Source organism: Phyllopteryx taeniolatus, chromosome 6, assembly GCF_024500385.1.
Source record: "Phyllopteryx taeniolatus isolate TA_2022b chromosome 6, UOR_Ptae_1.2, whole genome shotgun sequence".
NCBI lineage: Eukaryota > Metazoa > Chordata > Actinopteri > Syngnathiformes > Syngnathidae > Phyllopteryx > Phyllopteryx taeniolatus.
The window spans coordinates 14,638,818-14,699,765 of record NC_084507.1 but is presented as its reverse complement, the minus strand read 5'-3'; the positions used below and the strand labels follow the sequence as shown (position 1 = coordinate 14,699,765).

The 60,948-nt window shown below is 42.4% G+C and overlaps 3 protein-coding genes and 2 long non-coding RNA genes across 8 annotated transcripts in view; 2 read left to right on the top strand and 3 right to left on the bottom strand.

Moving 5' to 3' along the window:
- Positions 1 to 258: 258 nt before the first annotated feature.
- On the bottom strand, positions 259 to 12,514 carry LOC133479333 (uncharacterized). Its single transcript, XR_009788917.1, has 2 exons — positions 12,449 to 12,514; positions 259 to 8,162 (listed from the first exon to the last, which is right to left on the bottom strand). It is a non-coding gene; the product is annotated as an uncharacterized LOC133479333 (long non-coding RNA).
- Positions 12,515 to 23,955: 11,441 nt separating this feature from the next.
- rps19 (ribosomal protein S19) lies at positions 23,956 to 29,748 on the bottom strand. The gene is made up of 6 exons (XM_061777288.1): positions 29,666 to 29,748; positions 28,925 to 28,995; positions 28,352 to 28,452; positions 25,350 to 25,533; positions 25,119 to 25,173; positions 23,956 to 24,008 (listed from the first exon to the last, which is right to left on the bottom strand). Exons 2-6 carry the CDS (start codon positions 28,993 to 28,995, stop codon positions 23,979 to 23,981), a joined length of 441 nt encoding a protein of 146 aa, XP_061633272.1. The 5' UTR covers positions 29,666 to 29,748; the 3' UTR covers positions 23,956 to 23,978.
- Positions 29,749 to 29,772: 24 nt separating this feature from the next.
- LOC133479833 (adenosine receptor A1-like) lies at positions 29,773 to 39,151 on the top strand. 2 transcript variants are annotated; one of them, XM_061777287.1, is made up of 3 exons: positions 29,773 to 29,802; positions 34,727 to 35,090; positions 38,102 to 39,151. In XM_061777287.1, exons 2-3 carry the CDS (start codon positions 34,729 to 34,731, stop codon positions 38,940 to 38,942), a joined length of 1,203 nt encoding a protein of 400 aa, XP_061633271.1. In that variant the 5' UTR covers positions 29,773 to 29,802; positions 34,727 to 34,728; the 3' UTR covers positions 38,943 to 39,151. The 2 variants fall into 2 exon arrangements, with proteins under 2 accessions (XP_061633271.1, XP_061633270.1); XM_061777286.1 differs by lacking the exon at positions 29,773 to 29,802 and adding an exon at positions 32,128 to 32,421.
- Positions 39,152 to 49,220: 10,069 nt separating this feature from the next.
- LOC133479372 (uncharacterized) lies at positions 49,221 to 56,892 on the top strand. Its single transcript, XR_009788935.1, has 2 exons — positions 49,221 to 51,557; positions 51,621 to 56,892. It is a non-coding gene; the product is annotated as an uncharacterized LOC133479372 (long non-coding RNA).
- Positions 56,893 to 56,947: 55 nt separating this feature from the next.
- Positions 56,948 to 60,948, bottom strand: part of cadm4 (cell adhesion molecule 4) — a 261,414-nt gene continuing 257,413 nt past the window's right edge. For 2 of the 3 annotated variants that reach the window (XM_061776283.1, XM_061776286.1), the window contains one exon: positions 56,948 to 57,302. In XM_061776283.1, coding sequence (XP_061632267.1) covers positions 57,193 to 57,302 — 110 coding nt within the window. In that variant the 3' untranslated portion in view covers positions 56,948 to 57,192. Of the gene's footprint in view, positions 57,303 to 57,475; positions 57,556 to 60,948 lie in introns of all 3 variants that reach the window. The other variant, XM_061776284.1, reaches the window with a different exon arrangement.

The following is a 60,948-nucleotide window of genomic DNA, read 5'->3' as shown; positions in this document are numbered from 1 at the left end:
CCTCTCCTCCCACACATCTCTTTCTCTATGGTCTTTGGAGCCATAATGGGGTAGGGTAATTACAGCATCAGAGCCACATTGGCAGTGCAGCAGGGAGTCCAGGGAAGCGTGACACACGCTTATGTGGCCACGTTCAAGTGCGGCCATCAATACCCTCCTCTGTGACTCTGCAGGGGGCAGAGCTGGAGGTAGAAAGGATAGAAACATGGAGTAAGGATGAAAAAAAAATGAAATGAGAGATGCGTTGTGGAGTGTCAATCAAGGAGCCTGCACAAAGCAAATTTATTTATATAGCGCATTTCATACACAAGATAACTCAATGTGCTTTACATGATTAAAAGCATTTAAAAACAAAGAAAAAAAACCCAGCTTATAAACATTTAAAACAAAGAGAGGGGGAAAAATACAAGTAAAACAGCGTGCAGTGCAAGAAATATCATTTAAAAGTGGAAATGCTCTAATAAGCATGGGGGGAAAAAAGTTTCTAACCTGGACTTACAAACATGCACACTTGAGGCTGACGTCACTTCTGTTGGCAACTTATTCCATTTGTGTGCAGCACAATAGCTAAATGCTGCTTCACCATGTTTGCTTTGGACTCTGTGCTCCACTATTTGACCGGAGTCTGTTGATCTCAGAGCCCCACTGGGTTTCTATTCCATTAGCATTTCATTCATGTATTCAGGACCTAAACCGTTTAGTGATTTATAGACCAGTAGAATAACTTTAAAATCTATTCTAAAGCGGACTGGAAGCCAGTGTAAAGACTTTAGAATTGGAGTAATATGCTCTGACCTCTTTGTTCTGGTCAGAACCCGAGCTGCAGCATTCTGAATGAGCTGGAGCTGTTTAATGCTCTTTTTAGGGAGTCCAGTCAGAAGATCGTTACAATAGTCAAGTCTACTTGAGATAAAAGCATGGATGAGCTTCTCTTGGTCTGCTTGACACATGCAAGCATTCACTCTGGATATGTTCTTCAGATGGTAGAATGCAGTTTCAGTAATTGATTTGATATGACTGTTGAAAGTCAGGTCAGAATCTATGAGAACACCAAGGTTTTGGACTTGGTCTTTGGTTTTTAAAGAGAGTGACTCCAGGTATTTACTAACAGCAATCCTCTTTTCTTTATTGCCAAAAACAATTTGAAGAAAATGTTGGCTCATCCAGATATTTATCTGTTTTAGACAGTGACACAACAACTCAATTGAACGGTAGTCATCTGGAGACACGGCGAGATATAACTGTGTGTCATCTGCATAGCTATGATAGTCCAAATTAAAGTTCTCAAGAATTTAACCCAAGGGTAGCATGTACAGGCTGAACAGGAGGGGTCCAAGAACTAATAAATACCAATGTTATTTTTCCATCTTAACCGATTTTTTTAAGATGAGCAACACAGCACACCACACACAATGATATCACCACCGATGACTGCTAGACTCCTTCGCCAAATTAGATGTCTGTCGTAGTACCAAAACTAACCTGTGGGAGGCAGCACGGTGCAGCAGGGAAGAAAAAAATAGAAGGTGGATATCTTTGGAGACAGGTATACAGTGATCCCCTCCTATTCGCAGGGGATCGGTACCAAGCTCTCCCACGAATAGCAAAAATCCGTCAGTAATTGACCTTCCACAAAAGGTTTATAATGTCTATGGATGCCACAAGGTGGTAGCAAAGCACTGCATTAAGCTCCTCAACATATTCCTCACTTCAACATAATTCCTTGGCACCAAAATGCCACAAATGGCAGTAAAGCACTACATGAAGCTCCTCAACTCACTGCAACAGTGTTTTGCCACCAAGATGCCCCGCCCTCCCAGAGAAAAAAATAAAATGCTGATATGCAAATATGCAGTGGTTCACTGTAATGTAATTTGATGATGCGGGTCCAAATTAGGCTTGTTTGTAACCCAAATATTGGTAAACAGAGTGATTTAAGCATTAATAAATTCTTATGCGAGCCTATTAAATGTGAATAAAAGCATACTTAGCTTCTAGAGGTACATCTTGTATCAGCTATTGTACTTGTTGGTAAATCACATTCTGTATTACTGTAAAATGTTGAAAACTCCCAAACAAAAGGAGCCCCAAGAGTGTCTGGTGACAATGCCATTAAAGATTTAATAAGCAGATTAAATGGCCAACACATTTGATCCCACCTCATTGCTTCACTGTGAGCAAATTACTTCTGCTGCTGCGCTTGTCCATTTAAATCAATATCTGTTATTATAATCAATTGGCAACAGATTTTTTTTTTTTTTTTTTTTCCCCCCATAAATGGGATGCGCTTGCAACATGAGTGCCTGGCTGCATGGAGAAGTGCATTAAGGGCCTCCCACCACAATAACATCAATTAGTGTGAGTGTGTTTGTATCTGTGCTGCGTATAATGGAGGCAGCGGGCTGAAGCTTGAGTATACAACTTCCCGAAGCCCCGAAAAACAATCCTTAGTATTCACTGGCAGAACTTGACTCAGCCGCGACTGCTTCGCAGAGCTCTGACACCACAAATATGAGTCAGGCCGCTAAAGTCATGCGCTCTCTGAAGAACTCCAGCTTTGTCATCGGAGTGGACTTGAGAAAATGTGGGAAAGTGTTGGACCGCAGCCAAAGAAGAACAGAGACCAGCTATGCTCCTCCGCCTGAGTCATGGAGCATAAGGCAAGGATTTGGAACCAAATAACACAATGAATCTTCAGGTCATTAGTGATTCTTTCTATCCTCTGATGGATTTCAGTTACTTGCAAAATTGTGGCTTTTTAATTTTCTAGATAAATACGCTAATCAAATCACATCCCTCTAACATGGAAATAGTTTGTACGATTAAACTAACTAAAATTTTCAGAATTTTCTAATCTAGCGATTTTTTTCTGGGTGATGCCACTTTGACACCATCATTTATCAGTTTTTGGTGAAGATGCGGCATCTTGCAGGTCACATTAAAGTCAGAGTTTAAACCGCCACCGTGCCGATGTTTCCATTGCAGTTTAAAGGAAAGTTGTGTGGAACTTCCAAGTTGGAACCACCATCGTGTGAGACCTCATTTCAGCCAGCTTGAAAGAATTAAGTCTTTATCGCAACACACACTTCCAGCAGGGTGGACATGACATCTGTAAAGCTGGCATTTACAGTGGAAATCAAAGTGAGTCCCACAAAACCTCAGCATTCCAACGGCCAATGAGTTCTTAATTCGGAATTTTCTGAAAACTTGGGGCAAGACTTGATTTCAGCTAACATCAGAGAATGAAGTATCGACTGCAACACATACCTCTTGCAGAGTACTGGTGGCATCTGTTAAGTTTAAGGTGGAAGTGAAAGAGTAAGTCGCACAAAACGTCTAAGCTCAAACCACTATCGTGCAAGTCCTCATTTCAGCTAGCATCAAAGAATGAACTCTTTCTTTGACATTTTTGCCAAACTTATTCCAAAGGAAAGAAGGAAAGAGAAGAGCTAGATCTAATGAAGTGTCCAATTCATCTAACGTTAAACAGAGACAAATTGTGATTTCACACTAGTTTGCTTGTTATTTTGCTACTTCTTGCTATCTAGACTTTTTTTGTTTGGGCTACTGCTTTTTCCTCATATTGTCAGTCTGATTTGCTTCTCGTGTCAAATGCGCTGACCCAAAACAACATTTTCAGTCGTTCTCTGTGGACTCCGTGTGAAGCTGAAGGATAATGAAGTGGAATCGAACGATTTGCACCCGTTAGCAACAGTTGCTTTGCATCACAGCATAATCTGTCACTCCCCAGCCTCCCGGTCTTCTCCTGCCTGTCGCTTTCGGGGAGAAAAAAGTGGCCCGTGCTCATCTGCATGCGCAGCAGCCTCGGTTCCAGCTGTGAACGTGTGATTGAAATGGAAATCCAAAAAGGGGAGAAAGAACAGATTACGCGCCTGAATCGTGCACGGCCTCCTGGCTAGCCCACCAGCCAAGGAGAGACAGAGAGGCGGGTGAAAAGCAAAATGGCTGATGGTTGATGGGGGCTAAAAGGGGGAGAAAGCAGAAAGCAGAATTAGAAAGCAACAAAGTGAGGAGACGGGAGACTCAAAGTGGGGAAGAATGAGGAGGAGAAAGAAGGGAAGTCATCTATTTAAGTCTACCCTTTAAAGTCAGGCTTAATTTCTCTGTCATCTTTTAGAGGAAATGAAAATGACTCACAATCAACGTTAAAACTCATTCACCTCCATTGGCGGCTATTGAAGTGCAATATCCATTTTAACTGGGAGGGCTGGCAGTGAAGCTACAGTATCTATAAGCATCCCAATTTAAGTTTTTCATGTATTCAAGTTATGTTTTTTTCTGCAGATTGAACTATCAAATAGGAACATCACCCAAAAAGAGAACAACGGAATAGACAATTGTTTGTTGAGAGCACATCAAAACAGTCTCCCAAAACTATGCACAGCGAGTACAGGAGCGAAGGATTGTCACTATAATTGTAGCCCTCTTCAAATTTAATTTACAGTATTTTTGCTCAAATTCAGTCTAATCATTTTATACACTTTTTTTTTTTTTTAAGTCGTTCAAATTTGGCAGGTCATTAACACTGTTCTCTAGTGTGTCAAATTTAAACAACATTCTGTATTTTGTTTTCACTTTAAAAGGACTAATTATTTTTTCCAATTTTTGTTTTTTTCTCTCCAAATCTAGTATAAATCGTTTTATGCATGGATTTAGTATGAATTAACCATTTTTCACAACTTTAGTTATTTTACTCAAATGTAGCCATCCATTCATCTTTCACTTATCAAGGTAGTAAGAATAAAATGTTATGCTCAGGTATATTATAAATCTGGCACAATTTTAGATTTTTCCTTCAAAGTTTGTATAAATTCTAGTTATTTTATTTACTCGGATTTCGCACAAATTATGTAAGATCTAGTGTGAATTAAATTATTAATAGGGAAGACACAAAAACACATACACACATCCATGTGACCTACCCGCTTGATAGTGCAACCTCGAAATTGGTTGACTGTTTTGGGAAAAAGTCAGACAGGCTGTCAGGTTGACAGACAGCGACAGAGATGATTAACTGTGTAAGATTTTACAGTGTGCGACAAACAAGTGGAGACTGCCACACATGATAACACACAAGGCTCTTGGGCGCGATAACAGCAAGGTTAAGGGACACTGACTGCATTGTAGCTACAGTGATATTCAAGATGATGACATGGAAAAAGGCAGACACATTAATTCTATTTAATGGGAATGATGAAAGCATAAATTTATTATAGATATGGAATCTGCATCTTCAAGGAAGGGAAATGCAAGACTTTAATTTCACTTTATATTAGGTAACTCTTTTTTGGATCAATATCAAAATTAAGACCACTCATCCACTAAATATGACCACAAGCAGTGGTCTATGAGGCCTTAAAATTATATCACAAAAATAACTATTTTGATATTTTTAGAATGATTGCAGCTCCAAGGTAGCAGCATGTATTAATGCAAACTACCTAAATCTACCTTACACTCCACAAAATGAAACTCTTCACACCCCTGTTCAAAAACTGTCAGTTTTTTTTTTTGCAATATAGTAAAATGAGATCAAGATAAATCATTCCAAAACTTTTCCCACCTTGAGTGTGGCCAATATACGGTACATACAGTACAGTGCCGTGAAAAAGTATTGCCCCCCTTCTCAAATTCTTAGATTTTTCCCCACTTTAATGCTTAAGATCATCAAACAAATATAACTCAAGGGAACTGAAAATGCTGTTTTTAAATGGTGATTTCATTAAGGAAAAAACTTTTCAGTTATCTGGCCCTGTGTGAAAAAGTAATTACCTCCCTTGTTAAATCATTAATTAATTGTGCTTAATCACAACATTTGGTTAATTTTCACTGATCACACGCAGGCTTGATTACCTCCAAACTTGTTCAATCAAGAAATCACTTAAACAGAATCTGTCCAGACAAAATCAGACAAAAGATGTAAAAAAGCTGCAACAAAATGACACGATCCAAAGAAATACCCGAACAGTCAAGAAAAAGCCATTTCTAAAGCTTTAGGATTCCAGCAAACCATAGGGAGATCCATTATCCTCACAAATATGGCGAAAACATGGAACAGTGGCGACTTCACAGGAGTGGCGGGCATACAAAGATTATCCCAAGAGAACAGCAATGACTCATCAAGGAGGCCACAAAGAAACTCAGAGAAACTCAACTTCTAAAGAGCTGCAGGCTTCCCTTGCCTCAGTTGAAGTCAGGGTTCATGACGCGACAATAAGGAAAAGACTGGGCAAAAATGGCAGAGTTCAAAGGCAAAAACCACGGCTGGCCAAAAAGAACATAAAGGCTTGTCTTACTTTCTCAAAAAACATTGAATGATTCCCAATATTTTTGGGATAATATTATATGGACTGACAAGACGAAAGTTGAGGTTTTTGGAAGGTGTGCGTCTCGTTACATTTGGTGTAAATGTAGCACAGCATTTCAGAAAAAGAACATCACACCAACAGTCAAACATGGTGGTGCTAGTGTGATGTACTGGGCTGCTTTTCTCCTTCAGGACCTGGACAACTGGCTGTAATTGATAAACCATGAATTCTCCTCTTTAACAGAAAATCCTGAAGGAGAATGTTAGAAACAGAAACGGTATCAACTAGAAAATCCTGAAGGAGAATGTTCAGCCATCAGTTTGTGACTTCAAGCGGAAGCGCACTTGGGTTCTGCAGCAAGATAATGATCCAAAACACACCAGCAAGTCAACTTATGAATGGCTTAAAAAAACAAAAGGAAGGTTTAGGACTGACTTCGTCAAACTCCGGACTTCAATCAGATTGAAATGCAGTGGCATGACCTTAAAAAGGCCGTTCATGCTAAAAGAAAACCTGAATTTTGGCTTAATTCAAACAATTATGCAAGGATGAGTGGGCCAAAATATCTCTACAGAGATGTGAAAGACTCATTGGCAGCTATAGAAAATGCTGTTGCTGCAGAGGATGGCCCAACCAGTCATTAGGTTTTGGGGGCCATTACTTTTCACACAGGGCCAGGTAACTTTTGAATTTTTGTTCCTTAATAAATGAAATCACTGTTTAAAAACAGCATTTTAAGTCCACTTGTGTTATTTTGTCTGATATTCAAACTTTTTTTGATCATCTTAAACATTAAAGTGGGGGAAACTATGCAAAAATATAACAATTTGAGAAGAGGGGACAATACTTTTTCACAGCACTGTACGTACCGTAACAAAATTTCCCACACACGCCAGAAAATGCGTGATAGTCCAATGAAGCCAAAGCTGAACCTTTTGGCCCTCATTCTAAAAGGTATGCATGGTGCTAACAATACCGCTCGTCGCCAAAAGAACACCATACCCACAGTGAAGCATGGTGGTGGCAGAATCATGCTTTGGGGCTGTTCTTCAGTTGGAAATGGAGCCTTAGACAAGGGGCAAGGAATTATGTGTATAGTCTAAATAATCAAATCAGCATCAGCGCAAAACTTTCAGGCTTCTGCTAGAAAGCAAAACTCATGGCAGGAAAAGCCTACTGGAACATCTGAACTTAATTTGGGGTTAATCGGAAGCACTTTAAATTGTGGCAGGCAGTTGCTAAATCCCATTTAGCAAGTTTGAATGTAATTAGTTAATTCTGAATCTAGCCACATTCCATTTGTAAGAGAGGTATATATACTTGTTCAACTACAGTATTTCTGTTTTCTTTAACTTTCCCTCTCGAAAAGATTTTTTTAAGAAGACATACATTTTATTTAAATTGATTTCATTTTTGTTTTTTAAAGATTCAATTGAGTTGTATAGCTCCCATTTTTATATCACAAAAACCTGGCATTTGAACAGGGGTTTGTAGACTTTATATCCACTTTAAGCTGTGTGTCATTTGATTAAAGACCTTTTGAACAGTGAACTTAAGTATATTTGGGAAAATAATGATGGGAAATCTAATTCAAGATGGATACCCTGCATAGTTGCCATTGCAAAGATGGGGGGGAACATATACTCTAGGTCAGATCTGAATACAAGGCAATCAAAATATTGAAATGAACTTCACTTTTGCAGTCCATTTTGTCTGGCAGTATGAGACATTTCTATTCATGAGATGTGCGCGTGGAGATGGGTGGCTGTTGACCCTTCAGCTGCGGCAGACAGCTGCGAACCACAAGGGCGGGAGGCAGAGGTTGAACAAAATCTGTACAACGGAAAATGAGAAATATGAAATAATGAGAAGAGAAAAGGAGACAGAGAGAGACAGGGAGACCAATTTCTCTATCTGGAAACCACACAAGCGCATCCATGTGCATCTACCGGGCCCTGAGGCCAGAGTGTAATGCTATCTGATGGAGCGAACCAAACCTCAGCCACAGCTTGCTAAAACAGGCCTCACGAGAATTATTCCTGTGAAGGGACAGAACATTTTCTTCAAGGCAATTGGTCTACCCACTCCAAAGTGGTTGATCAAACATGTCCCATGCAGGCAATAAACAGAAACGGCATCAACTAGAAAACTATGTTGTTGAAACCACACTATCGTCTGCTTGTGCTGAAAGCCTTCAAAGTTGCAATTATAAGAGCTCTAAAAATATGTGCACCAATGTGACTTTTCCTGTCTGGTGTATGATACAAAAGATTCAATATCACTAGTGTTCTTGCTCTTGCTCGCCAAAAGTTGGAAGTCTAGTCATTAAAGGGGATTTTTTGCAATTTAAAACAACACCTGTTTGTCATATTTGTTAAAACAATCATCATGACTTTACAGTAGAACATGGTAAAGATGATCTGTGGGAATTTTTTTTTTATAAAATCAGCCATCTCTGGCCTTTAATTTGATATACAAGAAATCACCTCGCCCGAGGAAAAAACAACCAATCAGAGACAGAAGTCGTGTCTTGCAACGTGTCAATCATTTGTAGCACACTCTGAGGTCGCATCCCCACGCTGACCCGTTACCTTCTTAACCCAGAAAAGCACCTTGATCGTAATGGAGTGTTACTATAACACTAAATGTTATCAGTTTGAGGTTTACTCTTTTGGAAGGCCGCAGGGGTGTGCCTGCGAGTGTGCAAAAAACAATTGACACCTCGTAATTTACACCTTCTGTGGTTGTTTTTTTTCCCCCAGGTGAGGTGGTTTTATGTGCCGAGTCGAGCACCCAAAGACACCTTTATGGAATCAGTAGTCGTTGTTTTCCCATCATATGGTGGTCTTGACAACATCAAAATAGACAGTAAAACCCAACATCTGAGAGACATGCATTTGAAAGCACATCCTGTTTATTCTTTAAATGAGCCGACCGAGGAGAGACGCGATGTTGATGTCTGTTTTGAAGCAGGAAGCTTTGAAAACAGTGGTCCTTAATTAGATTTCCCCAACACAGCCTCACCTCTGTCTCATTGTGCTTGCAGATAGGCGCCAACAGGAAATGTCCACCGTTTTAACCCCCACAGAAACACGGCTGCTGTCCAGCTTTGCTTTCTCTTTGACACGCACAAACAGTAACCCATTGAAACAGTGAACGATAACAGATAGCATATCTCTATACATACAAAAGCCCATTGAAAAAGTCCAAGGTCACCTGTTTGAATGAATATAAAAGGGAAAAATACTAGACTAGAAGTGTGAAAACTTAAGACATTGAGGAACTCATTGGGTTCTTGAAGGGGCAAACGTTTAAATACGGTATTTTCACGACCATAAGTCGCACTTAAAAGTCTTACATTTTCTCCAAAATGGACGGGGCGCCTTATAATGCGGCGCACCTTATGTGTAACTTTGATGAGCGCTCCGCTTGACTGACTGGGAGCATTTCCTGCCGACACGCTGCTTATGTAGAGGAAAAGCGGACCAGACTGAGTAGAGCATGCGGACGTAAAGGGGGAAGGGTGCGTGTGAAGGAGGACGCTAAAGGCACGCTCCCAGTAGGTACATAGCGCCGGGGTGTGCATTGTGCAAAACAACATCGGTTTGGCTAAGGACTCCTGAAAATGGCACCTACGAAGAGACACGCTTAAGAAGCACAGTTTAAACTGCAAGCCGGAGGAAGTATGGGAATCGAGCAGCCGCGAGAGAATTCAAGATCAACAAATCCATGGTTCGCAAGTGGAGGAAGCAGGAAAATGAGCTTCGCCAAGTCAAGAAGACAAAGCTGAGTTTCCGCGTAAACATGGCGAGGTGGCCCGAGTTGGAAGACCAACTCGAGCAATGGATTAATGATCAAAGGACAGCCGGGAGAAGCGTCTCTATAGTCACCATTTGACTGATGGCAATAACGTTTGCAGAAGAAATGAAAATCAAACATTTTCAAGGAGGTCCGTCTTGGTGCTTTAGTTTTATTAAACGGCGCCATCTATCCATCCGGGCAAGGACTACCGTGGCGCAGCAACGTCCGGCGGATTACAAGGAAAAGCTGGCCGTCTTCCGCTCCTACTGCAGTAAAAAGATTGCCGACAAATACATCCAGCCCAACCACATCACCAACATGGACGAGGTGCCGCTCACCTTCGACATCCCGGTGAACCACACAGTAGAGAAGAAGGGGACCACCACGGTAGCGGTACGCACAACGGGGTACGAGAAGTCGGCTTTTACTGTTGTGCTTGGTTGCCATGGTAATGAACAGAAACTGCCATCTATGGTGATTTTTAAGAGGAAGACGCTGCCGAAAGAAACGTTTCCAGCCAAAGTCATCGTTAAGGCCAATCAAAAGGGCTGGATGGACGAGGAGAAAATGAGAGAGTGGCTGGGTGAGGTGTACGTAATGAGACCGGATGTTTTTTTTCCACGCGTCACCGTCCCTGTTGATCTGTGACTCCATGCGTGCCCATCTCACAGCCGCTGTGAAAAACCAAGTGCAACTAAGACTGGGAGGCAACGCCGGGCGAGTTACGTCACCATATGTCAATGGATTGTGGATGCTTGGGCTAAATGTATCTGCTTTGACTGTTGTCCGAGCTTTCGCGAAAGCTGGCATCATTGCTGTACAGCCCCCCGGCAACGAGACTGACTCCGACAATGACGAGAGGGAACCCGGCGTGTTTGTTGGATGAGGATTGATCAAAAAAATAACGTGAGTACATTGTTAAATACTTCAATAAAGTACAACCGACCTCAGTTTTGCTCCCACTGCCTTTTTAAAAACATTGTTTTCACGTGCATGCAGGCTACCGTATGTTTTAAGGTAGCGTATGTTTTACCATGCCTGCGCCCAATAATACGGTGCGCCTTATGTATGTGTTAAATACAGAAATAGACCCGGTAACTGACACTGCGCCTTTTAATACGGTGCACCCTATGGTCGTGAAAATACGGTACCTGAAATACTGTACCTGTTTTCAAGATCGGTATGAAATTATGTGTGGTACAGTCCTGCATGACAATAACACCGGGTTCCTGCTTATGTCCAGACAAAAAAAGGTTGAAAAGAAAAATCCCAAATGCATTTTTCCTCCAGCTCGCTTGGCCACCTATAGTCTACAACTACAGCTAAAAATCAAACGGGTTCTCATTTTGGCAGAGTACAAGTCCCTCAAAATTTGAATGGGCTGTTGAAAACTGACAGGTAGACGAGACTTTTTGGTAAGTCCTGCTATGATGGACATGGCCACCGTATTACATGTTTATTGCTGACCCTGGGGTGCTACTGAATAAGGGCGGCCATGTTTTGGCCAAATAAATCATTTTGAGGGCTTTCCCATAGTCAAAAGTCATCCAACTATGTAGGTATGATTATGGTTAAAATTTACATTTGATAGCGTTGTAGACGTGACTTACAAAAAAATTGTCTTGGTAGTATTACCCTGAATTGTAAAAAAAAAATATCCACCCTAGCCTGAATGGCACCCTGTGCGAAACCCTCCCTTTGGCATTCAGAGAAGATGTCATACTTCCTTGACATCGATAACCTCCCATTTAATGATTTATAAGCAAAATCCTTGAAAATCCCTGACAATGTCCAGGTGAGGCGGTGCAAACTCCCCATACAGACGCCAATGATTTACAGTTCATGATGCCCATGGAAAACCATTTCAGGTACCTTTTTTTTTGTTGGGGGGTGTTGCTGCCCCCAGACATGCCGCCCCGTATGGCCGCACATATTGCACGTACCAGAAACCCCCACTGGTGACACTAAATGTGGTATGAATGTCTATCATGAGTACACTCACATAAGAGGTCTAAAGAACCCAGATATGTACAAATGTAAATTTTCACCAAGATACAAGCACTTGCAAAAAAAGGCAAGTTTTGTGCTAGATGGTTGTTTGAATAAAACACAATAGTGAGCTGCAGTGAGTGAGTCAATGAGCACCACAACTGGGTCAGGTACCCACATGTTCCCTGCAGCAAATAGAATACATTGCAAGGGAGAAAAACGTTGAATCTAGTGCACCCCTCCCCCCTTACCAACGGTAGCTAAACGCAATTAAGAAGCATGTTAGGAGGTCACAAGATAATCACACTGAAGCTTAACTGTACACTCACAGGCTGATGCTGTGAATGAAGACTCCCAACCCAGGCCAGAAGAGCTTGAAGTGTCTCGAAACCTGGAAAGTAAAGACATTTTAGTTTGTTTGTTTTTCTTTCAAATTTTATTGCTGCCATTAATGTGGCAGCAATCTGGTATCATACCAAGAAATGAGACTCTCCCTCAAAATTATGGAGGAATCTCTCTCATGCCAATTTCTGCTCAAATTTATAACCTTGTGCCAGCAGTGGACCCCCAATTGCTCACAACCAAAATGGCTTCAGAAGTGCTTAATCAGCAAATACTACCGGTATCTCTGAACTGCATCATAGAGGAAATTAATAGGATGAATAAGAAGTGTACTATCTGTTGTTGACATCCAGAAGGCCTTTGATTCAATCAATAGAGCTTCGATGTTCACTTTAAGCAATAAGGGTACAATATAAACACCAAGGCTACATTTAAAACAACCCCGGGTGAAACTTCATTTTTGAACATTAGAATAATGGATTCCTCAAAGGATATGAAATCTTGTAGAGCTCTAGCAATGGGCAGTCATTCACAAGCTCGACAAAATATGAAAGTTGTTCTGCAAAATATCATGATAGACCTCAGCATACATCACAAGACTTCAGTTCACTTCTGACTGTGTTTTGCTTTTTCTTAACAATTACGTAAGAATCCAGTGCTGCCACATCAATTGTTTTCAAGTGTTTTGTTAAATTTTACAGCGGTAACTTCTTATTTACTTAAACATGGCCTGTACAGTTAATAAGTGTTTTATAATAGTGATGAGTGTTTGAGCTGACAGAGTACCAGTATTTCTGTTTATTATTTTCTATGGGAAAGCAGACAAAATGGAGGTTGACGAGCAACCATGAATGGATTGTGCTCTGCTGTATAGTCAAATGGCTCAAAGATTATTTGATTTTGAAAACCTTGCTTTCAGAAAAAATATAAAATCATCAAAATCATAATTAATTAAAAGGTTCTTTACTTGTAGTCTTACATTTTAAACTCTTTGCAACCTGTCAGTTCATGTAAACGATGTCACAGTATTCCCAGATCTCAATGTGGGGCTTATGGTCAGTCATCAAAAGACCGCTCTAAATCTCCACATTCATTTAAGCACATTTTGCTGATCATGGTCATTTTCTACAAATTCAGCCAAAGTGTCATGCTACATTGATGTGAATCTCTTGATAACACGAAAAAAAAAAAACGGCAGTCAGGATAAAACAACTGAACTTGGCTATGATGTTTTATTGATGACATGGAAGCTTTGCAGCAGAGGGAAAGAGAGCCGAGGGCTTTTAGTTTTGATGAGCTGCACAGTCTTGCAGATGGGATAAAGGGTGTAATGGTTGCAAAGGCTGAAGAATGAACAAGGGTAATACTGGTACGAAGACGCAGAAAAGTGGGCACACAGAGTACAATGCAAAGGTGGAAAGATTTAAGTTGATTTGCTGGATAAAGAGTGGAAAGTGTGAGGATCTTGCAAAAGTCCATCATCATTTGTGAGTGCCAATAGTCGAGCACAGAATCGCTTCACAACTTAACTCGCTAATTCATGCATGAAGCCCATCTAATTTCTACTGTATGGCCGGGGATGCTCGGGTAATGACTGATGTGAACCCAGGGATGATATGCGCTATATTAGATACACTGCCTATTGGACAAAGGTTGGTTTTCGAAGGAAACCTGGAAATTGTCTAAATGGACCTAAAATTGCCTCTTCAAACAAAATGGCAGACTTCCTGTCTTTTCATGCATGGGTTCTTGAGATTTTTTTAAGGGTCAACTCATGATACAAATGACTAACAAACTTACAGTTAGTTACTCTGCCATCGGGAGCTGAATTTTTTTTTTTATTTGACCAGGTTTTAGGGTTTTTCTTTTTGTCCTGTTCGGCTGTTAGGTCAAGCAGAATGGAGGATCTGTTTCCCTTTTATGCCGGAACAGTTTTATGGTGTCACAGTGGAGTTTTTAAGCTGCCGCTGTGGTCTCTTAGAATTATTATTGATATTTATTGAGAATCAGAGTCGATCAGTCGAACAGAACAAAGTTTCTAGAAACAAAGCACTAATTGTAAACAAGATGAGAAAAGTAAATCATTACATATCTAGAACAATGAAACATTAGATGTTGTATGGGGCAGTAGTGCTACACCTCGTGAGGGAAGGACAGGACAACATAGGACAGGACAAGGATAGGAGAAGAATCATGCAGGAGTGTGGGAGGTGAACCCAGAAAGAGAATGAAAAATATAATAATAAAACAACAACAACCTCGACAACAAAGAATACAGAAGTCTGAAGTTTACTCATTGTCAGATGGCACACTACCCAGGCAAAGCAATCAAGAGCCTAGATTTAACATGTTGAGGAAGGGTGACCAGCTAGCTACGTATATATGAAATTGATTTTTTCAATCTGCTGATATTTTTTCGAACGCAATATATTCTATGATGAGATTTAGCCAGTGATTGATGTTAATAGATTGTTTGTTTTTCCAGTTTAATAGAATTGTTTTCTTAGCGGTAGCTAACGCGACGAGTAATGATTGTGAATATTTATTAGGGAGGTTGAATATGCTTAAGTTGCCAAGTATGCACAATATTGGGGAAAGTGGAATCCTGAAATTTAAAATATAAGAGAGTTTAACCGAAGACCAAAAGCATTCAACTGGTGTGCATTCCCATATAGCATGAACATAGGTGTCTGGGGTATTTTTGGTGCATTGCACGCATATATCAGATGGACAGAAGCCTGTTTTATGCATAGTGTACTGAGTAAAGTGTGTTCTATGGAGCACTTTATATTGTACAAGCAGTAAATTTGTGCTTTTTGTCATTCTAAACGTATTGTTACATATCTGTATCCAGTAGTTACGGTCAGCGGACATGGAAACGTATTCTTCCCATTTAGTGATTGGTAAGTGCATTGATTTAGTGCATGAAATTAGTTTATAAACTTTTGAGAGATTTTGTTTACTTTGCGGAAGAAGCTTCACTATTTGTTTGACAAACTGCAGCAATTCGAGGGTACTCTGGAGTGTTGGTAGAAGAATTGTATTGAAGAATATCCACCTGTTATTTGGAATTTTTGGAACAGTTCATCACGTGTCCTAAAAACATCGTTAAATAGTTGTCGGAGGTGGTCAATTCCATGTTGTTCCCATGTGCTAAAAAGAAGGGATATTATTCATTTAAAAATATGGATTATCCCCTCCTTGAGCTGTCACCTTATCGTGGTGGAGGGGTTTGTGTGTCCCAATGATTCTAGGAGATAAGTTGTCTGGGGCTTTATGCCTCTGGCAGGGTCACCCATGGCAAACAGGTCCTAGGTGAGGGACCAGACAAAGTACAGCTCCAAAAACTCCTATGAAGATAAAATAATTCAGGAAGACGTTTTCCCTTCCCAGGACGCGGGTCACCGAGGCCCCCCTCTGGAGCCAGGCCTGTAGGTGGGGCTCGAAGGAGAGCGCCTGGTGGCCGGGCCTGGGGCTCGGGTGGGCACAGCCCGAAAAGGGTGACGTGGGTCCCCATTCCCATGGGCTCACCAACTGTGGGAGGGGCCATAGGGGTCAGGTGCAATGTGAGCTGGGCGGTGGCCGGAGGCGGGGACCTTGGAGAGCCGATCCCCAGCTACAAAAGCTGGCTCTTGGGACGTGGAATGTCACCTCTCTGGCAGGGAAGGAGCACGAGCTGGTGTGTGAGGTCGAGAGGTTCAGACTAGTTATAGTCGGGCTTGCCTCCACACATGGCTTGGGCTCTGGTACCAGTCCTCTTGAGAGGGGTTGGACTCTCTTCCACTCTGGAGTTGCCCACGGTGAGATGCTCCGAGCAGGTGTGGGTATTCTTATTGCCCCCCTGCTTGGCGCCTGTACGTTGGGGTTCACCCCGGAGGACGAGAGGGTAGCCTCCCTCCGCCTTCGGGTGGGGGGATGGGTCCTGGCTGTTGTTTGTGCATATGCACCAAACAGCAGTTCAGAGTACCCACCCTTTTTGGAGTCCTTGGAGGGGGTGCTGGAGAGCGCTCCAGCTGGGGGACTTCAATGCTCACATGGGCAATGACAGCGAGACCTGGAAGTGCGTGACTGGGAGGAACGGCCCCCCACGATCAGAACCAGAGTGATGTTTTGTTATTGGACTTCTGTGCTCATCACGGATTGCCCATAACGAACACCATGTTCAAGGGTAAAGGTGTCCATACGTGCACTTGGCACCAGGACACACTAGGTCGCAGTTCGATGATCGACTTTGTGGTGGCGTCATCGAACTTGCGGCCGCATGTCTTGGACACTTGGTGAAGAGAGGGGTGGAGCTGTCAACTGATCACCACCTGGTGTGAGTTGGCTCCGATGGTGGGGGAAGATGCCGGTCCGGCCTGGCAGGCCCAAATGTATTGTGAGGGTCTGCTGGGAACGTCTGGCAGAATCTCCTCTCAGAAGGAGTTTCAACTCCCACCTCCGGCAGAACTTTACCCACCTCCCGGGGGAGGCAGGGGACATTGAGTCCAAGTGGACCATGTTCCGTGCCTCCATTGCTGAGGCGGCCGACCAGAGCTTTGGCCGTAAGGTGGTGGTAGCAATCCCCGAACCCGTTAGTGAACACCAACGGTGAGGGATGCCATCAAGCTGAAGGAGTCCTATCGGGCCTTTTTGGCCTGTGGGAGTCCTGAGGCAGCTGGTGGTTACTGGGTGCCCAAGCGGAATGCAGCTTTGGTGGTCGCTGAGGCAAAAACTCGGGCGTGGGAGGAGTTTGGTGAGGCCATGGAGAACGACTTCCGGACGGCTTTGAGGAAATTGTGGTCCATCAGCCGGCGTCTCAGGAGGGGGAAGCAGTGCACCATCAACACTCTGTACAGTGGGGATCAGTGCAGCGCCTGCAGTGATGCAGACTTTGTATCTGTCCGTTGTGGTGAAGCAGGAGCTAAGCTGAAAGGCGAAGTTCTCGATTTAGAGGTCGATCTACATTCCTACCCTCACCTATGGTCACGAGCTGTGGGTCGTGACAGAGAGAACAAGATCCCGGATACAAGTGGCCGAAATGAGTTTCCTCTGCAGGGTGTCAGGGCTCTCCCTTAGAGATAGGGTGAGAAGCTTGGTCATCCGGGAGGGGCTCAGAGTAGAGCCGCTGGTCCTCTGCTGTGACCTGCTTATTAAATTTAACAGACGTCCGACATTATTTGTGGAACTTCTACCTTTAATGAAGCCTGTCTGGTCATAGTGAATTATCGACGGGAGATAATCTTGATATCTACATTAATCAGTGATAAGGGCCGATAATTTGCCGGGAGAGTGGGGTCTTTGCCTGACTTTATTAATAATTAAATTGAAGCTGTGTTCATATGGGTACTTATTTGACCCTTATCGTTTATCTCCTTGACTGTTCTGAAAAATAGAGGCGCGAGCATTGGCCAGAAATGTTTAATGAATTCAACACAGATTCCGTCCGGGCCAGGCACTCATCCCGATTGCATATTTTTTGATGCATTATATAATTCTGTGATGGTTAAAGAAACATTAAGGCTGTATTTAATTGAGGAATGTTTAGATCGTTAATAAAAGTTTAAATTTCTTTTTGGTCTGGGTTGTTTGAAGATGCGTATAAGCTGCTATAATAATTGTAAAATATTTCATTTATTTCTAGCGGTGACTGTGTACAGTTGCCATTTGAATCTTGAATGGCTGTAATTAATTACTTTTCTTTATTGCACTGAAGTTGGTTCGCAAGAAATTATCACGATTTATTATTGTAGTCAAAGTAAGTGTATCTTAACTGTTCGGTTCTTTTTGATAAGATAATGTCTAATTGATGTTTAGCCTTTTGAAGTTGGTTTCTCAGCGTATCTGTCGGATTAATTGCATATTCTTCTGTGAGGTGTTTAATTTTTTGCTCAATTCCATTTTCTATTTTACTCGTTTTGCAAGTCACGCCTGCGACCCAGGCAGATGTATCTTTTTTGAGATTTTGAGTATGGGAAAAGTTCTCAAATGGTGATTTATTTGACCTGAACACAACCCTGTAAAACTTCAATTCGAAAATTCAGTAGGCCGCCCTGGAAAGTTAGTCGAAATTTGCACCTCATCCACTGACTTGCGGCGACAAGTTACCCTTGACACTTGTTTCACTTATCGAACCAAAATTCGGTGGAGATGTCCATCATTACGCACGGAAAAAGTATCAAGGAACAATGCTGGAAATTGAATATGAAATCACTTTCTGTCAACCACCTCCACCATCACAATAATGAACAAATGTCTTTGTCACCCCTTTTGTTGCGCGTTCAAAAAAAGGTTCAGGCCGCCGCATCAAAGTCGGAACGACTTGAAAGCCCTGATCTGAGCGGGCATGTGCGTGCCACACCGTAGAAATAATGCCATTTGTGCGTAAATACACACACATATACACAATGTGTAGTATGGTTGAGGACAGCATCTGTTTTGTGCCCTGTCACCCTCCTCCTCTTGACAGGTGGAGGGGATTTGGAATCAAGGGAGACACACGCACATAAAGCCTTAAAGTCACTGACACATGGTTAATATTGCCCCCTCCCCCCCCACACACACACCCACACCTGCTGTGTGGCAGTTCTGCAGCACACTGTGGTGCCAGGCCAACGCAAGCCGCATGTTCCATGTCGACACCACCTGCTTCCAGGCCAAACGCAGGATGAAGGATTAGAGAAAACGGACAGAAGAGAGGCAACAGACACTGTAAATAGTGTACATTCTTCTACATATCCCGCAGTTCTACAAGAACAATATGTTTCTTTTAACATAATCAAAAACAAGCTTGATGGACCTCCACCAAGGTCAAAAGATAAAGCCAGATAGCATTAGATTCAGTACTTTAGTTGAGTTGCTAATGTAAAACTGTAGATGTGCTGTTAACGAAACAGTTGTGAATTTGAATTAGTCAAGTTTTCCACTCCAGACAGCTAGATTGCAGTAAAATGTATTTAAACCCAGTGGGTGGTGACCAACTAAAAGAAAAGCAGCTTTTGCAACAGAGAAGATTTTCACCAAATTGTAATGCTTGCTCCTTTGGTACATGCCACGCCCCTCAAAATTATTTCAGGAATATCCTGTTGGTAGTTTTTAACAAATGGTAACATACAAAGGTAATTTTGTCCGAGTAATTTACGATACCATTCCATCCGGAACCAAGATTTTGATAACAATAGTATCCGACACAGAAATTGTGCAATAATTGAAATATTGTAATGTAAATTAGTATTGCATCTCTGCTTTTTGCAGATGATGTGGTTCTGTTGGCTTCATCAAGCCGTGACCTCCAACTCTCACTGGAGCAGTTCGCAGCTGAGTGTGAAGCGGCTGCGATGAGAATCAGCACCTCCAAATCTGAGACCATGGTCCTTAGTCGGAAAAGGGTGGCGTACCCTCTCCAGGTCGGGGATAAGATCCTGACCCAAGTGGAGGAGTTCAAGTATATTGGGGTCTTGTTCACGAGTGAGGGAAGAATGGAACGGGAGATCGACAGGCGGATGGTTGCAGCGTCTGCAGTGATGCGGACTTTGTATCGATCCGTTGTGGTAAAGAAGGAGCTAAACTGAAAGGCGAAGTTCTCGATTTAGAGGTCGATCTACGTTGCTACCCTCACCTATGGTCACGAGCTGTGGGTCGTGACATAGACAACAAGATCCCGGATACAAGCGGCCGAAATGAGTTTCCTCCGCAGGGTGTCCGGGCTCTCCTTTAGAGATAAGGTGGTGAAGCTCGGTCATCCGGGAGGATCTCAGAGTAGAGCCGCTGCTCCTCCACATCGAGAGGAGCCAGATGATGTGGCTGGGGCATCTGATTTGGATGCCTCCCGAACGCCTCCCTGGTGAGGTGTTCCGGGCACGTCCCACCGGGAGGAGACCACGGGGACGACCCAGGACACGCTGGAGACTACATCCTTCGGCTGGCCTGGGAACGCCTCGGGATCCCCCCCGGAAGAGCTGGATGAAGTGGCTGGGGAGAGGGAAGTCTGGGCATCCCTGCTAAAGCTACTGCCTCCGCGACCCAACATCGGATAAGCGGAAGAAAATGGATGGATGGATGGATAATGTAAATCAACTGCAATTCATTATGAGCTACATAACTAAAGGGAAAATGTACACAATTACAAGTGTGCTATGGCCAAATTAGACTAAGGATTACACAGACTACTAGACACTGTACAAAATACAGTACCTCTAAATACTTTATGTAATTTTAATATTTTTTGCCTCCCTGAATTATGAATGTCAGCAAAGGTTCATACCAAAAAGTTGCTCTGTAATTAACTGTAGGCAAACCAACTAAAGAATCCAGATAATATATATTTTGTATCATACCCAATAACCAAGGCAGTCCTAGCTTGAATCCCTGTTAGAGCCCCCCCTCACCCCTTGGCAAAACCCACCCCACCACCAATACACAAATATAAACATGCAAGGATTAATTTGAATTAAGGAAACAGTGAATTTGAAATAACACAAATCTTGCATTGCACAAAAAAACAAAGGGAACTTTACTGCAATATTTTGGCTTTGTTCCCTTCTGGCCTTGATAAAAAGTCATCTATGATTGTATGATATCTATTAATCTATTTCTGCTCCCGACCCAGCATCTCGAGTGAATCCAGCAGGGGGCGCAAATTCCCCACACAAATGCCAACGAGGGAAAGGCCATTATTCAATAGAAAAACATTTTATGAAGCAATTTTTTTTATTTTTTTTAATTGCTTCAGGGCTGCTTTTCATCCCCCCTAGCAATGCTGCCCTTTGCGGCCCCACATAATGCACATGCCAGAAACCGCCACTGCTAATATCCATTTTCTCAAGACAATATGGCTCTGGCGATGGTCCATTCACCTCACTGGGGAGAAAATGCTAACAACTGCATTATAACCATGTAAAACTATCACTTGCCAGATAGGCAAACAGTCTTTGAATCAATTTAAGAGGATTTCAAGACATGGATTACAATACATTCTCACAGAACCAATATGGAACTTCACAACCTTTCTTCAACACCAAAAGGGCTGCCACTTTCTTCCGACACAAAGTGTTACAAAGTAACTGGCTGCCTTCATCATCATCAAGCTCATCTGAAATTTGATTGTCGCATCTTTATCTATACTGGCCTCTTATCGGAATCACTTTTGCAGATGCCTCTTTGTTAAATTGCCATAAAAATGCAGAACTGTAAAAGAAGATATTTTCATTTCAGCAATACCACAGTCATGTTAACCCTAATATGTGTATTTATTTATTTTTATCAGCGCATTGGCACCGACACAGATGGCGAGTGGCGACACATCTGTTAGTTTAACCACTGATTTAAGCCTTTGCCTTTCAACTGCATAAATGTTTGGTTGGGAAACAATTGATATGCAGAGCGTGCTCTGTGGCAAGGGAAACTATCTGTTATTCCGATTCTGGATTCAGGGGAAGCAGTTTGAAATGGGGAAGGCTGGGAAAACTTTGGAAAGGTACACCTCGTCCCAAATGGATGATATGCCACAGGGCATGAAGCTGTGGGTTGATGAAAAGTGTGTGTAGGTGTAGGAGCTCCCCTGATAGGAGTTCTATTTTCAAGCGACTTGAGCAGTGGAGGCATTTCTTTGCTATCTCCCGTTTCCAGCCTGGAGGAGGTGCGAGGCAGGTCTGCATCCATTCCATTCGCAACTTGTTTAAGCCGAGAATAAAAACGGCACAAGCAAAACACACCGACGTGCCTTTGCGCTTTTAAAAGTGGAACTTGTTCTTGTGAAGCCTGCACAGACAAGCACAACCAAACTAACACCTTGAGTGGCGGCACACATTTCTCTTCAACACTCAAGGACGTTTATCGTTCTTGCTGGTAAATTACAGGGTGAGGGCAAAAGGATGGCTTTGAGGAGATGGGTTCAGATATAACAAAACAGCTGGTCCCCACTAAATAAGAGGAAGTGGGTGGACAGACAGGGGTCAAGGCCCAAGAGAGGTTGTTTACAGGTAAGATGGGTGGAAAATGGTTGAGTGTTCGATGGTTAAAAAAAAAAGAGAAAAGAATCATCTCTCATATTTAAACCACAGGAGCGAGTCAAAATGTGCACCAACTATCCTATAAGTACACCCGCAACGCTAACCAAATTGGATAATGTCAAAGGAGACACGCTTACACCATCACTGTTGCTGTTTGTTCAGAGGGGTGAAAATCATTGATTATTAAATCTAAGATGAGCACAATATCTATATCTTTTACAGCCAATTAGAGCTAAACATTTCCTTTCTCTGGAACATCCCCAAAGCACAAACAATAGAACCACAGTGTGTGGTGTTGGAGGATGCCAGGAGATAGCGCGAACATTTGCATTAAAGTACTGAGATTGCAATAAAAATTAAACTACTTTAAATAAAGGGTTTTAGAATTGCTTTCCAATGGATGGAAAGATTCCAAGTCATTTCGAACGATATTCTGTCATTTGGCGCCCCCTGCAGGGCATTTTGAAGCACCGGCTTTTCATGTGTGAGACTACAATGGACTAACGGTAACGGCCAGTGGTTGTTACTTTTTAAACCAAGCAGCACCCCGGGAAGAAAAAAAAAAAAAAAAAGTTTCCAAGTACCACAGTGGCTAACAAAACACTAGTATCGTAGGCCTAAGTGATTATATATATTTTTTTAAACGAGGCAGTGGTTTTATTCATAAAAAGTATATGCAATACTATTGTAAATCACTAACAATGCAGTTCGAACATCAACGCTGCCCTCAAAAATAATTTTGGGGGAAATAAATTAAGAAATGAGCGACAAAATGAATAGCACGAGTGAAATGCAAATGCCTAAATACTTTAAGTTCTGGAAAGTTTGATGCAAATGTATTGTACTTACAACTGAAATGTACTGTGCTAAAAGGTTTAAACCACTATCCTTAACTTTGAAATTTATTTCTCCCCCCCATACCACACTGAGAATCATTGTGTTAAGCAATAGGAAATGTATGCTTTTTCCATTCTTAATCACACACAGATGAAGCCTTACTGGGATAAGCGCAGAATATTCACTTCATTGAAACTTTGCCAATGGCAAGATTGCAATTCACTGTAAAGTTAAAAAATAAATAAATAATAATTTGGGTCAATGATGCTCTAAGCCCCCACCACAGTAAAGGTAACCGCTGCAGTAGGTTATTTGTTCTACAGGTGGCAGTCATGTTGCAAAGTACAAGACAGATCAATAGTGTTAAAATAATGGCCAGATGGATTTGTTCAGGAAGACGTTGCCAGTTTGATCACTGACAGCTACTCGTGACCCTCCAAAACTAATTAGAAAGTGTACACAACTTGTTTAATTAGGGAACACTAGAATCCAAGTTGGTTTTGATCATTTGCATCATGTTCCATGACATAACCACCAACTAAGCAGAACCGCTGGTCAAGTTGCAAATGACAAACCAGATAAAGCAAGATGTTGAGGCAACAACAGTTTAAAAATAGCATTGCGTTTGTTGGATTCTCACACGGGGAAAACAAAGGCAGACGACAACATTTAATTTCTCCAAAAGATTTATTTAAACAGTTTTCTTGTTTGCTGCTGCAACCTGTTGGGAAGAGAAACCAAAGCATCAAAAATCTTTGCAAGATGACGCCTACAGCAGGAGGTGGTGGTTGTGCATGTTAAATGTCTCGCCTGCAAATTAAAATCCATTGACTTGCTGCGGGAAGTGCCTTAACGGCTTTATTCAACTGATCAAATTAAGCCTCCCAACTCTTATTTTCTATTATACATTTATCTCACTTGATGACCGAGCGCAAAAGTGCATTACAAACAAGGAATGTCTGAAAACAATGCCATGGGAGCTTGAGTACTTGCTGCCAAACGCAGCGTCTAGTGTGCTGACAGAAAAGTAAAAAGGCAACGCAGAGTACAATACACATGGGGAGTGGTTCATGGGGGGGCCGCAACATGTTTCCTGCCAATTTAAGCGGCGAGCAGGGTGTGCGCATGTGGTGCTCGTCTGCTTACTGCTCATTAGCATGGGTAAACAAGGAGAACACGCCATACGGACGTCACGCCAAGCATGAAATTCGCTCCCAATATTTACCCCTTTTACCCTTGGAATATTACAGCACCACTTGGTGTTCCCCCTCCCGATTTTTGACAAGACCCAAGGGTAAGCCGTTTCGGGGAATGCAAGCTAGATGCGCGACAACTCACTTGGCTGACAGGTAACATTTGCCCAAGGACAAGGGCTCTAATAAAAGAGTTACATCAAATCTAAAATGAGATTCATTGAGTATGACGCATTTCTAAACTCAAGTGAGGGTATATTTAGAAGGCAAGGAGGCTGATAAGAGATTCTGGTCCACAATAATAGCACATATCTGCATGGGTAATCAATCCTACTTGTGGTATCTTAAAGAGGGACGCACAGACACCAGTAGAAACAAGACTCAAACTGAAGATGTTGCAGAACAACGTTTGAAGCACTTATAGAAAATAACCTTGTCGCAACCTTTACTGTTTATAGCCACTTAATGCCATTATCAAACTACAACAAGGATTAATGGGTGTTTTGTTCAGTTTCCTTGATTTGTGCTGGTAGTATAAGGTGACTCAAAAGCAGGGAGAAACAATTCAGACACTAACGAATAAAGCAAAAGCATTGGGATGCTTTTCTTTTGGCTCCAAGAAAAAAATGGTTGCTCACCTGGCCGGCAATTCTATCCAGGTCTCTGGTTCCCTGGGAAGTAAGTCTGCGACCACTGGAGAAAAAAAAAAAAGAAGTCTAAAATGGCATACCTCAATTGCAAACATGAAGCTCAACAAAGACATTTAACTACAGACAGATTAGCTGACAATTATGCCCACCCCACCCACACACAGACAAAAAAAACTAACTAAACAAGACCCAGTGGCTACAACAGACTGACACACTTACCCATTGGGGTCCTTCTCAATCATCTTGAGAAGCTCGAGGGCTTGCAGCACTTTGCGTGCCACGTTCTTGGATCCGACGCTGTAGTGGGCGGGGGACACACCGTTCCTATTGCGGCCTCCATAGATCTTGGTCATGGACCCCACACCAGCTTTACCACGGAGGTACAGGTGGCGAACTGTGGAGGCTATGTGGGCAGAGGCAAAGTAAGAAAACTAAAAACAACAGCATTTTTTCCCCCTTTAAGACAATGGCAGCGTGTGGACCCAAAAGAACGCAGATGAGATACTTTTGAACACTGAAGTACTGAACAGTTTGTCTCATGTAACAGCATTGGGCTTTATGAGTTAGTTGAAATGGCAAAACTAACATTCAAAGCAAACAGTCCCATAAGATACAGAAAAATCATTTGAGCAACAGTGGGAGTTAAGAAAAAAGGGTCATGACAGGGCCATGGGAATATCACGGATGAATCTATAATGAAGACTTAAATGCAATGAGACAGGCTATTTAAACGAACAGCATGAGCAATTGGATATTTCTAGTAAAAGCAGATCTATGCAACCACAATAAGGTCATAGTCACAAAATTTAAGGTACAGCTACTTTGAAGATATGTTCTTAATTATTTTTGGTCTTCTGCTCACATGAACATTTTAAGGAAAACTCCATTTTCACTGTGTGGATACTGAAAACAGTATTTTTGGCTTGTGCCTTTTCATGTCTCAGCTTTCATATGGTTGAATAAGCCAGTGTTTGCTTAGCACGTGCACCATTCATTTACAGTCTGGACGCAGAGAGGTAAAAATCTACCCAGGCCGGAATCTTGGAATCTCCAATAACACCCCAAAAAATTGCTAGTTGTTCCACATCACTTTTGTTTTAATTTTTTTTTTACAAATCACCACACGGGTTAGAAAAGTTGTTAAGACAGCAAAACTGCTGTAGCCCACCACTGGTTCTCATGGTAACAAAAGCCATGACTTAAAAGCATAATGTCAACATTGTATTGTATTGTATTTCTTGACCAAAGAATGTCTGAGACATTTCAGTAGGACATCGGAGAAATCAAAATTGTAAAAAAACTGAAATTCTGTTCTGGATTCTCTTTGGCTAACCAGCACTCAACAGGTTGCAAATGCAATTATTAGTCGATTTGAACATTTTTCCCTCAGCATCGAGCTAAACACTGCTTTAAGGGACAATATAGCATTTGTTAAACTAAAACATACTGGATATTTTATGCTGAGGAAGAAAAACAAAGTAGGACTGACTGGGAGTAAAAAGAAAAGGGGATTCTGTAAAATATTTTACTCTGATCACTCTGTGGGAGTGGTGTTTTTTCTTTCTTTCCAAAATTTTGGATTGGGCGGGGATTTATTATTTTTTAAACGGGATTTGGTGGGAATTATTATTTTTTTAACACTAGATTTGGAGGGAGTAGCATCAACCTCTGTGGGAGTGGGAGGGAGCGTGAGTTAACATCCACTTACGTGGTCAGTCTGTCGGCCCAGCAGCCCGCAAAGCAGCAGACAGTGCCTTCAAGACCGGCCTCCCCAGGAGCGTCAGTTATATCGATGTTACTGCAAAGCTTTGCTGTGCGGTCAGATGCTTGTTTTACACTGACTGCTCCGCTACAATAATTCTTTATCAACCGAGTTGTTTATGTGTACGTAGATACCTTACATTGTATATGCGCACGCTTAGCAGTCACCTGTTTACTGTACTTTTTAACAGTACATCAAGGTTTGAAGAAGTTTGCATTTGAAATGCCACTACAGATTTTTTAAGTAGTTTGTGGTATATTCATGCATTAAATTATTAAAACAGCCAATTACAATCACTTTTAGGGAAGCGTCGCTTATTCGCCACGGTTAGCCCGGAATCGTTCAAATGTATAAGTTGCAGTTCCTAGTTTCGATGCCTACATGACCAGTCGCCTCAGTGCAACACTTGGAATAAGATTATACTGTGCAAAGGAGGCTTTCATGCTGTGTAGAAGTCTGACGTGCTCCCTCCCGATCAGAGCCTCAGCCTACACCGCGCCGAACTTCAGTTAAGTCAAAGTGGGTGAGTGAAACAATAAAACACGTCGATGCAAACATTGAGGCAGCTAACAAGTTAAACGGTGGCTTGCACTTTTTCACTGACTGTTTTTAGCATTTATTTAAGTCTTCAAACCAACATTAAGAGCCAATGACAGAAAAAAAAAATAAAAAATCATAACATTGAGCTAAAACTTCAAAAGATCAAACTAGTAAGTTTACATCACAATGAATTGGGACAAAACATCTCACAGTATCACAAATCTTGTGCCTCATCGGTGGGTAGGTAAAGAAATCAACGTTTTATAGCATTTGGTTCCATTCATTAGTCGCTTTCTTGCCGTCTAGGTTTACTTTGGTTTTCAAAAGTCACCGGTGTCGTATGAAGTTACTTTTCGTTCCAAAATGCTGAGTTCCGGTGCGTACCCTTCAAAATAAAAGACTACAAGCGTAAAACATTAAGTCAAGTTAAAACTTGCACATATAAACCATTTAACATGATAAAACAGCTGGAAATAACTTAACAACGCTATATTTAACTTTTAGCTGAAACAATGAATATTAAGTCAATTGGGTTAGTTCTACACACATTGCCTTTTAGTTCATAGGTTTGATATTGATACTGGTTATAAAGAACCCCGATTCACATGTTCATATTAGTCTATGCTGTGGGATGCTAAGAAAATGGATGTTCATAATTTGGACACCCATTATTTCAACCATGCATATATTTTTGACCCCGCCCCCTAAAAGAATCTGAATTGAAATGAAGAACCGGAATCGCTGAAATTCAAACGATGGTCAACCCTAGTACATGATAGGTCCGTTTTTCCTTTACCCAAGCGTATGAGTGTACTTTGGAACCAACTATGCAACCACCAACCAATTGTAAACATTTAAATAATTTAACCTCCACATCCAGGAACAGCAAGTTAACATACTCGTGATGCACTTCACCTACCGGCTCTGATGTAGAACCAGTTCTCATCACAGGGAGCCAACTCCTTGTGTTTTCCCAGCTTGACAAGGTCCACCCAGTCAGGCACCTTCAGCTTTCCTGACCTAAAAAGAAAATCCAAGGTAAACCACTTGTAGCTTTAACACAATACATTGCCATTTGGTGGCACTACATTGGTGGGGGCACAACAGTCAAACCTCTTTTTGCAAACTTGTACACTTAAAGTATACATCAGAGTTGGGTTGAAGGAGTTTAATTTCCCGTTGAGTGACACCAACGAGTCTAATTTGCTCCACCATTCCTTGAGAACTGAAATGTTGGCGAATTGAAGAAATATTCCCAATGGGGCACTAGGCACAAATATACTGCAACCGAATTACGTGACGCATGGAGCAAATGACATTTATGCTGTGTGAGAGAAAGTACAACTAAGTGTTCCACGTGGATGTGGTGACTGTTTGTGAACTGAGATTCCACTGTCCTACAGGTCATCTGCAGCAAAACTTAACCATGGACCAAAGTTACAACTTAAGGTTATATGACATTTTCGTTTTAGGGGGTACACGAGCTGCTTACTTCTTCAAGAAGGCAGCCAGTGCAGTGACGAACTCCTGCTGGTTGACGTCTTTCACCGTGACACCTGGCATCTTGTAAAACAAAACACTGTATTTAACCTCCAGTGTTAGATAGGAAACGGCACAGTCTACACTGTCAACTTACAGCGAGCATGAGAGAGTCAGGCGGTTGACAGTCTATTAGCCACGGCTAACTATAAATTTATGCTCAAGCTGTACGTTTCATTCGTTGTATTTGTAGTCCCACTTACGGTAATGACACGGTCTACTTACATAGTGCATGCATATACATACATGCTACACGTGCATATTTCCACCTAATAGAATGAGCTGGCGTGAGCTTCATATGTAGCTCGAACTTAGCTACGCGTCGCAAAACGACAGCCTGCTTGTTAATCCACAACACAGGAGTTGGCAATATCAAGCTCTTAAACACACACACACACACACACACACACACACACACAAAATGAAAGAAGTACGCGGACACTAGTTTGTTGTCAAATGGAGAACCGCGAGCAGGCCATAACGAGGCGGCATGGGGGCAGCCATTTCTGGCTGCGGGACGCTCACAGGCTACAAACCTCTTAAAACTCATTCACTCCTTCTGCTATCATACACAGAGCCTGGAATTTAAGAAATTGGTTTGCTTCGGATGACCATATCAACGCTGAGAAGCTTAGCGCGTTATATTTGACTGAAATACACGTAAAGTAGTCTGGGAAATAAAGCGGCACTTTACCTTGCTAGTGGACAGCGAAGGAAAAGAGGGTGGAACGGGGTTTCCGCCCCGTGTTAAAACGGGCAAATCTCGCCGAGTAACGCGAGAACACAATGGCGTGGGTTTTCGTCACAATCAGAGGAGAGGATTCAAATACAGTAAGGGGTCGCTGCAGAACTTTTTCTATCAACATTCATAAACAATTTTTATGAAATTAATATCATCCAAGTATTATACAATACACATAAAGCAGAAAATATAAAGTAAATGAACTAATGTGCATTTAAAAATATGTCCTGGGAAAAATAACAAATTACCTACACCTGAGATGGTGTAGCACGCTCTCATTCATAGTTGAAGTTAAAAAAAAAAAAAAAGAGAGGGAGACAGAAGGAAAAAATCGAAAATGTGTATTTCGGGAAAGTAAAATAATTTATTTTAAAATTAAAATAATCAATTCTCCTTTTCTTTAAATCGTACTAATTAATATAATTAAAATTAATGAATACATTATTTAAAAGACTTTACTAAACAAATTGCTCAATGTGTTTCTAAAATAATTTATTTGACCAACAGTTTTGTTATCTACAATGAATCAATTAAGCAATTATGAAATGTAAATATAAAAATAATTTTAATTAATATAAAAGGTTGATTTTTAACTAGCATTTATTTTAGTATTATTTACAATAAATAAATTAAACAATTATCTAATAAACTTAAAATGTGTGAAATATATACTGTATGTAAAATGTTTATAATTTTACTGTTTTTCATTTCAGTATTGACAATAATAATTCAAACAATTATTAATAAGATACAGTACATTAATAGAAATGTATAAAAATGACTAACGAATTTTAAGACAGTTCAGAGGTCATGGTTTCAAATTCGGGCTCCTGTGTGGAGTTTGCATGTTCACCTCGTGCCTGCGTGGGTTTTCTCCGGGTACTCTGGTTTCCTCCCACATTCCAAAAACATGTATAGTAGGTTAACTGAAAACTGTAAGTAAGGGGTCACCAACATGGTAACCGCAAGGACTCAGTTGGCCCCAAGGACCCCATGATTAGCCTGGAGGTCTGTTCTAAAAATAGCTCATTAGCAATAGGACATTATGATTTTCTAGGAATGTTGTTGAAGGGATAATTTGATGTAAACACTGGCTGAGATTTATAGAAATAAAGTGTTCTGTATTGATTTGTATCGGTCTTCTAATTATTGTGAAAAACCATTATCATAATCAGTGTCTTTACATAAATGAATATAATTAATTATTAATAACATATAAAGATAATTTGAGCAAATTTGTTATTTTGGAAATGTGTATAGAAATTGGTAGCCCTTCACATTAATAAGTACCCAAGAAGTAGCTCTCAGTTTCAAAAACATGAGTGAAACCTGCTCAAAGTTGTCCGTCAGTGTGAATGTGAGTGTGAATGGTTGTTTGTTTACATGTGCCCTTTGATTGGCGAGCAACCAGTTCAGGGTGTACTCCACCTCTCGCCCAAAGTCAGCTGGTATAGGCTCCAGCAGCACCGCAACCCTAGTGAGGATAAGAGGTACAGAGAGTGGATGGATGGAAAATTTAAAGGTGTTAAATGCATACTGTGTGTAAAACTATTTATTTAGTAATATTTTTCATTTTAGAATTGACAATAATAAATCAAACAATTATTTAATGAGATAAATAAAACCTATATAAAAATGAATGAATACATTTTGATGAACCAATTTTAAGAAAAGTGGATAAATTAATGTCACAAATGGGCTATTACAGGGCTATTCATAATGTAACTGCTTATTATTATTTTTTAACTGAATCATCTTTTTTTTCTGGTGTTTTCCAAATGGCTGTTAAACATTTTATTTATTTCCTTTCTTAATTTTTTTTTTGAATACCGAAATGTCCCCGGGCAATCAGTAAAGTCCTGATTACGTATTCTCGATTGGTCTTTTTAATGTGGGTCTGCCTGGGGCCTGACCCTTCGGGCATGTGACGGGAGCATGATTTTCAAACACATTTCTCTGCTTGGGTGAATATTCTATGCCAGAATCTATCAGCCCTCCATTTCATTCAAAACAATCTGCATATCAAAATAAAAACAACACAGTAACAGTTCAAGTGCTGTGCCCAAAACTCCCCTCTCAACTCATTTTCATTTTCTTGTCTGCAGGCTTTTAGCTCTCGGTTGTCAGTTTTTGATTTCTCGCCTTTGTGTCGCTCCATGTTATATATTATTGAATGAGCCGTCTAAGATCACAGCATGAAGTAATGTGGATGGTGTAAAGCGAAAGCCCAGGGGTAGCCTATATTCTTGAGCGAGGGCATGCATATTCTCTTTGGTTCCCTTCCATGCACCATGCGTCGGTCTCACGCTCATTTACAACAACGGCCTTTTGATATTCTTCATCATCTTTATCAGTTCCAAGTCAGACACATTTCCAAAAGCACATGTTGATAACAGTTAGCTTTTACAGTCCTTTGTGAGTGTGCGTGTGTTTGTGTGTGTCTTATTTACATATTCCCTGCCTGGCAGAGGTGGCGGCGTTGCCCTTTGCACATCTCCGACAGAAAGGGCATTCATGATACAACATTTACACAATTGATATGTTTGCACAGACAGCGAGAGAGAGATATGAGGCAGCTGAAGGTTTATAAATCAGGTTGAGTCTGTCACACAGTTTTAGAGGTGTGAGGTAGAGAGGGGGGATATAAATGCAGCCATAAAAGGGACTCGTTCTAGAATGCAGTTAACCACCTTTTGCCGCCGCAACAGGTAACGTGCACATTTTTCATCCGTATATCATGATTTTTCACCGAGGAAAATCCACCATTTAAATTGATCTTAATTGACACACCTAGTCAATTAATCACAAACAATGGGGGGTTACACATGAAGGCACTCCACTACTCCAGCATCAGATCTTCAGAACCTTTTATGAGACACCTGTTACACAGTTGAAGAGCTAATTTCCTCTGGATTATTGAGGGAGAGTGACTGGCAACACCAAGCACTGGGGAAAGGTCAGGTAATTACATGAGAATGGACAGGTGGCATATAGGCAACTCCAACTTTGCGCGCTTTGTGTGAGGCTCCTGTTTGAGCATGTGCAGGAATTTGGTGCCAGTCATCATCTAATACGTTTTGCAGGCATAGAGAAGAGCGTGCGCGGGTGTTAGGAATGCAAATTCTAATGCAATCTGCAGTAATAGGTCAGACTCTGCAGAGTATGTGATGGGAAAGCTGAACAACAATGGTCAAAAGTGTGCAGGTGCCTGTTGCACACATACTTTTACATGGCGCTCACATTCTCAGTGGCGTGCTTCTGTGACCTTTTCGCTGGCCTTGTTTCCAGCTCTTCGCTAGACCCATCAAAAATATTCTCCTGCTCGCTGCCAGTTTGTCTGCCCCTGGACTAAAGCTTGTATCACATTAACTCCACACATCTGCACCCACTTTCTGCTGTTTTGTTTGTTTTGCTATGCCTGTTGGGTGTAAAATGTATTACAGTGGAATCACTGAAGTTGGAGTGTTCCACGATTTGTTCAGATTCAGAAGCAGATTGCACCATTGGAATGAGTTTAGTGTGATTAGTGTTGCTAACATAAAAGCTTTATTAACAATACTGGTAATGTCTTTTTACGTTCTTAACTGTCCTACAACTGTTAACAGCTGTTAATAATAAAGCCTGTGAGGAATAAATTTTAGTCTCACTCTTCCCTTTGTTGCTGAGATGGGAGATTACCATTTCACATAAAGACAAAACACAACACCTTTCTGATGTGTATGTGGATTTTATTTTTTTCACTACAGTATTTTTAGTTTAGCCATATTATACTAGGCCCGGACAGTGATGCTTATACTGCTTTCTCACTTTCCAATTTTGCTACTTTGTGACTAGTTCGATTTCTGATTAAATGGAAACCCTTGCGGAAGTGTGGAAAACACATCTTCCTTGGAGTCGAAAGGTTCTCGTGTTGGAATCTTCGCACAGGGCCATCTGTGTTAACTTAATTGAAGATGCAAAATTGTGAATGTGAGTGAGAGTGGTTGTTTTTCCATACTTGGCTGGTGACCAGTCCCTAATGTACCCTTCCTCCCACCAAGAGTCAGCTAGGATAGGCTCAAGCTCATCCATGAGGACAAGCGCTAAAGTGTGTGTGTGTGTGTGAGTGTGTGCGTGCGTGTGTGAGTAAGAGAGAGAGAGAGAGAGAGAGGGAGGGAGAGAGAGAAAGAGAGAGAGAGAGAGAGATGGTTGGTGTCATTACACTTTACCTCTTTGCCAACACCTGTACCCTAAAATGGTGACATCATAAAAAAAAAAAAAAAAAAAAAGTCACAGAAAAAGCAAAAGACACTTGTGGGGGTAATGGTATAGTTGCCATTGGTTTGTTAAGACCATTGAACTGTATAAATGTTTATTCACATCATAGTATCATTCCTTAATGTAAATTTTTTTTTATTTGATTATTATTATTTTTTTAAACAACAAATTTAATGGATAGCTTTGGGTGGATATCAGAAGTCAAGCTAAAACATGGCAACCAAAGCACCAGGCTTAAGGTTGCGTGTGAGCTGGAGCGTATCCCTGTTGATTTTAAGCCAATCTATCTTATCTAACTTTATTAGATAATTGGTTTATTGTAAATGTATTTAACATTTTTAAAAATAGCCGCACTGCCTTTCAATAACTAGTTGACTCAAATAAGTTAAAAGGGAAAAACAATTCTGCAAAAATGAAAAGAACAAAGGCAAGACGTATATGTGACACATTATTTCCAGTCTTGAAAGACATACTGAGGTCTTGCATGATGCCATATATGGTGGTGCTTCCAACTCTGGAATTGTTTGCGATTTGTATTTTTCACCAAATGTTTGGACAAATTCCTAATTGTACAGCCATTCACCCCAAAATGCTCCAGCATCTTTCCATCCTTCTCTATATTCGTGTTACCTGTAGCCTTTTAACCCTAGAGAGAAAATGTCTTCATCTTGTACATGCATATTTACATAAATACAGACCAGTAAATATTTACAAGTTTCCACATCCTTAATAAATGCTATGCTTTTATCCCTCCAGGCATGGAATTTTTGTGGCTGTACTCTCTTTGCCAGTGCATCGTCTCAGTGGCCGTGATAGTGGTGAGCGTGAGGTTATGTATCGCGGTCGGCGGCCCAGCGGCCGACGTCCACGGCGGGAGCCAGGGCGCAAGTCCCCGGCACGGGAGCGTGTCTTACTGCCTTTGCCTGTGCCTGGGCTGGGTGGGCGCTATAGGGGGCGCGCTGGAGATCCCTGTCATTGTCTTCCTTAACTCAAGGACCCCGCAGTGCTTGTACACCTGTATCACTCTGGTGTGCTGCCCCCTGCTTGTGAGGCAGTTCACTATGTGCCTGCTGGTGCTGCTCACGTTGGACTGCCACCTGCAGCACCACTGGCCAAGCAGGTGAGTACTGGATTACAAATAGATACTGTAAGTGGCCATTATGGCACCTCCTAATCAATTTTCATGTAAACACATACTGTTAATTAAGCAATAAACACTGCTCATTACTGCCTTCGTAGATGTAGACATGTGAGAATGGAGGGTAAACGTGGGAGCCCGGAGTCCACAAACACACTCTCGAGCTGCCCTCTGCAGTAAATGGGAAAAATCAATATTAAACTATGAGGAAAAAAGGGGTTGTAAACATGATAGGATGCACTATATGGGACAGTGTTACATCAAAACAGACTGCTCACTGCTACAGGGACTGTTTTTTCACACACTTTGCTTGACTTGTGAGCCGAGATAAAAGGTAAATAAATATGAATAGGTTCGAGGATGTTTGATTGACAGAAATTTTTTTTTGAGGAGAAAACTATTGCTTTTTCCCCTATGATTTTATCAAATTGAATTCCTTTTTAAAAGATGGAATTTGAAATAAAATGTTTGCTTTTTGGAGTCTTTTCTCAAGTAAGCACCAAGACAGGTCAGTAGCACTGTATTTTGATAGTGTTGAATGCTAATTCATGATCTGGCTGACAAAGTTAATAGAATGGAAAATACAATACAACATCCAGTATTTGGTACACGAAGAGGACATACTTTCCTTTGTCTTCTTCCCATTCTGTTGTCACATGAACTTGACACATGGTCAACCAATCAATTGACTACAGTGCATCAAACTGCACACTTTGGGTACCATATAAAAAGTTTGCACTTTATTTCCGGTGGTCATGGAACTCACGTTTCTGGCCACCATGGACAAAACGGAATGGACTTGGGTGGGCAAACGTGACAGGCCGTGATTGCCATGAATGCCAGGCCAGGTTTTTAAACAGCCAACATTTTTGCCCTGGCAGTTACAGTGTGGATAAGAAACCTAGTTACCTGTAAAACGGGGTGAACGCAACAAAACATCCATCCATCCATCCATTTTCTGAGCCGCTTCTCCTCACCAGGGTCGCGGGCGTGCTGGAGCCTATCCCAGCTGTCATCGGGCAGGAGGCGGGGTACACCCTGAACTGGTTGCCAGCCAATCGCAGGGCACATAGAAACAAACAACCATCCGCACTCACATTCACACCTACGGGTAATTTAGAGTCTCCAATTAATGCATGTTTTTGGGATGTGGGAGGAAACCGGAGTGCCCGGAGAAAACCCACGCAGGCACGGGGAGAACATGCAAACTCCACACAGGCGGGGCCGGGGAATAAACCCGGGTCCTCAGAACTGTGAGGCTGATGCTCTAACCAGTCGGCCACCGTGCCGCCACAACAAAACATGAAAGTACAAAATAGACTGTAACGAAACTTGGAGGCATTCTGCAGTGGGACGGAAAAAATGTGTTCCTCTGGCATCTCACTATCCTTTCAAGTTTTGTCACGTTTTCTTGGCAAGCTAGGTTGTATGGTGGCCGTTTTGTCACATTCAGTTATGTGCATGTGATGGCGCGATACAGTATATTGCGTTTTACTATGGTCTGACACGGCAGGGTCACCGGGGCCCCCCTCTGGAGCCAGGCCTGGAGGTGGGGCTCGAAGGCGAGCGCCTGGTGGCCGGGCCTACACCCATGGGGACCGGCCGGGCACAGCCCGAAAGGGTAACGTGGGTCCCCCTTCCCATGGGCTCACCACCTGTGGGAGGGGCCATAGGGGTCGGGTGCAGTGCGAGCTGGGCGGTGGCCGAAGGCGGGGACCTTGGCGATCCGATCCCCGGCTACAGAAGCTGGCTCTAGGGACGTGGAATGTCACCTCTCTGGCAGGGAAGGAGCCCGAGCTGGTGTGTGAGGTCGAGAATTTCCGACTAGATATAGTCGGACTCGCCTCCACGCACAGCTTGGGCTCTGGTGCCAGTCCTCTCGAGAGGGGTTGGACTCTCTTCCACTCTGGAGTTGCCCATGGTGAGAGGCGCCAAGCAGGTGTGGGTACACTTATTGTTCCCCGGATCGGCGCCTGTACGTTGGGGTTCACCCCGGTGGACGAGAGGGTAGCCTCCCTCCGCCTTCGGGTGGGGGGACGGGTCCTGACTGTTGTTTGTGCCTATGCACCAAACAGCAGTTAGAGTACCCACCCTTTTTGGAGTCCTTGGAGGGGGTGCTGGAGAGCGCTCCCGCTGGGGAGTCCATCGTTTTGCTGGGAGACTTCAATGCTCACGTGGGCAATGACAGTGAGACCTGGAAGGGCGTGATTGGGAGGAACGGCCCCCCCGATCAGAACCCGAGCGGTGTTATGTTATTGGACTTCTGTACTCATCACGGATTGTCCATAACGAACACCATGTTCAAGCATATGGGTGTCCACACGTGCACTTGGCACCAGGACACCCTTGGTCGCAGTTCGATGATCGACTTTGTGGTCGTGTCATCGGACTTGCGGCCGCATGTCTTGGACACTCTGGTAAAGAGAGGGTCGAAGCTGTCAACTGATCACCACCTGGTGGTGAGTTGGCTCCGATGGTGGGGGAAGATGCCAGTCATACGTGGCAGGCCCAAACGTATTGTGAGGGTATGCTGGGAACGTCTGGCGGAATCCCCTGTCAGAAGAAGTTTCAACTCCCACCTCCGACAGAACTTTGCTCATGTTCCGAGGGAGGCGGGGAACATAGAGTCCGAGTGGACCATGTTCCGCGCCTCCATTGCTGAGGCGGCCGACCGGAGCTGTGGCCGTAAGGTGGTTGGTGCCTGTCGTGGCCGCAATCCCGAACTCACAGGGCATATACTGTACTGCTAGGTCAGGACGTAACTCTTTCATGCATTTCTACGAGTTAAACATTTCCATGGTATTTTGAGGAGGGTATAGCTCAGCCTAAGAGGAGCCATAACAGTTCTGCTGTAAATCCAAATACAGATGCGCGTTTGACAACTTGACTGCACGTTTGATTACGACAGATCTTATGTCCTAGATCTAGAGTTGATTGATTTGGAGCCCATCATGTAATCAAGCATATTATCTTATGTGATTTGTGAACACCAGGTACTCCAGTCTGGTGACCTGTCAGCGAGCCTTATGTGTGGTCCTACTGTGCTGGGTGGCTACCATTCTGACATCATTCGGCCAGTTCATCAGCTCTGACATCCTCGACAGGTGGGGTAGGATGGGCCAAGATCGGGACACAGCTGACCTCGGGTTGGACAGCAACTGGACCACACCTTTACCCAGTCTTACACCTCTCCCTAAATATCCCTATGAGCGGATGGTTATTGGGAAGCACCTTCCGTATGGAGGATTCCTGTCGAAGTTTTACATGGATGACTTGCGTAATTTCACTTATGCTGAGATTCATAGTAGCCACTGGGGTGTTTGTGCCCCAGACACAATCCTCAGCCCCCAGTTTTTGGTCTATGTCCATGGGACAGCTGTGTTCATGCTCCCCTTGCTTTTCTTGCTATTTCTTTACCTCGACCTGCAATGCAATAACGGCAAGCAGTTTAGTCAGTCAGACGCCCCTAAGTATGATTACCGGAGGCTCCGCTCTCTGGCTCTGTCTGTCTCCTTCTTAGTTCTGCTATGCCTGCCACTCCAAATCAGCCACGCTGTCTTGCTCTTCACCCCCAGTGCCACCCTCCCCTCCTGGGTTCACGCCATGGCCGTGTTCTTCTTTCAGTTGTACGGTCTCGTGCCCCAGGTTCTCTTCACTCCCCCTGGGAAACGAGAGAGTGATGAGCGGGGAGCATTAGCGCTCTCTGCTCATCTTCCGGAGGTGTCGCTTTCCACAGGGAAGTCTGTCCATAAGGCCTTGTGTGAGGTGGCCAACGCTGCTTCATGGGCCTCAGCCAAAAACTCCCTGAAAGCAAAAGTGTACCCAGAGGTCTGATATCCAAAGGTTCCTCTGTCCATAGGAACATGGCTATTTCAAAATATACTTACCTACACAAATTATTAATTGTGATCGTCGTTTGTTTATTTGTCATTATGCAAAAAGTGCACAACCTATGTCTTGTGTTTCCTAAAAGAACCTAATAAATGTGGATGCAAATCTGTCCCCCTCGCACCAGAAATGGAAACAAGCACTGCATAATTTTATCTATTTGTTAGAGGAATTTGTTTATTTTTGTGCTATGTAGCGTGCTAACTAATAAACAGATGAACAAAAAAACATAAATGTGACGTTTCATAATTTTTCACTTTTGTCTGTTGTGTAATTACGGGTAATTTTCTATTTTCTATTTTTTAACTTTTGAGCCACAATGGAACCAAAATTCCCCCCCTAGAAGTCAAATGGTGGAGCGCTATTCATCAAATGATCCTGCCTGATCACAAGCAAACAGCCAGACAAACAAATATAAATACTTTCTTAGCGGAATTTCTTTAGTTTTGCAGTGCGAATCCCGATGCAACTGTTCCCCTGCTGCAGAATTTAAATGGTTAGAATCCTCTGCCTCAATATCAGAACCAGAAAAGCATATGTAACGTGCAATGATTTTTCACTCTTCACTCTTTTTATTGTTGGAGTCAACATGGAACCGTTCCCCCCACCCCAGCATCCAAATGGTATAATCCTGTGCATCTATTCTTAAGGTTAGAACTTAAGGTTAGTCTGCTAACTAACAGACAGGTGGACCAACACAAATATAATGTTCCTTAATGTTCACTTTTTTTTCCGTCTTTTATTTTCCCTTTTTGTCCTGTGTCACATAGGCCCTGGCTGTTATCTATCAAATGGACAAACAATCACAAATGCAATGTTCCATAATTTGTAACTTTTAACTTTTGCGTTTATGTGCAGCCATTAGTGCTAGCATTAGCTTGCCAGGCTGCATAACGTTTTGTTGCCTGCTTGTGAGCCGTATCGTAATAAAATTACGTGAATGTACCTCAAGCAATCCTTGAATACACGTCCTCTCATGAGCACCGGTGATGACCACCACGTTTCTCCTCATTTTGTTCTGTTTTCCACACCACACAATACATTGGCGCGGTGCATTGTTGTTGTCGTCACCATGGTAACGAGTGTATCCGGTCACATTGACCGGTGACACGTTTTCTGGTTCCAGCTCTCCGACAGTGTTTGTTTTGACAAGATAAAGCCCCGTGATCGTAAAAGACGGGATGCGGTGGTATCGGAATACATGTTGTGTAGTGTTGCCTCTGTCTGAAGGAGATACGGCAAGATTTGATGGCAGTAGTCTGACATAGTGCAATCGTGAAAGACAAAATTTGTCTGATCCAGGCATAATCAAGTCATCATTTAGAGCCAATTTAAAATTGTCCAAATACACTGAGTTCAGCCTCTCAACAGTAAATATTCTAGGATTTTTGTACTTCTCCATGAAAGCAAACTGATTATCTTTGTGTTTTATCAAAATGAGACATTTGCAAACACCTGCTCTTACCTTGGAAAAGAATGATCAACATTTTGTCCTTATTTTCCGTTACAGACCAAACCAGTAACTGAGTCATAATCAATTTATAAACCTAATAACTGGTTGGGCCATCCTCAGCAGCAACAACTGAAAACATCCATCCATTCTCGACACCGCTTATCCTAGTCAGGGTCGTGGGGCGCTGGAGCCTATCTCATCTTACTTCATGCAGATTACACCCTGAACTGGTCGCCAGTCAGTCCCAGGGTACACATAGAGACCCTTTTTTTTTGCAAAAGTAAGACAAGCCTTTATGTTCTTTTTGGTCAGCAGTGGGTTTTCGCCATTTTTGCCCAGTCTCTTCCTTATTGTTGTGTCATGAACTGACCTTAACTGAGGCAAGGGAGGCCTGCAGTTCTTTAGAAGTTGTCCTGAGTTCCTTTGTGGCCTCCTGGATGAGTCATTGCTGCTCTATTGGTATAATCGTTGTCGGCCAGCAACTCCTGGGGAGGTTCACCAGTGTCCCATGTTTTTTCCATGTGAGGATAATGGCTCTCCCTATGGTTTGTTGGAATCCTAAACCTTTAGAAATGGCTTTTGTAACCCTTACCAGATGTCAATTATTTTATTTCTCGACTGTTCTGGAATTTCTTTGGATCGTGTTATTTTGTTGCAGCTGTTTTAAATCTTTTGTCCAACTTGATTTTGTCAGGACAGATTCTGTTGAAATGTTTTCTTGATTGAACAGTTCTGGAGGTAATCAGGCTGTGTGTGATCAGTGAAAATTAACCCAAAATTAATTCATGATTTAACAAGGATGGTAATTAGTTTTTCACACAGGGCGCCGTTAACTTTGAAGAATTTTGTCCTTAATAAATGAAATCACCATATTAAAATAGCATTTTAAGTTCACTTGGGTTATATTTGTCTAATATTTATATTTGTTTGATGATCTGAAACAAAGTAGGGAAACTATGCAAAAATATAAGAATTTGAGAAGGGGGTCAATACTTTTTCACAGCACTGTACATCACCTCAGTGTGAACATTTGTCTATAAAAATGGATTGAAATGTAAGCCATATTGCTGAAACGATCCCCCCCTTTGCTGTGTTTGCGTTATAAGCAGCTACTTTGACTTAGAAGGCTTGCGGTCTTACAAAGAATAAACAGAGTAATTGACTATTCCTGCTAGTTTGTGGCTTTTTAACGAATCATTAACCTCATGCACAGATGCTACGAGGAGCTCGCAAATGAAAAGGCCAGTTCATTATCATCTTCCACGCCAAATGTCAGCGAGAAAATTAATCCTCCTGATGATGACGGAAATCATGTTCACAGATGTCACTTTTGCCGCCACGTCCCATCCTGTGGGTTTTTTTCCAAGCCGTTTCAAGTTTTCTCCAAGCCAGCCACTCGTAATAAACGTATGAGTGACAGCGTTTAATTAAACTTTCACTAATAACATTACGGTCCAAAGTGTATGCCGCATTGTAAAGGGGGGGGGAACATAATTAACCCGATTTTGACACGCTCTTCATGGTTGTTTTGATTTTACTTGTAAATACAATGCAATGCTCTCTTGTAATGAAAAAACAGAGGGGGCACAGCTCACTCTAATTGGATTGTTCATCTCGAACCGCCATTAATGTGCGGGAGAAAACATGAAACAGAATATTATTCTCATCTTCAGTTGGGCTGATTGTGATGGTTTTTTTTTTCTTCCCTTGTCACATTCCTCTTTTGTGCTGATATTATTAAATTAGTATTGTGAAGTACTGTGCTTATACTGGCCACCATATTAGGCACACCTCCGAGATGAATTGAGACCCAATACAACAGCTGTAGCAAAAATCTGACAATAATGCTCACTTTTGATTGACACTGTCATAGGAAGTGTTGCACCTTGAATGCTTTAAAAATGATCCAAAGTTCAAATAATTTCGCAATTTGAACCATCATCACAGGAGACATCACCACACAAGGTGCCTTAGTAGACCTTTCAGCCACCATCAAATGATGAACTCTCGTGTGTGTGTTTTGACTTTTTGCAACAATTATTTTGAAACGATGACATCAGCAGACTCATTTGAAGCAGAAAAGACTTCATGTCCTAAACTCAAACTTTCACGGTGGTCTACTGGTTAGCATGACTTCCTCACGGTTGAGATAATCTGTGTTCGAATCTCGGTGCAGGCCTTCCTGTGTTGTATTTGCATGTTCTCCCCGCGCTTGCTTCTGTTTTCTTCAGGTACTCCGGCTTCTTCTCACATTTCAAAAACATGCATGTTAGTTTCATGAAAGATCATAAATTGTCCATACAGTAGGTGTGAGCGTGTTTGTCTATATGTGCCCTGCAATTGATAGGCAAAATAATATATAGACAAACAACCATTCACATTAACACCTATGGACAATTTAGAATGCATTTCACATGCATGTTTTCGGAGATGTGAGAGGAAATGGAAGAATCCCAGAGAAAATCCCAACAAGCGCAGGGAGAACATGATTGCAAATATAACTAATATTAATATGAAAATTTGTGATCAAAATGGATCAGTCACAGAATGGATTGTGGTTTGAGGTAACACTATATTTATGACTGTGCTGCATCATACTGAGAGCTTACGGTTGGGTTACCTGATTCAGCTAAAGCTCCTGTATTGGATCTCATTATGTTGTCCAGGTACCTAATAAAGTGCAACAGAGACCATTTGTTTTCCTCATATTGCATTACTTCCAACCCACCAAAGAAGACTATTTAGAGATAAATCTGTGAAAGTTAAAGGGGTTAAAAATATAGATTGTTCTGGCTTCTCCATTCAATTGTTCTGTCTGGTTTGAAAGCTCTCAGCTTCCTGATTATGCCTCAACACACTCAGGTCAATGACACTTTAAACACACCTCACCATGGTCACGCCACGTAGATCAGTCACGGTGCACTTTCCACAGCATCCTACTTGAATCCGCACATAGGTACGAACCGATAATGTAAAGACATCAGCATTGGATGCTGCGCCGTGTTTACTGAAACTCATACAAATAAAATACGGCAGTCGTAAATGGGAACCTTTCGCAATCGGTTGAAACGTTTGCACACAGGAGCGAATGAGGCGTTCATCGACTTGACGTTGTCATTATCGGCCGTATTACGCTCAGTTCACCGGATGCAATAAACTCAAAGAGGAATATGCGTTTGCTTCTAGTCAGGCTCGCTCCTGTCTATCGATTCAACTTGTCGATGACTGCGGCACTTCCTGCTGTTTAATCATGAAAAGAAGCCTGACACCTGTTGTCTTCAAAGGCGCATGAATGGCCTGTTTATCAGAATGCAGGAGAACGAGCAGTGTTGTTGTCCAAAGGCGGGTACATTGGACCCCCCGTATATTTGCACTACGCCATTTGCAAATTCCCCTATTTATTTGGATCGTATCCACCGTTATTTGCGGCTCCAGACTGCCCCTGAATGGTCGCATTTTGCCCCTAAAATCTGTCGCAGTGGAAGTAACATTTTCATCTACTTGTGCATATGCGAACGCTAAACATTGTAACGCTAACCACTACATCTTTCTGAGCCAGCGGCCTATGAAGCAACGGACCTTCTGGATAGCACCACTACAGTAATTCTTCATCTTTATCATCATCAGAATTGATGTCATGTACGTAAACTTACTGTACATTGTGCACAGTATTTAACAGTAGTAGTAGTTTGAAATGTTACTAAATCGTCTTGAGATCAGTTTTTGGTATAAACTAACAATATAGACAATTATAATCACTTTTAGGGGAGCGTCACTTATTTACAGAAATTCTCTATTTGCAGTCCTTATTTCCTGCAAATAGTGGGGATCCGCCACACACACGCAGTGATAATCAGGCCTAATTAGATGATTATTACTCTCTTTTGAGCAAATTTTGCCTGTGAAAGATTATCCTGAGCGATTATCCTGTGGTATGGGTGTGTTAAGAGTGACTTCTCCTCCCCAGTCTGTGCACAAAACAGTAGGATCCAACAATTGTAAATGTTAAACCTGTTCAATATTTAGGATCACAAGTTCTTATGCATATGGTAAAAACCAAAACTGTCTGAGCCACGGAGTCCGTGATTGTGATGTGAAATGGAATGATAACCAGGAAGCGACCTGAAGCTTGTGTTGTTGCCTCGTCGTGTGTGATCTCAATATTTAAAAAATTTGGCTAAAGGCCCAATATTTTGGTTATAGAGTGACTCTCTAACATGGACTTAACATAAAAGTGTCCATTTCATTTAAAAAAAAACACCTTGGTTTTGTCATAGAAGGGTTCAGAAAAGGCCCCTCTGACAGCTACTTCTGTTTGACCCAGTTTTGTATCCGCTTTGTCCATATTTGGCTAAGACCTTTCCTAACACAGAATATTAGCCTATAGAGGCTTTTCCTTTCCTCTGATTGGTTGCCTCCATGTAGAAGACCAACTTGTGAGAGCACACGTGTTTGTTACGTTGACAATGCGAGTTCGGGAGTGGAGAGGTAGGCGGAGCTTTTCGCTAGTGACGTAGATAAGCTCGCGAAATTCGGATGACCTAATTTCAAACCTCTTGGCAGAAAAACGTCTGGAACTCAGGAATGCATGGACGATTTTAATTAGTTTACTGTGGCACCGTAGAGCCAATATTACATCCCAAATATTAGAAAAAGTTGGCTTGGTATAAAATATGGCACCTTTAAGATGTAAAAAAATAAAATAAAAATAAATAAATCACTAAATGTGTACCCAACTTTAAACATTTTCACATTGGAAAACAGGAAATAGCAGGACACATACTGTTCATTGGGCTGCACACATACTGATAATTTGAGCATTTTTCCTGCTTTCCGATAAAAGTTAGCAAAGGCTCGCTGATTTTTACAGTACTGTAATTTATGCAGTTTTTCTCATGCCAAAGTTGCCCTGTGGTCAAGTCCACTGGGATACAGGACACTTGAGGTTTGAAGACAAAATAAAAGGCCAAAATTTGTTGCTTTATTAGCCATCCATCACGTCAGGATTGGCTGCTTTCAAAAAACATCCTAATAAACTGCAGACATGCCTGCCGTTGCGATGTCAAGTCATGCCGCCGGCGTCCGTGCGAGTCCATTACTTTGATTGCCACTTGACAGTCCTTTTCTTTATGACAGGCCAGCGCGGAGGACCGCCATTGATCAGTCACCCCGGCGACCTCCGGCCGCTTTCAAATTTAGCCCTGCGTGCAGATGGACGTGTTGAGTGCTCGACAGAATTGGGTATTGATCGCGTGCAACTTTAACAGCACAGATGTATTTTCAGTTTTTATCTTCTTTTCTCGGGTTTATGATTCATTAGCAGCCCCACGCTTCCATCTGCTTTGTTTACTTGCTGCACTCACCGAGCTCCACCGCCTTTTACATCTTTATCTTCAGCCTTCAGCGCATAAGACTTCACTATTCCCCATTGATTTAATCACGTCTTTCTTCGGCGTGGAAAAACAGCACCTGCTAATTCCACAGTAAGCACGATAAAAAAAAAGAAAGAAAACACATACATCACGGTTATTTTTGGAGTCTTTTTTTTATTTTCTCGTGCTTTTGTAGCTTTCCCCTATAAAGAAATAGTTAGCTACAGCCTATATCAACAATGACACATGGACACCGAAATAAACAGTGAAAGGGAAGGAGAGGCGACAACTGGGCACAGGAGAAGAGAGAGAAAGCGAGAGAAATACCGGGAAGAGGAAAAGTCGCAGGGGAAATCATCGGATAAAAGAAGACAGCAACTGCTCTACAGTAGAATTAAAAACAAAGCATGAGAAGTGTACATTTCTTGTAACATTTACAATTATCATAATAACAACGTCAATAATAATAATAATAACAGTAACAACAATCATATTTCTTCAAACAAGTAATTAATTTTAAAAAAAAATCAATAAGACCTCTGGTTTCTACATGGGAGTGTTAGGGCCACACTCAAATGAAAAACAATGATAAAAAAGTCATAAAACTACAAGCAGAAAGTCGTAATGTTGTGTGAAAGTTTTTTTTGTTTTTTTTTTAAGAATAAAGCCTGAATACTGAAACAGTATTTTTTTTTCCCAATAAAATTTACCTCATTAAAATTAGGTCGTATAATATTGAGGAAAAAAAATGTTACAAAATTTAAAAAGTCATTTCACAAGTCATAGTCTTAACAAGTTTACCCAAGTTATCTTAATCTTATGAGAGTAAAGTTGTAACATTAAGAAGAAAAAAAATAAGTCAGACTCTTACAAGTTAAAAATTGCAATATGAGAAAAATCTTTCTTTTAGGTGAAAAAGTAATTATTCCAGGGCAAGCTCGTTAAGTCAAAAGTAATAAAAAAAAGTTGTAATGTTACAAGATTTCTTCTTTTTTAATGAAAAGTTGTAATATTATGAGAAATCATAATGCTACAAGAAAAAAGTTGTGTACCTTGCAGAAAGAAAATTAAACGTATGTCTGAGAAAAACGTTTTTCAAAGACAAGTTTTTCTGTGTTATTCTGAGATCAGCAGCAGCTATGCTATAATCTGTCACATACGGTATATTATTACATATTTTTTTCAGAAACAAGATTACAGATTACAAAGATTTACCCTTTGATTGTGACTTTTTTTCTAGCAACATTATGACTTAATTATGATTGTTTTTTTCAGCGTGGCCCAAATACACCATCGTAGGTTTCTGATAAAGTCCTTTTTTTTTTCTTTCTTTCTTTTTTTCTTTAAAGATCACTGGACAGTAGTTTGTTCGGCTTTGCGCCTCTATAGGCTAATATTCTGTGTTAGTATAGTATAGTTTCATAATGCAATAGTAAACAGTTTCTTCTCTCTTAAAAGTTTAATTATGCGTCTGTTGCTTTTTTTTTTTATACAAATAAGTAATTCAGAGATATGTATACTCGCTTCGTCAATATGTTTACATATGAGTGAACGTGTGTGTGTGTGTGTGTGCGCGCGTATGTCTGTGTGGTAGTAGTCAGAAAGCAGTTTTATTGTCTCATTCAGTGTTTTTCCATCCCCCTTTTTCTTCTTGGCCTTCCCATTAAGACTTCTAAACCTTTTTTATCCCCTTAATGACATTCGAAAATAATTAAGCTTTTCTTTAATGTCGTCGCGAGTCATATTCCTTTTCGTCTCCGTCAGGAACGCAGCCCGACGCTAATCCTTTCATTGTGAGGAGCCAACAAAAGCGGAGCGACGAGAAGAAGGGTGGACGGAACGGACGGAATAACAGAGAGGGAGGCAACTCAAATGGGAGACAACTGCCTTTCCTTCATGTGTTGAAGAAAGGAAATCTCTTAACCCCCCCAGCAGGAGAGTCAAACACGCCAGAGCAAAATTATTGGAATAGAGAGACTCAAAATGGTGAATAAGACATACAGTAGTGCCTTGACATACAATTTTAATTTGTTTCGTGACGACACGTGCAACTCAAAACACTCGGTTTTCAAATACTCTTTTCCCATTGAAATGAATGGAAATGCCATTATGTTCTAGCCTCACCCCCCCCCCCAAAAAAAAATGTTTTGCAATGTTTTTAAGGAGGAAATTAGCATTCTATAATCTTTACCTTATAAAATATATAGTAATAAAATAATCAAACAATGTAAAGAATTAAACAGTTTGTGCATCATGATGAATTGATTGGGACTACTTCTGGTGTGAGCGACTTCGCCACCAGGGGGCTGTATAGTACATGTGTGAAGACCCCAAAGAGGATTTTCACAACTACTAAGTGACATCGTAAACTGCAGTAATGTTTGTCATTTTTCACAGAGTCAGGATTGTCATATTGTCTGTACATATGTTGATGCACAGTTGAAATATCTGGGTAATAGGGTAATAACACCTCAACTATCGATGCTATTCGTTAGCCCGTCTATGACATTTTGCTTTGTATGTTAGCATTAAGCCAGCTGAAGGCAATTACGTTGTTGTTTCAAATACACAACTGGTAATTTTTTTGTTTTGTTTTATGTTTAGTTTGACAGTAAACGTCTACTGGGAACGGCAATAAACAGCTTGAAGTCGTTTTTTTAAGAATTGATTGATTTTTAATTAATTGTTCTCAGTCTGCCAAACTGCTGCTTGAGTTGAGTTTACTGCTCATACATACTTGACTTTTTGCTTGCCAGCAAAAGCAAAAGATCGGCTGAACAATGGCTCGCACCTTGAAAAACTGCTAAGTTGAGTTACGTGCATCTCAAGGCACCACAGTATTATGATGTTTTTTTTCTCAATTCAAAACAGTTCGTTTTTTCCACACCCAAATTCTTATCTTGGAGAAATTAGCCTGTTTGGAAGGGGTGGCCCTGTCTCATGCAAGTGGGCCACTGCACACCCTGGTCCGTATGCCGCTGTTCAAAGGCCATTCTGGCTTTTGTTGTCATGACGACCAGCGATGCAGCTTGGGCGTGGCGATAAGGTAAGATGGTTCTATTTGCAGAAGCAGAGCCCCAAGTGTGAAAAAGGACAAACCTTTTTTTTTTCCAATCAGGGAGACAGCACATCATAAATAAAGTATTTCATAAAGTATGAAAATCTCAAGGAGACAAGTTTCTTTTCCCCGCAATTCTATATTTGAGAACATTCCCCAGCATTGTCGGAGCTTGATTACCTACCTTCGCATGTTAAATATGGCACAATGGGGGGGATGCATTTAACACCTTGCTTCGAAATTACAGCAATTATTTGCCTCAAATTATTCCCTCCTGTGTTTCTAGCATTCATCTCGGTGTATAACCCCTTAATTTGCCATTGTTCGCCTCCTTGTGAAGGGAATATAGAATACTTTATATTCTAATATGTAATTCTATATGTAATAGAATATAATATAGAGTTTCAGGGTCTAACTAGCTTGGAAGAGGATGTGTATTACAGTATAATCAGATAAGGGGGTAGGGGTTTTATTGCAGGAAAACCCCCCCATCAGGTGGTATTTGGAGACACATCTCAAGGAAGAAAGGAACTGCGGGGAGCCACTATAAACATTGAATGCAGGAATGCAGGCGACACCTGGAGCAGAAGTCTGGAGCCAGATCAAATGGTCATCATTCTGCAGGACAACGATGACGTCAGATTACGGACCAATCAGACGACAGCGATTACATACTGGCCTGTTTGAAACATTGTATAAGTCTGGGGTAGAATCAGATAGTTTCAGTTCGACTACTTTATCTGCTAAGGATAAGATGGGGTAGTTACGAACCCAGAGCTCTGCAAATGTATAGACTCCTCTGTCAGGAATAAATTGGTTGGTTTTGATACATTGTTGTGTACGACGTTCTTTCACGAAAACGAACACGCTTGGAACCACGGGAGTTAAGGTGATTTTAAAACACAGGTTCCTTTAAATGGTGAGCCCGACGTGATCCTGAAAGGACATTAGTTAAAAAGACAGAGGAGCGGGCAGGAATTCAGTTGGACTGCGAATCTCCCCGGTGCACCGAAATAAAAAAGGTGAGCGGAAGCCTGTTTGTTTATATCACGAATTCTGCACATTGGAAATGGCGAAATTTGGGAGACTTGTGGTACAGTTGTTTTGTTGTCAATAGTTAATAAGACGTGTTGTTAAAATTGCATAATTAAAAGTCAGGGTAACGGAGGACCTGACGTCAGGGTAACAAGGTACCTGACAGACCAGGATCAGAGAAAATCCTGGAAGTAGGGTAACAAGGTACCTACTTGTCCCGTCGTAGACTGACTTGAAATCGGACGCGGTTTCAAATTGTAACGTTTCGGTAGACGTTGGGGATTTTGGGACCCCCAAAAACCGATTTAGAACAAGATGAGTGTGCCACCAAAACTCGGGGTTGTGAATTGGACAGTCGAGTGTCGAGGTAATGAATGTGATAAGTGTCGGATTTGTGGATTGAAAGAGAAAGGCAGAAAAAGAAACAAACAGGATTAAGAAGTGTGTGGGCAAAGTGGGAAAAAAAAAAAGGAATGTAAGTTGTTTCACGTAACAGAGAGGTTATTCTGAAAGGGAAACAAAGAGGAAGGAAAAGTTGGATGCTGCAGGGTGGAGAGAGAAAAGAGACTTGAATAAGAAAATAGAAGAGAATGAAAAATTGAGTAGAAAAATGTATGAGATTTGTCTGGTGTGCCCTGCCATGGCAGCTGTTCAGCGAAGAAAAAATAAGAGCGACAAATTCCCCCGCTAAATACAATTTACGGACCTTTCCGAAAACGGCCCCAGTGACGTCACTATAACCGGCATCGCCGGTCAAGGGGCGGCTCAAATGGCAGACCATTTGTAGAGGGGAAATAAAACTCCTATCAATTCCGCACGAGCCCGCATTCAAAAAGGTGGGTAAATGTACAAAAAATTGTCTTTAAAGATTTTTGAGTTTTTTACAGAAACGGCTGCCCGGACTGGCTGCTGTTGGTGTAATTTGGATCCAGGGGCTGAAAAGTTGACGGACAACATGAGCCTGGCGTGTGGTGACATAGTGAGATTGATACGCGCCTGTTGCATTTCGGTTCACCAATCGGATGATATTTTGACACGGTCGGGTCTGAATAATGTCGAACCTGAAATTTTATTTGCCCCTTTTGCTCCTATAGTATTTGCTGTGTGACATGTTCCCGTCCTCTTCCCCAACGGTGCCGAAGCTTCCGGACTTCAAACCTCTCATGGATCCCAGTTCTCACTTCGAACATTGCATAAGTATTTGGACAGATAAGACAGGATCACATCCCTCCCGTTTAAGAGAGGCAAATGTTATTTATAGAATAGCTTTACTTGAGACCTTGCCGGTTGAAGTTAGGACTGAACTTATTAAAGACCCTGACCTCATGAAAGGGGGAGATAGCTTTTTTAATTGTCATGTGTCACACCATTTGAAACTTTTTGTCGACAGAAAACACAAATCATCAGATGAGGTAAAGGACATGCAGGAACAACTTTTGAAGCTACAATTGGCCCAGGCCCGTAAAGTGGCCATTAAAAAAAAATACATAAATAAATAAATAAATAAAAATGGAAGCAGAAAAACAGATGTGGATGGCGCAGGGGTCAACGAGGAGACGAGGCGGGAGTCGTGACAGAGGACACCAACGGAGGCAGAGGAAGCCCTTGCCGACCTCCAACGGACCAAGCGTGCTTCAATTGTGGTCAGTATGGACACTGGGATTGCCAATGTACTCTTTACCCAATGATTCAACAATGACCTCCAGTGGAACCCGGAGAGGCCACACCTCAAAGAGGAGGCTACAAAGCTTCACGAGGGAGAGGTGGGCGCGTCCCGGCAACAGCATCCGCAGCAGGCTCCACAGCAACAAGAGCCATCTCGCCAGTACTACTGCAATGAGGCCTGGTCCGAATGCCCAATGAGCCCGGAGCCAGGGGACGGAGGAAAGACAGAGCCTCTGAACCCCGCTAAGGGAAGACAACCACCTGAATGAGCTGTGCAGGGGTGCCCATGAGTCTGCCGATTACGACACCATTAAAGACTGAAATTGCTGGACAGACGCATGAACATCAGTTTGTCCTCATGAAAAGAGGGGCTCCAGTGAACCTGATGGGCAGAGATCTGCTTATCAAGACCAAGGCTACCATCCTTTGTAGCCCAGATGGACTGACGATACGGGTCCCCGATGGGACCATGATGAACTGTGGAAGAAGTTATCCTCCAGATGGAACATGATACAACATGAACTTCCGGAAGCAACTGCTGACATATATTGGGCCCGACTAAAACCTGAAACAAAGGAGGGAGGCGGCGTTTACTCGGCCTTCCTGCGGTGAAAGTCCTGGATCGACTCTCTTGCCCCCTATCGTCCTCCAATTGATCCTCTCCATCTCACACTGTTGTATGATAAAAATGATGATTTGGTTTACAGAGAAGCGTTTGAGCCAATACAGGGGGAAAATGGGATGCTCAATAAGTAAAAGTATTTACATAAGGAAGCAAGGTGTGGCAGCGGCCTCCACCTTGACGCCAGAGCAGAGTGAGTGGTTTATGATGAGTTTGACATCTTTTCCATACTTTTTCACTTTCACTAGGTCATAAAGCTTGAGAACTGGGACCCATGGTGAGAAAATGCCAATTGGCAAATGATTGGCAACAAGATCAAATACCCAATGTGTTGTACTCTCCCAGTACTGAATGTTTTTGTATTCAAGGTACCATGGTGGACGGAGGGGTGTTGGAGCATGTGACTTTAGCGCGATTCCATGGCAGAGAACTCTCGGACCATGAGGACGCCGCACAGCTGTTGAGCTCGCTGCCGGACTCATTGTGGTCCGAGGGTCCTGCAGACGGGGGTTTATGTACATCCGTGACTCCGGTAACATTCGAGGTAAACCCGACTGCTTTTGTTAACGTGCCGTAGTATACTTGTAAACAAGAGGCCATAGAAGATATCGCGGAAACCCAAATTCTGAAATCCCAATGCTTTGGTCCATAAATGATGTTATGAAACCCTCCGCTCAAGCTGCAGAACTGCTGGCCAGGTGCGGGGCACTAGAGTTATCTGAAGGTCAGAGTGTTACTATTTATTAATGGTGCTGAAAAAAGTAGCAGGCTAATAAATGGATGCTGAAGGAAAATATGTTGTTAAACGGGATCAGTTAATTGACTTTCTCCCTGCAGTAACAGTTGATGTGGTGCGCGACCTCCAGGACGCGGCGCCGAAGGAAGACAAGCGTAAGTGGCAAGAGACAGGTGCTGAGTATGATGACAAGGAGAACCTAGGAGACTGATGTTACCTACAGGAAAGTTATGTGTCAATGCTGAAGAAGCTGCGCTTTTGGTGGCACCCTTATCTTCTGTGTAAGGTAAAATATTTTTGTGTTTTTTGTGATATATGTCGAGATATCAGTGTTTGCCCTACAACGAAGAGGGAATTGCAACACACTGAGATGGGCCGAGGCCTGAATTTATGTGGTGGTAATGGACTGAACCGGCAATGGTAGTCCCAGTCCAAAGCGTAAGGTACTTATTAATAATTGTCAGCACTTTTTCTGGATGGCCCAAAGGCTATCCTTGTGCAAAAGAAAACGTGCCGTCTGTCGACAAAGCGCTGGTTAACCATTATATTCCGACGTATGAGCTTCCACGAGTAATCAGATCGGACAAGTGATTCTACTTGTCCCAAACATGTCCTGCGCAGGCCTCTATTGTGAAAAAAAAAAACGTGGACTAAGTGTGAATGGTATAAATATTCGGTGCGATACGTTTTATAAATTGTGTACACAATATAAAGCAAACCTTAGAACTTTGATGAATAAAATTATATGACTATATATGTAAAAAGGTATAAAGCGCTTCAAAGGGTACCCATTATATTTATTAACTAAATAAATAAGGCATACATATTGTATGTATAAATAGGTATGCATATGATATTCTGGAAGATAAATTAAATAATAGATAAATTAAGACGTGTGCCGGACGGATGTGATCAAGCAAGAGTGGTATCGTGACTTTCTATTTCCGGGTCAGCAGAGCGGACCAGAGCGGCTCTGCGTGCCTGGGATAAAAGCCTGACAACAGTACGGGAGGTTTGTGGTCTAAGAAAACGCTTCGGAGTTTGAATAAATGACGTGCAAGTTGCTATCTGAGCTGGTGAATGGGATTTGATATATATTGCTTAGAGAGGGGGCGGCACGGTGGACGACTGGTTGGAGCGTCGGCCTCACAGTTCTGAGGACCCGGGTTCGGTCCCCGGCCCCGCCTGTGTGAAGTTTGCGTGTTCTCTCCGTGCCTGCGTGGGTTTTCTCCGGGCACTCCGGTTTCCTCCCACATCCCAATAACATGCATGGTAGGTTAATTGGAGACTCTAGATTGCCCGTAGGTGTGAATGTGAGTGCGAATGGTTGTTTGTTTGGATGTGCCCTGCGATTGGCTGGCAACCAGTCTGGGGTGTGCCCCGCCTCCTGCCCGATGATAGCTGGGGTGGGCTCCAGCGCGCCCGCGACCCTAGTGAGGAGAAGCGGCTCAGAAAATGGATGAGTGCTTAAAAGAGCACTTGAAGTGAAGGTGCACCAAATGGTTTATGAAAGGACACAGGGGTCCTCAGCTGGGGGGGGGGGCAGCTTTACGACGGGCGTGTGTGAGTTTTCCGAGTTTATGGTATTGCAAGGGCCAGGGAGATTTACAATAGGATCGTTTAATTAATGCATTGTATAGAAGCCTGGTCTGTACTGGTTTAGGTGTTATGGTTCAACCAATAAGTGTGCTGTGTTCAGTTTTGTCTGTGTGGTGTATGTGAGAGGACATTCACTCCTGGGTCCAGGTTAATGTTATTGTCTGTGAAGTCTCGATTGTCATGTCATGTTAATTGTTTATGTTTTGTCTTTAATGTTTGTGTCGTCTTAATTAAAAGCAGAAATGGAGCACTACTGAGCTGGCTGACAGGAGTAGTGAACGATGTGATCACGTGAAAGAGACTATAGACCTTTAGTTACCAATGAATAACGGTCTATAGACTGTTGAAAGACTGATTTGTTGAAATAACATTATTTTACAGGACGCCCAGGAGGATGGAGCTTGATAGTGTATTGCATGATGTTGGTGTGCTGACTTAACGCTGATTTTATGTGATTCTTGGTTTATTGACATTAACACTTTTGTGAGACAAATTAACAATTGGTTGGGGAATAATATCAATGTTGGGTGACAATTGCCAACTTGTCCCTTCTCTGGAGTATGTATACAGGAATTATGTAGTCCATCGCTTTGGCACGGGTATCTTTTGCAGAGTTGTGATTAATTTATATAAGGGTTTGTTTGCAGGTCTGGTCAGGGGCCTCTCCGACGAAGGAGACGACCTGCTTGTTTGTGTATGGTGTTGTGTGTGGGTACTGTGTTTTGGTGTTAAATTAGTCATTTAACAAAGGGGGAAATATGTACATCCTGTATGTCTGGTCAAAGAAGGTTATAATCATGACTCTGGTGATCTCCCTGATTACAGTTACAGGAATCTATTTTGGAATGCCTTCAATACAAGGAGAAAGAGTAACAAAGAGGGCCGTGAAGCCAGCAGGGGCCCTAGAATTGAACTACACATTGGGGGAAAAGACGTTGGAGGCAAGTGATTATCCACTCGAAACCGGGATACTGGGAGCCGACGAAGATTAGGAATTGGCGGTGGAAGGACAAGATCAAATTGGAAAGAGTTAGTATGCACTCAGTAACCCCGAGGGACCGACATCCCGTATTATTGACCTTGTATGATATAACTAGCACCCCGTGGAGAGAGTGGGGCAAACCAGTAGCGACCTTTACAGTCTTGACCTTGGGTATAAATGTCTCAGGGACTGATCCACTAGGACAGATTATTATTAATTGGATACGACCGACTAAAAGTTCATCTAGTCCGATAATGAGAAAATTTGCTAACATACCGTCCCTTCCCTTCCCTACCCTGCATCACACAAAATAAGAGTAAGGTAACTTTGGGCCCAAATAAAAAACTTTCCTGATCAATTGGCCACCTGGATCCACAGTTTTGTAAATTCACACTTTTTATTGATTGTTAGGATGCGGCCCGATTAAGTAAGATGAGGTCTGATTTGTGGTGGATGTGTGGTGTTGTTCTGTTGTGGGACTTCCTGCCCGGGGAATGGACAGGCACTTGTGCATTGGTTTCTATGATAACCCCCACTGTGATCAAGCCTCTCTCTCAGCAGGAGATCAACCATATGGCGGATTTCACCTGGGAGAGTGACTGGTGTGGGGGGTGTTAATTCATTTTCTCAGGAGACTTGTTCTCAGGTTTGCTCTCAAGGCCTTTGAAGAGAAGAACCCCCACTGCCAAGATCTGCAGCTGCCGTTGAAAGAGGACGGGGAGACGATGAGCGCGCTCGCTGCCTTGATCGACGCCTTTGTATTCACAAATTTTTTCAATTTGCTGTGTTTACATTAGGTTTTGTTGAGTTTTGTCGTGAAATAGGCTGTAGGTATAGGGGTTGTTGATCTTCTGATTATCAGAAGATCAACTTGGGGGATTGAAGGGAATATAGAATACTTTATATTCTAATATGTAATTCTATATGTAATAGAATATAATATAGAGTTTCAGGGTCTAACTAGCTTGGAAGAGGATGTGTATTACAGTATAATCAGATAAGGGGGTAGGGGTTTTATTGCAGGAAAACCCCCCCATCAGGTGGTATTTGGAGACACATCTCAAGGAAGAAAGGAACTGCGGGGAGCCACTATAAACATTGAATGCAGGAATGCAGGCGACACCTGGAGCAGAAGTCTGGAGCCAGATCAAATGGTCATCATTCTGCAGGACAACGATGACGTCAGATTACGGACCAATCAGACGACAGCGATTACATACTGGCCTGTTTGAAACATTGTATAAGTCTGGGGTAGAATCAGATAGTTTCAGTTCGACTACTTTATCTGCTAAGGATAAGATGGGGTAGTTACGAACCCAGAGCTCTGCAAATGTATAGACTCCTCTGTCAGGAATAAATTGGTTGGTTTTGATACATTGTTGTGTACGACGTTCTTTCACGAAAACGAACACGCTTGGAACCACGGGAGTTAAGGTGATTTTAAAACACAGGTTCCTTTACTTGTTATCCTCTCGGATGTACAGAAAGCATATTGTGCGGCCGTATATGGCTCCATAGGCGCTCATTCTCTGCAAAGGTGTCTGGGTTTCTGTGTATAGTTGTTTTATGAGGTGTGTGCGTGTGTGTATGTTTGTGTGTATGTCTGAGGGGTTGGGGGAGGAAGGAAGGGGAAGGGAATGGGCACAGGGATAAGGTCAGAGGATAACGATGAGGCTACAGTAGGTACTCCTTCTTGCCCTGGCTGGCGTCGTTGCCGTTGAGGAAGGCTTCCTGCACTTCGCCGTGTTCATCCAAGCCGCTGGCCTCGTGGGTAAGGTAGGAGCCTGGGTGAGGGGGGATGGAGGGAGGGAGGGGGGGAGAGAGCGAGAGAGAGAGAGAGAGAGAGTAGGGTAGGTTGGGAGATCGGGAGGCGAGGGGGGGTGGTTAGGCGGCGAAGCGTCATGATCAGCATTATATCAAAATCAAACAAGAGCTCTTGTTGCTGACGAATTTGTACCTGACAGGTTAAGTCATTAGTTTTTGTGAGTTGGGTGGGTCAATACCAAGCAAGAATGGGCTCTCGGGTGCGGTACGAACCTACAAAATTAAAAGTAAGGGTGTGTGTGTGTGCGTGAAGGGTTGAATCGCGGTCGGGAGTGAGTGGGAGATAGGACGGGAAGCAAAAGACAAGAGGAGACAGGAAGAGAGGGTGGAGGGAAGGTTAGGTGCTGCATCACCCACAAACACAATTTTGAAGGAGACATAGTATGCATTTTTTTTCATGATTTAAAACCCACGAGTCTTTGTAAAAAGTGGTTGACATTCTTTGGTCAAAATACACAAAGGATAAGGAACGACAATACACTTAACACACACTCTGGTTGAAAACACTGTCACATAAAAATGAGCCACTGCTCACCCCGCCCCCCCATACAGCCAATGTGGGGTACGGCTTTCGTTACCGTGACGACTAGGGGCGAGGTTAGGACTTTGCGACCAGGCAATGGGCTACTTGTTGAGTCTGAGTTGAAAGTAGTAAAAGCTTCGTTTATATTTTCACTCGTGGGAGCAGCACGTCAGCACAGAGCCGCCACATTACACTTTACGATTAGCGGATCTGTGCATGTGGTGCATGCAGCAGACACATTACCAAACCGCTCTCCTTCCCATTGACAACTTCACTGAACATTTGAGTATGTGCCGAACTACGGTTGTCGCTTGTAAATGGCAGATCTTCACCCAGCATAGCTGCCAAGTCAAGCTGCTGGATAAATCTAATGCATTATTATGTAAATCTGCTGAATTGTGATGCAAATGAGCACCTGTTCATCCCGCCACCTTGTACTACGGGGCCAACACTGAGTATGGCTTTCGTTACCGTGTTGACAGGGGGACAGATTTAAGGCGTTGTGAGTAGGCGAGCAGCCCAAAGTCTGAAGAGAAATGCTGGCCTCGATGAAGAAGAAATAAAAGCATTGATTGCATTTTCACACATAGAGGGAGCACTTCATCAACAAGCCACCAAAGTACTTTTCGATTACCGTTAGGGCTGCACGATTTATTGTTTGAGCATCGTTATTGCGATTTACGTGTGCGCAATAGTCATATCTCAGAGTCTGCTGCGATGTTAGTGTACTTAATATGCAGTGAATCAACTGAAATATTTAAAAAGACCAGCAGAGGGACCTGTTTAGGCATATAAATAAGATTAGCGGCAAAGTTACGGAAAATTATAACCCTTCAAACGACACGTGGAGTTGACCAGACTTTTATACAGTGATACCTTGATAAAACGGACCCTGATATAATGGATATCGGATAAAACGGACCGTCAGGACTGAACAATGTGTCCAGAAATAGTTTCCATTTGTCACTTAAAATGCCGTTGACAAAGTCTGTTGTTCACTAGCGCTGTGGCGCAATGTAGGCAGAGGATGGGACGGAGGTATTTCCGTGTCACAATATGACAATTTTCGATCCTATGATGAGTACTCTATGTCAACAAGCACACTGGCGTGGTAAGTTTGGATAAAATGTGAAACCTTCAAACATTTTCAGGCTTTTTAAAAATATTGTTTTTAAATAACTTTGTACTGTACTGGGCGTTTTAGGTCACGAAAAAAAAATATATACTTTTTTTTTTGTAACCTTGCGCCTTACCACAATTCTGCCTGCACTCACCAAACATTTTAGTATGTCGCTTGGAAAATGACGTCTTTTCGCCCAGCATACAAGTAGCTGGCAAGTCATGGGTGGGGAAACTCTGTGTAGTATTATGTAAATTTAACAAACTATTTACATTTCAGCCGAATTCAGAACAGCAGACTGAAAGACAGACATTGACTTTTTCACAATGAAATGGGAGTAATGACTTAGATTTGCCTTATTGTCATTCACTAAACACATCGTCAGTGAAAATATTAAACAAAATCTCGGTACCTTAGCCCACTGTATCAAATATATTAAATCACTATGGATTTTTTGTTTTTGTTTTGAAGTTTATTTGTTGTTCAATTATCTTTCCTGTGAAAACGACTAAATAAAAATAAAAAATCAGAACGCCTCGCTCAGACACGTTTTCAGAAATAGCCAGCTAAAAAAAGATTCACTTGGTTGTGTATTTGCACACTTAATGGATAGGCAGACAATTATTTTTATACAAGCAGAGAAAAAGTAAATTTTCCATAATATGGCAGAGCTGTCAACTGATCACCACCTGGTGATGAGTTGGCTCCGATTTTGGGGGAAGATGCCGGTCCGACGTGGCAGGCCCAAACGTATTGTGAGGGTCTTCTGGGAACGTCTGGCAGAATCCCCTGTCAGAAGGAGTCTCAACTCCCACCTCCGACAGAACTTTGCTTACGTTCCGGGGGAGGCGGGGGACATCGAGTCCAAGTGGACCATGTTCCGCACCTCCATTGCTGAGGGGGCCGACCGGAGCTGTGGTCGTAAGGTGCCTGTCGTGGCGGCAATCCCCGAACCCGTAGGGATGCCGTCAAGCTAAAGAAGGAGTCCTATCGGGCCTTTTTGGCATGAGGAAGCAGAGTCTGGGTTATCTGAGGCGGGCTCTCCTATCTCTGGCGTTGAGGTCACCGAGGTGGTTAAAAAGTTAAAAAGGCCCCGAGGGTGGATGAGTTTCGCCCAGAGTTCCTAAAGGCTCTGGATGTTGTGGGGCTGTCCTGGTTGACACGCCTCTGCAACATCGCGTGGACATCGGGGACAGTGCCTCTGGATTGGCAGACTGGGGTGGTGGTCCCCCTTTGTAAGAAGGGGGACCGGAGGGTGTGTTCCAACTACAGCCGGGGACCTTGGCGATCCGATCCCCGGCTACAGCGCCCAACCAGTCTACATGTGTTTTGTGGACTTGGAGAAGGCGTTCGACCGTGTCCCTCATGGAGTCCTGTGGGAGTATGGGGTACCGAACCCCCTGATATGGGCTGTTTGGTCCCTGTACGACCGGAGTCAGAGTTTGGTCCGCATATCCGGCAGTAAGTCGGACTCGTTCCTGGTGAGGGTTGGACTCCGCCAAGACTGCCCTTTGTCACCGATTCTGTTCATAACTTTTATGGACAGAATTTCAAGGCGCAGTCGAGGCGTAGAGGGGGTCCGGTTTGGTGGCCTCGGTATAGCATCTCTGCTTTTTGCAGATGATGTGGTTCTGTTGGCTTCATCAAGCCATGACCGCCAACTCTCACTGGAGCAGTTCGCAGGTGAGTGTGAAGCGGCTGGGATGAGAATCAGCACCTCCAAATCTGAGACCATGGTCCTTAGTCAGAAAAGGGTGGCGTACCCTCTCCAGGTTGGGGTTGAGATCCTGCCCCAAGTGGAGGAGTTCAATTATCTTGGGGTCTTTTTCACGAGTGAGGGAAGAATGTATCGGGAGATCGACAGGCGGATCGGTGATGCGGACTTTGTATCGGTCCGTTGTGGTAAAGAAGGAGCTAAGCCGAAAAGCGGAACTCTAACTTTACCGGTCGATCTACGTTCCTA

Excerpts from the sequence above, each read along its gene's own strand:
- LOC133479833 (XM_061777287.1), top strand. The coding sequence starts at position 34,729 with ATGGAATTTTTGTGGCTGTACTCTCTTTGCCAGTGCATCGTCTCAGTG. Across the intron at positions 35,091-38,101 it reads CAGCACCACTGGCCAAGCAG|GTACTCCAGTCTGGTGACCT; the intron begins GTGAGTACTGGA and ends TGTGAACACCAG.
- rps19 (XM_061777288.1), bottom strand. The coding sequence starts at position 28,995 with ATGCCAGGTGTCACGGTGAAAGACGTCAACCAGCAGGAGTTCGTCACT. Across the intron at positions 25,174-25,349 it reads ATTGAGAAGGACCCCAATGG|TGGTCGCAGACTTACTTCCC; the intron begins GTAAGTGTGTCA and ends TTTTTTCTCCAG. Across the intron at positions 24,009-25,118 it reads TGGATAGAATTGCCGGCCAG|GTTGCAGCAGCAAACAAGAA; the intron begins GTGAGCAACCAT and ends TCTTCCCAACAG.